This window comes from Zea mays, chromosome 10 (assembly GCF_902167145.1).
Source record: "Zea mays cultivar B73 chromosome 10, Zm-B73-REFERENCE-NAM-5.0, whole genome shotgun sequence".
NCBI classification, from domain to species: Eukaryota; Viridiplantae; Streptophyta; class Magnoliopsida; order Poales; family Poaceae; genus Zea; species Zea mays.
Genome location: NC_050105.1, coordinates 147,626,798 through 147,698,380, shown reverse-complemented (window position 1 = coordinate 147,698,380; position 71,583 = coordinate 147,626,798). Strand labels below are relative to the sequence as shown.

The following is a 71,583-nucleotide window of genomic DNA, read 5'->3' as shown; positions in this document are numbered from 1 at the left end:
ACTACTGGATCGTGAAGAACTCTTGGGGCAGCAGCTGGGGCGAGTCCGGCTACGTCAGGATGGAGCGCAACATCAAGGCGTCCAGCGGCAAGTGTGGTATCGCCGTTGAGCCGTCGTACCCTCTGAAGAAGGGCGCCAACCCCCCGAACCCTGGGCCGACCCCGCCTTCCCCCACCCCGCCGCCCACCGTCTGCGACAACTACTACTCGTGCCCCGACAGCACCACCTGCTGCTGCATCTATGAGTACGGCAAGTACTGCTTCGCCTGGGGCTGCTGCCCGCTCGAGGGCGCCACCTGCTGCGACGACCACTACAGCTGCTGCCCCCATGACTACCCCGTCTGCAACGTCAAGCAGGGAACCTGCCTCATGGTAAATGCTCGGGCCATTTCATGATCTTCTACAGTGGTCAAATTCGTTTGGTTTCTAACGGGCAAATCCACTGCTTGACGAACAGGGCAAGGACAGCCCACTGTCACTGTCAGTGAAGGCTACGAAGCGCACCCTGGCCAAGCCGCACTGGGCTTTCCCTGGCAACACAGCTGCTGACGGCATGAAGAGCAGCGCATGAGAAAAACGCAGCATGGCATTAGGCCGCCAACAGCCAGCATGATTAGAGCCCCCCTGCATGCAGAATGATCACCCGGTCCCGTAGTTCACGACGAAAGCATGGCTGGGCGGCCGCTGTTTACGGATTTACTTATATCACTATAGTAGGTACTCCTCCTGTACATAAGCCTGAAAAAAAATGGGTTCAGTTGTTTATGGAACTCTGCCAAATTTGCTTTTGCATGCCATGTAAAAATCCAGCTAGCTCTTGCCAAGCTTCCCCTGCGCAGTTCAACAGGACTGCGATTGATATTCGGTGTAATGGAAGTATTTATCGGAACAATCAGCAATGTTATGCTATATTCATTTCTTGGACGTGAACAATAGATTGGTCGATCCCAGTTCTCAGAGCGGTGGCGCAGGGGGATGGTCCGTCTGAGGCCTTGCCCACCACCAAACAAGAGGAAGCGGTTCTATTTTTAATTGTTGTGTTTTTCTTTTTTATCGCTAAATCTTCTCTTTATACGTAAATATTTATTTGATAATATCCTAACTAAATCAATCTGACTTATCCCTGTTTTATCCTAACTAATCAAATCAATTTGGCTTATTTTGTTTTTATCTTATCAAATCAATCTAGTTTGTCCTTTTCCTAACTAAATAAACAAATCCAATCTGTTCGTACTTCGTACTGTTCACAAGGCATTGTGTACTGTCCACAAGACATTGTTTACGGCTAACAGCCTCTCGACCGGCTCCACTTACCAGAACAATACTACGGCCCTCGAAGACAACTCGTCCTCAATCTATGGTGGTGGTCATAGCTGCAGATGATGATATTTCGAAGCAATTTTCTCTTATCCTCGTTTGTTCCTTCCTTTACTTTAGATAAATACTCGAAAATCCCCTTACAATTGCAACTGGTACTCAAAATACTTCAATTGGTACACGCAAGAAATAGACCAATTCGGCAGCTTTTTGTTCAATTTTTGATGGAGTAAAAAACTTCTCATCAGTACGAGTCAAGGGAATGACCCTCTGGCCCCGGATTTCCATATAAAGGATACGACGAGGATAAAGACCATCTTTAACCTGAATTCTAATTGATTGGATATCCCGCACAAGGAATTGAAGGAAGATGCGACGTTTTATTCCAGGGAATCTCCAACGAAAAATGCACACTATTCCCTCTTTTCTATGGAATCGGTCATAACCACTACCTACATTCCATAAAATAGTGCACCACAAATAGGATACATGGGCTTATAATGACACCATCCGGATGGTCATGTGCGGAGAAGACGATGTTCCCGTGGATACATGAGCTTATAATGGCACCATCCATACGACAGAGTTACATGTGTACAATAATCCGTGACGTCCACTGAAATGGAAAATCCGGGCCGGTGAAATCTCATGGCCACGTTGCAACGTCATGGTAGACGGGCCTTGCTTTTGGTATTGTGGATGCACGCCTGAAAGGCCAAGCAAGCAAAACACCAAGCACCTTACCAGCTGATTGCCTGTATGGGGGTCGGTCAGTCTCAGTTGGATGGATCAAAGCGACATCATCCATCGAATTCTCATGAAACTCCCGTCAAAACTGACTGACCTTGTAACACCGCGACTTACCAATTTATGCCTATAGCTGAAATCCATTGTGACATATAATAGGCTTATATTGGTAAATGGACAGAGCAACTGCACAGCGTTTCGCCTCAACGACATTTCAGTGCATGTGCACAGGCAGGTAGTCCATCCATGTGGTCGCGGGGGTTTCTGTTCTGTTGCAGCGTCATCGTCGGCTGCCGCTGTCTTTCCCTTGTTCATGCAAATAAATATTCCGGGGGTGTGTTTGCTCCTCGCACTCGCACATATACCTGTACATGTGGGCCGGCCTGGCCCGGCACGGCACAGGCCCACAAAAGCACGGCCCACAAAAGCACATATCTAATTATGGGTCGTGCCGTGCCAGCACGTGTGCCCAGTCATCGGCCCACGGCACGGTCCACAATTAGTTATGTGTGCCAGGCCGGCCCAAATAGCCCAAAATGCCTTAATATGCCAGACCGGTCCATATATATACAACAACAATACATAAACAAAAAGTATATAATATATATATGACCAAAATAAAACTAAGATGTTTTGTGGATGCACATTAAAAACCTTTGGTCATAAAGAAAAAATATTACAACTAGCTCAGAAATAATATTCAGTTCTCTGTTCAGTGTTTAATTGAGTACTATACAGTCATACAAAATTCATATACAATAATCATCATCACTATTCACTATCCCCATCTAGGTATTGGTTCTCGAAGGCCTATTGAAGCTCTAGATTCTCTAAGTTGTGCTAGTCATGTGAACTTTGACGAACCTTAGTCAAATACCGAGTTTATATTTAGTGGGCCTCGATGTGCCTTAGTTAAACGGGCCGTGCCAGGCCAGCCCATGGGCTTGACTTGAGGCCCAAGCACGGCCCACATATTGGGTCATGCCGGCCCAGACCTACAATTAGGTTGGGCCGTGCCAGATCTAGGCCATGCCAAAAATCGTGTGCTTTGGGCCAGCCTATTAGGCACAGCACAAATGTACATCTATACTCGCACATGCCGGTCACCAGTTCTGCTCTCTGGACCGCTGATGGCCTTGGACCCCAAGTATGTTGGACCGTTGGGCTGTACTTGTCCGGCCGATCAAGGACGAATATAGGTTAGGAGCTGAGCCCACACGCATTCTTGTACTGGCCCATCTGGATTCTGGAGCCCGTAGCAGCGAGCTCCGTTTGTGAAGCCGCTGCAGTGACAGCGAGCCTGCCCATGACCAAGGTTTTCCTAATCCTGCGTTTTGTGATTTTCTGTTGCTCGGTACAGTAAAGGTTCGAGAAGTGATGGCTTGCTTAGAAATCAGAACATAAATAAATGCCGATAACAGATAAACGAGATTAATTTTTTTAAAGGCACATGCCTTTGGATTTTGGAACATAGAATTGAAAAGAAGCGGCAGTGGAAGCGTGGAGCGATTAGAAGGCGGGCGCGTTTGAGCGATGACGAAAATAGCTTTAGCCGTAACATTTTTTGTAGAACCGATTTTTTTGATGAAACTAAGACTATTTCATAAAAACGCGTGGTAAACAGCCTGGTCTGACTGTTCAAAGAAATGTAATGTATGTAGTTCTCTATCTTTTTGTCTGGTTATTGTGTTAGAGTATAGAGTGAAAGCGAGAGACACAAATGACGATTGAAATCTTTATTCTCTTTATTGAATGCCTTGCTTATATATATGAAAAAGGTGGATCGAAGAGATAAGTTGAAGAGGTGCCTTCAATGTCTTGAAGGGATTTCTCAGCATATTTAAGGAAGAAAGGTTGACGCACATGGTGGGCCCTCCCAAAACTTCTCCTGCAGAGATGCAATTGGAAACTTCAAAATGACGATGAAATTCTTTATTTAGTTGCGCTCGAACTGAACAAACATTTTTTTTTAGATTGACCTCCATATTACCAGCTCAAAGTCGAAGATACGTACGCACGCACGTACGATTCAGGCCGCTGGGCATGCAGGCGCAACTGGCCCGGTCATATTACACGACTACACGAGGTGACGAGGGACGTGACCAGACGCAGTGGCAGGCACTGGCCCCACATCCGGGTCCACGGATGACGTGACGCCCTTTTTTCTAGATCTCTCGCGACGGAGGGGGGAGGGAAAGATCTAACCCAACTTACAAGGGCCCACAGGCTGGCTGGCCCACTGGGTCCGGGCCCCGCTAGGCCCTTGTGGTAAATATACGGGTCACTCAACGAGCCGTGGGAGCTCGATCGCGTTGCGGACTAGTAGTACTGTGTTGCCAGCACGCGCAACCGTCCTTTGCATTTCGAGTCCGTGGCGGCGGCACCGAAGTCGACGGCGCCACCAATGGCGCGTTGACAACGGGGCACTGCCAGCGAGGATTGCCGGCTCGCAGTCGCAGGTGGCAGCATGCCATCGCAGGAGGCAACAAGCCCCAGGCCCAGCCCCGCCGTCACCACCGTACTAGTACAGCCAAGTGGCAACGAAAGAATCCCCATATTTTCTTTTTTTTTTTCCTCTTCGTCGTCGTACGTACTTTGCTGCACACTTCGTTTTCTTAATTAATAGAAACGCACAGCACGGTTCAGTTGGTATATGTTGGTGGTATACGTACGACTTTAGTTATCTGCTTATACGCAAGGCTCTTCACACCACAACAAATAATATACGTGCACGCCACAATTATTATGATGCTGGAGTGTGAGTCAACTATAATCAGATACCACACTATAAATTAATACCATTATATTTAAATTTTTTATCACTAGTACTCAAGTGTGAATGATTATTATTGTCATTTACGTTATATTTTGTGAACCAACACCTATATGCCTGTAGTGTCCGTACGTTGCGACGACACACAAGAATAAATATTATATTTTATCTTAACCAAAAGATCTCAACAGGTATGAGTTGAAAAAAAGAGCTAGATCCTCTTTTTTATAGCTCACTCACTCGTCCCACTTTAGCTAGCGGGATGATACTATGTATGACCGCTACATATGTGCAGCTTCCTCTCGTGTTGGGCTTGGGTGATCATGACCCATCTGTAGGGTAACAACCCACTAATAAGGCTTGAGTGGATTTCGTGTTTTTGTCTACGGGGTAACGAGCCACTGTGCTAGGGAAAGGGAATAGATCTACGTGTTTCGCACATAACACAGGACGTCCGTTGAAACTGTTACTTTATAGTAATAGAGATTTTGTTTCAGTTTAACGTAAAATGTTCACTAGTCAAGTGCCCCTGCATTGCTACAGTCTATTTAACAAAATCGGTCCTTTCAAAAAAAAACCTTCCAACGAACAGTAAAAAAACACAATGTAAACCACTACAGAGACCGGTAGTGCTAGCAAAATGGGTTTGGAACCTATTGAATACTCCTCGCATCCCATTGATTAAGGCGTGCAAGTATTTGGAAAAGCCAACCTTTTAAATCTTTGACTAACAACTTAGCCAATATTTATAGTACGAATGCTATATACTTGGCACAATATAAAGAGGCTCGCGTGCAGCACTAATTAACAGGGACGAGCAATGCAGGCAAACGCACCGACAGCCGAAAGGGTCAACACATTTGTCGGCCGACCGCCCCTAGGATCGATCTGCCGATGATTCGCACACACGTACAAACTGCACCGTTCTCTTTGACGACAAAGCACCGGTACATACTACAGCTCTGTGCACCTAACGCAAAGAAAGAAAGAAAAAAAAACAAACTTTGAAACCGGCAGTTTGACGACGCTAGCTCCAGTAGTTGAGAACGATGAGTGGGACACACGCAACTTCCGTTCCTAGGACGGTGGATGACTCGACAGAGACTCAAGGACCGTCGTCACCATCCATATCCGAACAACGATCGAGAAGGCAAAAGGCAAAATGGAAGAGCGGCTCCTGGGAGCGGGAGGGGTCATATGCACCACACCAGAACAGAAGGGACGCTGGGAAACGACCATGTGTGCCGCCGCCGTATGAATGCAGCGCAGGATTATTGGCTGGGTTCTTCTCATCCTCTGCACAGAACGCATGCGATGCCGATGCGGCGATGCCAGGTCGATCGGGTTGAGAATTTGATATGATGATGCCAGCCTGACGTCGTCGCCATGCACCACCAGCTAGCCTGTCGCTTGTGTGGTGGCCCGCCGGCCCCTGCGGGGACTGAACATGCGACCTTCAATTCATTCGTGTCAAGTGCTTAGCCGGAAGCTCTACTAGCTAGCTACTTTTTCCAACCGTAGTAGTATCAAGGATTTTTTGCGATTTGTTTATATGCCTGCCTGACTGCCCCACCGCCGGTGATGATCCGAGGAGCCTCTCAACCTTATCCGTTGCTGAAAATGACGCCGCTCCGGCCCCGATCTACACAGAAATGGAACTGTCCTGTGGCAGCGCAAGTGGGTGAATAGGGTAAGCCACACGCCGTACGTCAGTGGTGAGTCGGCACAACCGCACATGTCAGTGATGTCACTTGAGGGCATGTACAACCCAGATACGGCTGCACGGTACTCCAAGTATAAGACACAGCTAAAACACAACATAATACAGTGGTCGTGTCTAAAACGTGTGTCTTACCATATTCATTGTACCAATCAGAGCATTCAATAAATTAAAGTGACCAATCAGCTAGCCTCCTGTCTCGAACATAGAGCTAAGACACTGTGTCTTCGTCAAGATACATGTCTTGAGTTTTTTTACATTCACCCCCCTAGACACACTCTAAGACACAACTTAAGACACTCATTGTACATGCCCTGATAAACCAATTCCCGCCGGGCACCGCACCTCCGCTGGACACGGAGAAAGGAAGCAGCGAACTCCCCGCCTCCGCACGCTGCTCCGGTGCCCGGTCGTTGACGGCTCTCCTCCGCACGCACGTACGCAAGCAGAACCACCTGGCTCTCTGGTGGCATGGCAGCTAGCTCAAGTTGCTCAACTCGCCGAGGTGCGTGCTCTGGCCACCACCACGCATACACAAACACACAAAAAAACAAAAAAGCCCTCTCTATATGTAGCTAGCTGACCGCTAACGAACAACAGTCACGGCTAATCCGCTAAAGCAAGTGTCGTGTACGCATGTTTTCTTCAAAGCAACCCTCTCCGTGCACCACTTGCTCTGTTACTCTAGATAAATACTTTAACGGTTTGTTTATTCCTGAACTAGCGTATAGTCCATACTAACGCTACAATGTCGTGTCGGCGCGAGTGTGGGGAGAGGAAGGCTAGGGTTGGCTGGGTCGTGCGGAAGAGATGGATGATGATACAAATATTGTTGTTTATTGAATTTGAGTGAGTAAAAGATAGAGATTATTCATTGATTTGAATTCAATTTGTTTGATGGGTTTAGTGTAGGTTATAAGTGAGAGGTGATTTGATTGGATGAGTTTTACAAAGTTTAAACTGGTGTATTATCTAGGTGCAAAGTTTAAACGAAATGATGGGTGAAACACAGCCATAGATCTACGTCAGAACCAACCGTGGGGGGAGGTGGTTTCTTTCTTATCCAAAACCAGCGAAAACCCCGGGCAGCCCTTGTCCCCTCCCCTGGCCTCGTTGCCGCTCGCAACTGGGGAAGGCCGCAACCCCGGCCCCGGCACGGCAGCCCCCACCACTACTACCGAATTTTTTGTATTTTAGCCCCTAAACAGAAGTAAAATCACGATTAGACCTAAAAAAATTTTAAATGCAGTTTTGGACCCTTAGCTCGGCGCCATAGCCTGTGGCGCCGAGCTAACACAGCTCGGCGCCATCGGCTATGGCGCCGAGCTTCATGACGTGGCAGCCCGCGTGGCACACCTAGCTCGGCGCCACAGATCTTGGCGCCGAGCTAGGAAACTTAACCGAAACCCCCTTTCCTCTTCGTTTCTTCTCTGTTTCGCTCGCCGCTTTCGTTTCCTACGCCCGCCGCCGCTCATACCGCCGCCGCCGCCGAGCTCGCCGCCAGCCCGCCGCCGCCGAGCTCGCCGCCCGCCCGCAGCCCGCCGAGCGCGCCCGCCGAGCTCGCCGCCCGCCCGCAGCCCGTCGAGCGCGCCCGCCGAGCGCGCCGCCCGCCCGCAGCCCGCCGAGCTCGCCCGCCGAGCTCGCCGCTCGCCCGGCGCCCGCCGAGCTCGCCCGCCTCTCCGCCCACCGCTCGCTCGACTCCGGCCGCCGCCTGCTCTCCTCCGCCTGCCGCTCTCCCTCCGGCCTTCCAGCTCACAAGGTAATAATTTTTTATAATTATTACTTAATATTTTTGTATTTAGTTGGTATTACTTAGTTATTTAGTGTTTAGTTGTTCGTTAGTGGTTAGTTAGTATTTAGCTTTTACCATTTTAGGGTTTAGTGTTTAGGGTTAGTGGTTACATTAGTGTTTAGCATTTAGTTAGTATTTATTTAGTTTAGTATTTAGTATACTAGCTAGCCATTTACTTGTAAATATATTTAGTCCTTTTATATGTTAGTTAACGTGTTGTTCTTTCAGTCCTTTTATATTTAGTCCTATTTACTTGTAATTTTTTTTATTGTTTAGTAAATTGTTAGCTCTTGTTCGTGTTTAGTAAATTGTTAGCATATTGTTAGTGTTTAGTAAATTCTTAGTGTTTATATAGTTATCATTTTGTTTAGCGCATTGGTATTACATGTTTTCTGTGTTGGCAACCATCGTGTTGTCGTTTATTCGCAGGTTCTATAAACATCACTTTACAGGGGAGGTGCTGCCAAATTTTTTACTGACAATAGGTTTTTTTGTACGTAGGTGTTCGTCCGACTTGACCTTCTCCACCTTTAGCTGGACTCGTACGCGTTCTAAGGTATACAATGTTTTCGTACATTATTTATAGATTATGTAATTTCGTTTGATGTGTTTATTTAATATTTACTATATAGTTATTAGTTAATATATATTTATTACTTAGAAAGTTAGTAGGCTTAAGTATATAGCCATTATTGAGTTAGTAATCCATTTTTGTAATAGATGGACAGCCTAGTAACACTATACCATGGAGGAAGGGTGGAGATAGATGCTTATGGGAGTGTTACTTTTGATGGTATGAAGATCGTAATCATGTTGTTCGTTGAAAGACCAACTTTTGACCAGCTTTTGGCTCGAGCTTGTGAGGAGATTAGTTGCGACATAAACGACCCTCGAATATCAATTCAGGGTTTGTTGTCCCATATTACATATGGAACAGTTGTCCGACGGTTGATCTCCATTACCTCAGAAGATGATTGGGTGATATATTTAAGAATTGTGAAGACGATGGTTCCACCATGTTTGGATGTGGTTGTTCAAAAGTTACCTGTTAGTCATTGCGGAGGTCCAGTCGGGTTGTCTCCACACATGCCAAATGCATCTCGTATTGAAGCTCCTTTGGTAGAGCTTCATGAAGAAGTCGTTGTTGTGCCCGATGCTCAATCGGGTCCGCACGAGTATGGGATTTCTCGTCCTATTCCCGGCGTTTGTGGGGCTTCTAATGCGGTTGTACCCCCCCAAGAGATCCCATTGACCCAGGATCCAGTTCACGATCATCCTAGTAAGTGTCTTCGACACATTGTTCGTATCCATCATTATTTCGTTTGATTAGACTTTTTAATGTGGTTTTTCTTGCTCCGACCCGATGCAGGATCTCCACATATCGATAATGCTGATGTTCAGATTGATGTGCCTGTGTCATATAATATGGACAACATATGCAGGGCATCCAATAGTGTTGATGTTCAGATTGAGGATGAGGAGGAGCCATATGAGGCTGCACGGGCCGTAGATTCTGATGATGACCGTCCGGTTCAAGAAATGACCGAGCAAGAAATTGAACTCATAAGACGTTTGTGTCCGGAGCGAGACCCTGCAGTACATGAATTTAGCAGTTTAAGTCAATCCAGCCTTGCGTATGCTGAAGGACGTGACGATGAACTGCTAGAGGCTCCGGATAACGCCGACAGCATTGAGATTAAGGTCGGCTTACTTTTCAAGGATCTGCCTACACTGAGACGATGGCTACAGGAATATTCTGTGAACCGGAAGAGGCCGTTCAAGGTGAGACATTCGTATGCACAGCGTCGTTACACTGTTGTGTGCGAGGTGCCAGAATGTAATTGGAGGGTATGTGCCCGAAGGCAGAAGGACACCGGAAAGTTTAAGATCACCAAAATTGTAGGTCCACACACTTGTGCCCAGACAGAGCTGAGCTCTAAGCATCGTCAGTTGACATCTACCCTGATTGCGAAAAGGATATTGGGGATATTGAAGGGTCAGCCAAACTTGAAGGTGAAGTCAATTATGACCATGACTTCGGAGCTGTTTGGTTACAGGATCAAATATGGGAAAGCATGGAGGGCAAAGCAGCGGGCATGGAAGATGATATACGGGGATTGGGAGGAGGGTTATGAGAAGTTACCAGCATTGTTCAATGCAATGAAAGCAAAAAACCCAGGCATGCATTACGAGTACATCCCCAAACCTAATGAATGGAGGAACGACAAAGAGATATTTTATCGTGCTTTCTGGTGTTTCTCGCAGTGCGTAGAGGCCTTCAGGCATTGTCGTCCCGTGCTCTCTATTGATGGTACTTTTCTGCTTGGGAAGTATAAGGGCACATTGTTGGTTGCCATATCATGCGACGCAGACAACTCACTGGTTCCTTTGGCATTTGCTTTGGTGGAGAGGGAGAACAGAGATAGTTGGTCTTGGTTCTTGCGGCTTGTACGCATCCATGTCGTAGGCCCTGGACGCGAGGTTGGTGTCATATCTGACAGACACCAAGGTATTCTTAATGCAGTGCAAGAGCAGATTCCTGGCTACGCACCCATGCACCACAGATGGTGCACTCGACATCTAGCAGAAAATCTTCTTCGAAAGGATCATAGCAAGGCTAACTTCCCCCTATTTGAGGAGGTATGTCGTCAGTTGGAGGTTTCGTTTTTCGAGGATAAGTTGAAGGAACTAAAAGATGCAACAAATGCTGAAGGTAAGAACTGGATTGCTGGATTGCTGAGGGAACCGCACAAATGGACAAGGGCCTACGACGAAGGTGGCTGGCGGTTCGAGTTTCAGACTAGCAACATGGCCGAGTCATTTAACAGTGTGCTCAAGGGTATACGGGGCATGCCAGTCAATGCTATAGTAACATTCACTTTTTATAGGCTAGTGGCTTGGTTTAATGATAGACACGCGCAGGCCAAGGCAATGCAGACCCGAGGGCAGAGATGGGCACCTAAACCAACATCACACCTTAATAATGCAAAGGAGCGTGCCCATAGACATGAGGTACAATGCTTTGATGAGGAGCTGGGTAAATACGAGGTAACAACACTAGGCGGCATAACTTCCGACGGTGAGGTGCGACCTTCGAGGACACATGTCGTGTTACTTGATGCATTCTGGTGTGGATGTGGTAAACCTAGACAATACCATTTTCCATGTTCTCATTATATTGCGGCCGCACGTCATCGTAACTTTGCATTTGAGAGCAGAATACCTTCTGAGTTCAGTGTAGAGAGCTTAGTACGTACCTGGAGCCCTAGTTTTGAGCCATTTCTTGATGAGTCACAATGGCCACCGTACACCGGTCTGGTATACGTTGCTGATCCAGCGCATCGATGGGACAAACGTGGTAGTAGGAAAAGGAGCCGGTGCAACATGGTTATGGATCAGGTTTCCGGTCGCAGTAGGAGAGGACGAGCGTCCCCCTTTCTCGTGGACCCAGAGCAGAATGAATGCGGAAAATGCGGTAGACTTGGCCACAACTCACGTACATGCATTTGGACACTTAGTCAGGTGTGATATATTTTTTTATACACAAATTTTATTCTAATATGTCGATTTTTTTATACACAAATTTTATTCTAATATGTTGATATCTTAATTTGCAGGATGGCGCAGTTCCACTTGCTGGACCCTCACTACGACGAGCACCACAGGGGCCGTCTCACCGCAGAGGGAGAGGTAACATTTTGTACATAAATTAAATTTTCGAATTAATATGTGCGACCTATATTTGACTAATGAAAATTCTTTTGATTGCTAGGTGTTGCCCGTTCTGCGGGTCCGGACCCACGACCGGTTTCTGGAGGAGATGAGGTACGATGAGAGGTACACTCCTCTCCTACAGAGGGCTGGCTTGGACGTCTTATCGTACCAGGTCCGCCGTGGGCTGCCCACTTTCAACCCAGCGGCGTTGACGGCTCTGGTCGACAGGTAAAGACTTCTCTAGTTGTTTAATATTTACAATTATCAAATCTACTTTGCATACTAATGATTTTGTATTCTTTTGTCTTCCAATAGGTGGCGGCCAGAGACTCACACTTTCCACCTTCCCTGCGGTGAGATGACCGTGACGCTTGAAGATTGCCAGAAGATTCTTGGTCTCAGCATTATGGGTCGTCCAGTGACCGGTCAGGCATCACCAGGCGGTTGGAGGCAGAGGGTGGAGGCCTTTCTTGGGAGACTGCTTCCGGATGAGCTACGAGGTAGCCACAACACCGGAGTCCCACTGACCTGGCTTAGGCAGAGCTTTGGGCAGTGTCCACCTGGTGCAGATGAGCAGACGGTTGGATACCATTGTCGAGCTTGGATTCTCCATCTCTTTGGTTCAGTTCTTTTTCCAGACGCGACAGGCGACAGCGCTTCATGGATGTTTCTGCCCTGCCTGACCGACTGGGATACGACCGGAGGTTACAGCTGGGCTTCGGCAGTGTTGGCCTTCCTGTACAGGCAACTTTGCGAGGCTTGTCGTCGTTCGTCGAGGACCGCCAGCTTAGGTGGATGTGTCTACCTACTACAGCTGTGGATGTGGGCACACATACCCGTCGGGCGACCCAGAGAGTTTCCTCCTCGTGAGTGGTTCGTGGTAGCCGGACATCGGCTTAAGCCCACGGCTGCTTACCGCTGGGACCAGGTCGAGGAGCCATTCGCACGACACCAGTGTGCTTACGTGGAGTACTCAAACGAGATCGACGCACTTACTCCTTCGATGGTGAGTTGTCTCCTTTTTTCTTTTTACATGTCCTTTCTACTTTTATCACACGACACCAGCGTGCTTACATGGGCTTTCTAAAACTTTTGCAGGTGACTTGGCAACCGTATCTTGATCCATATTTCGCCAGCATACAGTTGAGCAGCATGTGCTCAATAGACGAGGACATCTACCTCATGAGGTGTCCCCTCATCTGTTTTTATGCTGTTGAGTACCACTTGCCCCACAGAGTTGCTCGACAGTTCGGATTGCGCCAGGAGTTTCCGGTGGAGCCATTCTCGACTTCAATAGAACTTCATAGGTGAGTTACTACATGCACTTGTTATTCTAACTAATAATTGAAATATCAGTTAGTCGCTAATATATGGTTCTAACTTTTGCAGGTTCGACAGACAGAGACAGAAGAAGGTCACGGACTTCGAGACGCACCATCGTGATTACATTGATGAATGGAACCAGCAGGGGGATCTGAACTATGAGAATGACCAGGCGCACACAAACTACAACTTCCGGAGGTATTTGATTTGGTATTCTGGTGTGACTAGGTGCAAGCTGAAGGGACAGTGGACAGCAGCAGACTACGCCGAGCAAGAATCGTCAGACGACGAAGACACAGCTTTCGACATAGCTGCTCGGCACGGATCCCAAATTGAGGCTGCTCCAATCCTTGATAGAGTGGTAACTATTTCTTTAATAAAATTAGAGATTTCAATTCAATGTTTTATGTCTACTTTTGAGCATCCTAATGTCTTAACTTGTGATAGGGAAACTCTATGCTCGTATCTGTTGTTGAACTCGAGCGTATCTCACAGAGAACTTCAGATACTACTACGCTATCGTTACTATCAGTGAGTATCAATGTCTAACAGAAAACTTGTTTATTTGTATGTTGTAACATATGTCTTTAACTAACATTTCGATTACAGAGGGTATCACGTCGTCTTCGTCGAGCAGCGGCTCGGTGTGGATGCCGGTCTCTAGCAGGCGTTGACGTGCAGCTGCCTGTGCCTCGTATGCAGCAGGACGTTCAGCCTCCCATTTGTGCAGTTGGACCATCTACAGCATTCTCTTGGACTCTATTGTGCGCATCACCTCTCCTTTGTCGTCGTAACTCTCCCAACTGCATTTCCTCGTCTCCTACAAAAAATAGTAAGTACCGCTATAACATTACATCTGGTGCAAAAAAATACCAACCTCATCGTAATCGACCATATGTCCACAAAAATATCCAACGCCAAGCTCCGAAGGAACTAATCCATACTTAGCTTCAATACCACATTTGCAGAGTACTGGATCAAATTTGACCTCTTCTGCCGCCCACCCCATGTATCGCTTTTCCTTTACCTCTGGCTCTGGCCATTGGGACAAAGGACCATACAACCACTCTCTGAAACGACACTTACGCCACCCGTATGGCTGCAAGAGAAAAAATTAGTAATTTATTGTAAATAAAAACTAGTTTATACATTTAGCGTATCAATGGGCTCACATAATCAATGTTCGGACAACAGAACTGCTTGTCATAGTCTTCGTCGATGACAGCACGGTCTCCACAATCGCATCGAGGCGGTGAGTCCATCCGTCTTTCTGTTGCTACCTCCTTCTCCTCATCCGTCATTGGTGGAGGATTCGGGGGAGGAGGTACCCAACGCTTAAAACGATCATGACTTGTCTTTCCACTCAACCAATTAACGAAAAGAAGATATCGAGGGTCAAATTTATCAGGACCATCGATCCACTGGAAAAAGAAACACTTCTGATGTCCCTAAAATAATGGAAAGATGCACTATTACATATCTACAAAAAAATGAATGCGAACAAAATTAAGTGATAAGTCATAAGCTACGTACGTCCAAAGTGCCACAAAGGTAGTAGCAGCGAGCAGCCGTGTCTGGATGTTGTGATTGATGTACCCAAGCCAGTCTGCCACAGTCACAGTTAGGCACGGGGAGTTCAGGAGGAACAGGAGCATCCTTACTAGATACGTCCGAATATAACTCCCGAGGACGACCTCTCTTCTGCCACAACGCCTCTCGGTACATGTCTTTTATCTAATAAACGATTATAATTATCACTTGTACCTATTATGCTTTATAATAAGTTTACACAAACTAATAATCGAAATGATAATATAATAGGTGTATACAAATTATTAAACTAAAAACCTAATATACAAAACGAATCAGTTCGAAATCATACCTTGGTCTACGAAGTGAACCAACTCAAATCTTTGAATCCAGGAAATTTTTACGAAGTTTGGAAATGGGATGAAATGAGCTGCTCTCGGCCAGCCGCGCGGGCGTTTTTATAGGAATTCGTAGCTCGGCGCCAAGATCTGTGGCGCCGAGCTACGAGGCCGCGCCGCCGCCACGTCAGCGCCAGGTCAGCCCTGGACGCAGCTAGCCGTTGCGGCCACGTCATAGCTCGGCGCCATAGGCTGTGGCGCCGAGCTGTGTTAGCTCGGCGCCACAGGCTATGGCGCCGAGCTAAGGGTCCAAAACTGCATTTAAAATTTTTTAGGTCTAAACGTAAATTTACTTCTGTTTAAGGGCTCAAGTTGCTCAACTCGCCGAGGTGCGTGCTCAGGCCACCACGCATACACAAACACACATCAAACAAAAAAGCCCTCTCTATATGTAGCTGACCGCTAACGAACAACAGTCACGGCTAATCCGCTAAAGCAAGTGTCGTGTACGCATGTTTTCTTCAAAGCAACCCTCTCCGTGCACCACTTGCTCTGTTACTCTAGATAAATACTTTAACGGTTTGTTTATTCCTAAACTAGCGTATAGTCCATACTAACGCTACAATGTCGTGTCGGCGCGAGTGTGGGGAGAGGAAGGCTAGGGTTGGCGGGGTCGTGCGGAAGAGATGGATGATGATACAAAAATATTGTTGTTTATTGAATTTGAGTGAGTAAAAGATAGAGGTTATTCATTGATTTGAATTCAATTTGTTTGATGGGTTTAGTGTAGGTTATAAGTGAGAGGTGATTTGATTGGATGAGTTTTACAAAGTTTAAACTGGTGTATTATCTAGGTGCAAAGTTTAAACGAAATGATGGGTGAAACACAGCCATAGATCTACGTCAGAACCAACCGTGGGGGGAGGTGGTTTCTTTCTTATCCAAAACCAGCGAAAACCCCGGGCAGCCCTTGTCCCCTCCCCTGGCCTCGTTGCCGCTCGCAACTGGGGAAGGCCGCAACCCCGGCCCCGGCACGGCAGCCCCCACCACTACTACCACCAGCAGCAGCGACCTTGTTGCTGCCGTCCTGGCGTGTCCTTCGCCTACTTAACCCGCGAGGACACGCCGCATTCCGCAGGCGCGATCGAGCTCACCAAGCGCGGATATTGGCCCGTCAGCAGAACAAGTGCGCTGCACGCGACGCGATCGACCGGCCGGCCGGGCAGACAGACATTATCTCAATTCCCACTAGCTAGCTAGCTGCTGCAGGAGGCAAGAGACGACGACAGACAGCCAGCCGCCACCGTGCGGTGCCAAGGCGAGCTCCGGTCCGCGACCTGTTGTGCGCCGCCGCTGCTGGCTTCTCTTCCGCCTCGACGCGCGACGATCGATGGGGTTCCCCCTGCTCGCGTTCGTGGCGGCGAGGGGCCTCATGCAGGTGTTCAACCTCTCGGCGCCGCTCAACCTCCGCCTGCCGCTCGCGCGCCACCTGCCGGAGGCCTTCGCCGTCCTCTTCGGCGTGCTCGCGTCCCACGCCGCGTGGCTCAGCGACGCCCTGGCGCGCGGCGCCGCCTGGCGCCACACCGGGAACCGGGGCGGCGTCGACGAGTATGTCCGCTACGCCATGCTCAGCATCTCCGACTGAGACGCGCGCATCCACGGCGGACGACAACCACCATCTCCGACTCCGTCCCTGCGCGATCGAGAAGGCGCTAGCTATCAAGCTGCGGTCCGTCGTGCATGCTCGTGGTGGCAACTGCATGCCGCCCCTCGCTAGATTAGCTTAGGATCTCTCTCCCCCTCCCCCTTTGTAACACATTGCTTGCTCGCTCCTTTGGTTTCTTCTTGTTCGTAGCATGCGTGATTTTTGGTAGCATCGGAAAGATCTGTGAGATTGTTGTAACATGCAACCGTGGACCGTGGTTAATTTGTAAATACAGGTGAATTTTGTTCGAGCTAGTGAAAGTTTCTCGTCATCAGCTCGTCCAGATAGTGACGTGTTCTCCGCCCTCCGCTCCATGACGACCATCTAGGTAAAGCTAGATCGCCTCCTCGGATCGAGAAAGAGCAACCCATAGCTCCGACAGGAACCAGAAAAACGCAGGGAAACGACGATGCGATGCGTCCAACCGTGTCTGTCATGTCTCCCCGACCCCATCCCTTCTCCGTTCATGGCACCTCTGGGACATCCCTTCTCCTTCTCCGTATATATCTCAGCTGGGAGATCTCGACATTGTATTCATTTTTTGTGCAAATTTCACAATAATCTGTCGTGGAACGGGAACCCTCTAGTGACATTGTACAGAAAAAGGTTAACATGAGGCCATAGTTTTGGTGTTTATGACATTTGAAATTGTTGGGCTCATCGCCAAGCGCGGTCTAGCAGGCTGGTGGCGGGGTCATCTTCACCACGATCAAAGCAACACCGAATTACTCAAGTTTTTTTTTGAACCAAACTTCTCTAACTTCATCGAATTATACACTAGAGGGGATTTAGTATACTATGGTGGATTCAGTATAGTAATCATAATTTAATGCCGTACAAATGTAGTCGTTGCAGTTTTTCTACAAATCTGGCTTTCAAACCGGGGAAGAAGCAAAGAATCCTAAGAAGATATATTGCGAAAAGTATTTAGCACGCCGTACTCCAGTTTACTCGATCAAAGTATGAACGTCTACTGTTTGGAAAAAAAACGAGAAAAAAAAATACTTGACCTTAGATTTTGGAGAAACACGTTGCTCGTGATCGTGACGAATGAAGAGAAATCCTCTCTTTGATTTCCAAGTCTTCTTACGCCACTCAGTCTAATCGGATCACCTTTTTTTTCAAAAACATATATAATGCACTCAAGTTTCACATGAAAGCACATAAATCTAATAAAATTTGTAAAAAAAATTGACTTAGAAGAAATAAACGACTTATGTTATGTGATGGATAGAGTTATGGAGATATCCGAGTAGTAGATTTTTTTTTCAATTTGAAGTTACTCTCCCCATCCTAAATATTAAGGTATTCTAGTTTGAATAGCCAAAACATCTCATTAAGTTAGACTAAATTTATTTAATAAAATAATAATATTTATGATATTAAATAAGTACTATTAGTTTTTATACAAATTATATTTTATAGTATATCTATTAAATAGCAGCTTTTATAAATTATATTTTTATTGTATATTTATTTGATATTATGATTTTAATTAAGTTAGAGATGTTTTGACTCTAAGAAAAGTCAAAAAATAGTCAGTGCAGCATGGGGACGAACCACCTGAAGACTTATTATAATTTATTAAAGACAAGGATAATAGAGCAGGTCGGAATTACACATGGTAGGGGAAGAGGGAGGAGAGGAGGGAGAAGAGAAGAGAAGGCACCGACTAGGTGCGTTAATCAGCATGGTAGGGGAAGCGGAAGCACATTTTCTGAGACCGGTTCGAGCCTAGTCCGACTCGCTTAAAACGGGTCTGGGCCGTCTCGACACGAATAAGCGGGCTGGACTAGACAGAGAATCAAGCACGATGTGCTGGCCCGACACGACCCGTTTAGCGTGTAGTCTGCTTGGTCTTTTTTTTTTGTACTAAATCGTGTTTTCGGTCCGTTAAGCCCGCTTTCGGTCCGCCTTTTGCCATCCTTATGGGCTGAATCGAGCCGTTTAAGGCCGTAGCGTGATTGGCCCATTCAGAGAAAATAGCCTACAGGCCAGTCAAATCCGACCTAGTTTTCTAATCGTGTCCAACAGATCGAGCCCAAACTGGAGTAGGCTTCACTGCCCGTGTCAAGCCGGGACGGGCAACCGTTTGAACATCACTACTTGCCGCTCACAACCGGGGAAGGCTGCATCGCATGCGCAACTGATCAACCGCAAATCACACCGGCAACGCGGGCTACTGGCATAGCGACGTCGTCGGCACATCGTCGTCACGTGCGAGTGTGAAGCTAACCAGTGACGAGACCGATGCATGATCCTTCTCTAGGACTTGGATAGTTGTGGGCGAATGGGCGAGCGAGACCCAGTTGGCTCCTCGGGTAGGGTTGTAATCGGATCGAATACTGACGGATACCAATGAAATCATATTTGTTTTCATATTTTTAGTCGGATTTGAATTCGAATACGGATAGCTTCGAATACGAATACAAATACGGATATTCTTGAATACAAATACGGATAGTCGTGAATCGAATACGGAGCTAATCAGACACGGATAGCGTCGGTAACGAATATTTTTGTCGGATATCGTGTAAGACATTATTCCAGACATATCATAGTTGTAATCATTTAGCCCCTCCTTTAGTCTAAATATTTTTGAGGATTATATGTGCACATATACTACACCTCCATAAAAATCCATGAATTTCTAAGGCTATTTCGAGTATTATTAATTTCTTTATGTAGAAAATCATTAAAATGCAATTAAATTCATAAAATATTGATAATTATGATATGTGGTTTCACGTGTTATTATGATATGTGGTTTCACTTATTATTATGGTAGTTTCACATGTAATCATTACGGGTTTCACAAATAAGTGAAAATAAAATGAAATAATTGATGACATCTTGTGGTTTTATGGTTCAAACATTTTTGAGGATGCTATATGGACATATGTTACTCATATGCCAAATTTCGTAAATTTCTGAGACTATTTGTATATTATTAATTTCTTTTTGCAGAAAATCATCAAAATGCATTTAAATACATAAAATATTATAGTATCGACCAAAAATTACAAATAAGTTATCAAGACTAATAAACATTCCATAAGAAGATAACCTCAAGTCCCTACATGAAAATGAGAAAGTGAAGTAAAGGTTATGTTGAAACTTGGATACTTAAGCTGATTTCATGTGTAACTCACACAACAAGTGTAAGAAAATGAAAAGAATCACTGGCACCTTATGGACTTTATGGCCCAAACATTTTTTAGAATTTTATATAGACAAATGTTAACCCTCCGTCAAATTTTATGAATTTCTAAGGCTATTTGTGTATTATTAATTTCTTTCTACAAAAATCATCAAAATGTAATTAAAATCATAAAATAATCTAGTGTCTACCAAAAACTGCAAAAAAGTTTCCAGGACCAATAAACATTCTATTAAAGATAATATGAAGTACCTATGTGAAAATGATAAAGTGAAGTACTGATTATGTTAAAATTTGGATAGTTAAGGTGATATCACATGTAACTCATGTAACAAGTGAAAGTGATTTGAAAGAAATGTTGGCAATCTTTAGATTTTATGGCCCAAACATTTTTGAGGATGCTATATAGGCATATATTGCTCCTCCGTCAAATTTCATGATTTTTTGAGACTATTTGTGTATTATTATAATTTTTTACAGAAAATTATCAAAATGCATTTAAATTCATAAAATATTCCACTATCGACCGAAAATTGCAAATATGTTACCAGGAACAATAAACATTACATAAGAATATAACCTCAAATCCCCATATGAAAATGATAAAGTGAAGTATTGATTATGTTGAAACTTGGATATTTAGGGCGATTTCACATGTAACTATGCGAATATCTGAAATCTGGTAAGATATCTGGGTAGATGTCCGGATATCCGAAATATGAAATCTGGACAGTTATCCGAGAAGATATCCAGATATCCGAAATCCGACGGATATCAGTCATATCATATTTGTATCCGATATCCGAACTGTACTATCCGAATTCGAATCCGAAATCCAAAAATTTTGCGGATATCCGAAAAAAACTATCCAACCGAATAATTAGCCTCTTCGGGCGGTCGGATGGTCGGATAATATCCGTACCGTTTACACCCCTATCCTCGGGTGCAGGGGAGCCATCTACCAAGCTGAAACGCGCGCATGCATGCGGCATTGCGAGTTGCGACGATAGTGTTAGAGCGCAGTGAAAACGAGAGACAGAGATTTCAGATAGAGAGGAATGACAAATAACTGGGACTAATAACTTTATTGTAGAGATTGATGTATATATACTAGAGTACACAGGGTCCCTAGAAGGTACGACGACCCTTGAGCCATAATTGCCACCGATTGAGATTGATCATATGTGAATGTTTTGTAACACTCCCCCTTGATCAACCCAAATACATTTGATCATCTGCAAGTTGTCATCCAATATTTGATCTCCTCAAAAAACCTGTGGGAAAAATAAGGGGTATACAATATCCTTTGGATAATGAGAATAATCTCACTCAGTTTCCAAAAGAAAATATGCTTGTAATCATCATACATAAAAACCCCTATGGGGAAAATTAATGATAAAGCATATAACTTAGTTGATATTACCTCGTTAAAAACTTTGAATGAGGAAACCTTAATAAGGCAAAACTCATACAAAGAAAAGAGTGTAATATGATGGTATAAAACAGGTCAAATATCACGGAGAATTACTCCCCCTGATTCTTGCAAGCACTTAAGTCTTCTCGTACCAACCTCCTCAACACATTACTGAAACGTTGAGTATGGTAGAGATTTGTGAATAAATCCGAAAGATTATCACAAGACTTTGTTTGTAAGATGGATAATACAATTTAGGAGCAATATGCTTATTAATGGTGTTCCTGATATAACCTGTTTCCATCTGAACAACACAAGCTCAATTATCCTTATAGATAATTGTCGGTGGTTCAATTGAACCACGATATGCCATTGTTCTCCCATGGACCTCTAGCCGGCCAAAGAACAATAATATGTCTATAGTCATCATCTCAAAAACCCCAGTGGGGAAAATAAATGATGAGACATATAACTCAGGCTAATATTTCTCCAAGATAATCTTGCTAGAAAATCTGAGAAATCAACATATCAGCTGAGTCTCCTTAAAAACCCAGTGGGAAAAATAAGGAGAGTAGTCATACTCTATTGTTGATTCATTTGAACTCTAAGGAGATAAACTCATCACCTAGTTCAAATACAACAATAACTATGTCATATGTATCATCCTCGAAAACCTCTATGTGTCGGTGTTTTCGGTCCGACCGCACACCCGGGGTTGCCCCTCGAGGTGTTTTTAGGAGTAGGGTGGTGTCGCCGACTGCAGCAAAATGGTTCGTGCCAGATGCACGAGAGATAAGAGACAATGTTTACAAGTTCGGGCCGCTTGGAGATGCGTAACACCCTACGTCCTGGAGAAGATGCTTCGTGTAATGGGTTACAAGGTGATTCTCCAGAGCGAGAACGTGGAGAGTCTCGGTGGATGGCTGGATAGTGTGTTCGATTGTTCTGAAGGGGTGCCCCCTGGGCCTTATATATTCGGCCGTGGGGCGATACATGTGGATATGATAACAACGTGCGCCTAAAGGATAGTGAACTGTTTGAGTCTATCTCCCTATGATTCAGCCGACCTATCCTCGCCTGGTTCTACTGCATGGTGCTCCAGCGCGGGAAAGTCAGATCTTCTGTTGTGATTTCTCGCTCAACGATGTGGGGCCTATCTGGACTTGTGTCGATCTGGCTTTACATCGGTTTGCTTTGCTGATTGTCCTCCCCCCCAGGCCCATGAAGAAATGACCTTACGATTTATTGGGCCCTTGGGCCTTTTGTGAGGTCTTTTACTCTGCTAGTGGACCCGGGGGATATCTGTCCCCCACAAGCCCCCGATCTTTGGGTTGATTTTGGGATAATCGGCCTAAAGATCCTAGGCCCAACTTGCAGGTTTTGTTTACAAGAAATGCTTCTCGGGCAGTCTGGTGAAAATGATTTCTTACTGTCTTCTTCTGCTTTGCTTCACTCGAAATCTGTAGTTTTGCCTCACACTTGTGCCTTAGAGGTGAGCTTCTCATTTTGTAAAACCTTGAATTTCATTGGGTGCACCAGAGGTGCACCCAATGGGTGTAGCCCCCGAGCTTCGAGTAGATTTTAGAAGATAATCTACTCGAAGGTCTTCATCAGAAATCGTTTTTGTTTTCTTCTCGTGTTCTGGTTGAGGTCCAGCCTTGTCTTTTAATCTTGTCTTATGCCTTAGAAGTCGGCACTACCTTGGCTTGAAATGGTGATCCATGGGGTGCACCGAAGGTGCACCTAATGGGTGTAGCCCCCGAGCTTTGAGTGGACTTTTGAAAACAATCCTCTCAAAGGTCTTTACCTCGTGTCCTTTTACCGAGAGCCATACTTTCTCTCCTTTTTCGTTTTTTGGATGCCTTAGAAGTCGGCATTATGTCATCCATATTATGCTTTAGAGGTCAGCATTATGTCATCACTATTATGCATCTGAGGTCAGCATGTATTTTGTCTTTTGCAGCCGAGTTCGAGATCTGCCCATATCTTGCTAAGTGGTGCAATTTATTTGCTCTGTGACTGATTGGACATTTGATGGACGTTCCCTGGCTAGTCTTTATGTCGCTTCCATCGGACCGATTTTGTACTTCACCGGCTATATTTGGCTTTCCTCTGATCCTTACTGATATCTCATTTTTGTCTTGGGGTGTTCATTGCACGCCCTGCACGGATGTGACAGTTTTTTGAAAAATATACTGATAATTCCTGGGCGTCCCCCCCAATGGGTGTGGGTAAGAGACGGCTTGGTACGCTGAGTGTTTTAACCGGCTGCTTCTGAGTAGTAATGTGATGTGACGGCGGGTGTAATCATATCTTCTGTGCTGTTTGTCTGGAGTCCCAATGGGTGTTGCATTGCGTGAAACGGCGTCAGCCGCGCGTCTTCAGACGGGTTGAAGTGTGTATTGAATGCTTCGCGACTGTTCAGTGACCACGGTTGGAGGTGAGCGGTTGCCTTCTTTTCCTATAAATAGTGCCTTTGCCTGTCTGTTTTTTTCACATCTCTCGCTGTTCTCCACTGCCTGCTTTCTTTCTTCTACCTGCATTTCCACCATGGGCAAGAAACGCAAGCGCGAGCCAACTCCTCCGTCTGAGGACTTTGGTGACTCGGAGTATTCAGAGGAGGAGTTCTCCTCTGAATCCGAGGGGTCTCCGGCTCCCATCCCTCTGCGTGAGTCGTCTGATGATTCAGACGACTCCCAGGAGCTCGCGGCGGAGGTCTGGACTTACATCCGGGCCGTCGAGCGCTCCGGGCTCGCGGGCTCGGATGAGTCGGAGGACTCCTCGGACGAGGAGGACTCATCCGAGGAGGACGGCGGCGACGGTGGCGAGGGCGACGACGACGACGACGACGACGGAGGCGGTGGTGGTGACGACGACGGTGACTGCGGCGGCAGGGGCGGCAGGGGCAGCAGCGGCGACAGCAGGGGCGGCAGCAAGGCCAGTGGCTAAATGCCACTGGTTTTTAAATATTAGTATAGATTAGAAGTAGTATAGTAAAATAATGTAGTAGTATTAGTAATGCTAAGTAGTATAGTGTAGCGTAGTAGTAGTAGCAGTAGGGAAGTTATCAACTCATAATGAGTTGATTTGTAAGTATGAAAACTCCCTTAATGAAGAACAGTTTCGTCCCTTCTATGCGGATTTTGAGTTCTTAATCAACTAAATTGTCGATTATGAACAACGCCGAGTTTTTTAGTCCTTCCTCCGCCTGCTTTATTTACGAAGTTAACTCCTTTGGGATAGTGACTAAATAACTCAGGCACCACGCCGATGTTTTGTGATGGCCGAGTTGTTGTTGTCACCATTTGCGCTTTTAAAATAGCGTCCGAGTGATTATGAAACTGTGTCAGCGACGGAATGACTGAAAGTTGCGTCGGCGTTTTAGAGGTAACTGCCGAATGACCGAAGATGTTGTTGACGCTTTAGAGATAGCTGCCAAGCGAATGAAGACATCGTCGGCGCTTTAGAGGCAAATGCCGAGCCATTGGTGATAACGTCAGCGTCTTAGAAATGACAGCCGAGTTAGAACGGGCCGCGTCGGCCACTTTTGAGGATAATAGCCGAGTGATGATGTGGCACATCGGGGTTTTAGAGGTAACCGCCGAGTGATGATGTGGCACACCGGTGTTTTAGAAGTAACCGCCGGGTGCTGACTGGGCGCTTTTGGAAACGACATCCAGCTCAGGAATATCCCGCTTATACAGTGCTTTCAGCTGCCTCTGCTTTCTGTGCCCTAGTTCTTGTTTTTCTGCCTCCAAATCCTCTCTGCAATTCAGCTCTCGCTCTGTTCGCCAGTAGATTCGAGATGGCGCCCAAGAGAAAGGCCTCGAGTTCATCCGCTGCGGTAATTCCCCCTGTCGACCCCAACAGCCAATTGCCTTTCGCAGGTAATCACATGCCTGTTGTCTCCGAGTCTGATCTCCTCCACCTTGTGTCCATCGGGGTTCTTCCCCCGAGGGAGCTTTGTTCTTGGCGGGTTTGCCATGGGGTCACTGTCCCGACAGAGGATACCCATGAGTCCGTGATTTATGTTCCTTTTCTTCTCCGCGGTCTTGCTCTCCCGATTTCACCTTTCTTCCGCGGCCTCCTTGATTTCTATCACCTTAACTTGACCCACCTGAATCCCAATTCTATTCTTCAAATTTCTATTTACGTTCATTTGTGCGAAGCTTTCCTGGGAGTGCTGTCACATTTTGGGTTGTGGAGGTACTTGTATCACTGCCGCCCTGGGATGGCCGGGGGTCAGCATCAGCTGGTCGGGGGTGCTAGTTTGGTGATGCGTCGTGGGAGGAAAACTGAGTATCTTGAAATTCCTCTCAAAGGCAGTATCAAGGGATGACACTTGGAATGGTTTATTGCTGAGAACCATGGAAATTCCCTCCCTCCACGGTCGGGAAGACAGCCGGATGTTCGCACTCCGAGTTGGACTGAGTCTCCCACGGATCAGGAGGTAGCTGAAGCGAGGGCTTTGCTAGCTGAAGTTGGACCGCTGAAAGAAAGGGGTCTGACTGCTGAAGCTGTGGTTGCTGATTTCGTTTTCAAGAATGTTCAACCGTTGAAGGACAGAGCATACCCGACTTATCTGTATAGAGGCCTAGCTGATCCGACTCGGGTTACCAACAGGAGAATTCTCTCTATAGACCTGGTGAGCCGACTTGAGATGATCCTTAGAGGCAAGGTATCAAATATTGGCGCCCCAGTGGCATATTCAGCATGGAACCTGCCTTCTCCCAAGACCTTCACTCTTTTTGTGTCGAATCCACCTGTCACTGATGGCGGTTTGGGCCTTAGAGTGCGGCCCTTTGTCGACGAGGTTAATACTTTGGTTGCTTCGCTCGGGGAAATTCCTGACGACGAACGACAAGTCCACTTTGAGGTGCCTTTGGATCCTAGTGACGCAGAAATAAGTGCTATGCTTGATTTGCTGGCTGAGGAGCCTCCTGATGCTGCTCCTGCCGGGACGTTGGTAGCGGCGCCTCTCCCAGAAGCCAGTACAACTTTGGGTGTTCAGAAGCCTGCTTGTGCTCGCCCGAGACGCCCTTGCCGAGCCAATCAACCTGATCCTTCTGCTGATGAGTAGAAAAAGAAAAAGAGACGTCTCCGGCAAGTGTCTAGTTTGGATCGGGGTGCTGGTTCCTCGGCTCCTACTGCTGAGGAGGTTCCCGTGCCTGATTTCACTGACGCCGACCCTAATGGGTGTGCTCCATCTGCTGCTGATCCCAATGGGTGTGCTGCTTATGTTGTTGATGAAAATGACAGGGACGAAGAAGATGAGGTCCCTCTGACCCGGAAGAACAGTCGACAGTATATTGCCAGTGGGGAGAGTAGTGGGGTTCCTTCTCCTGCTTTGTCAGCCCTCGTTGGTCTACAGGAGTTATCTCTGGCAAACTTTGATCAGACCCTGGAGGATATGGTTCCAGAGGACCTTTTGTTAGAGCCAGCGGATGATGATGTGATGGAGGTTTGCGCTGATGTGCTTGATGCTGGGTTGAGGTCATCCCGCGCCTCATCGACCTTAGAGCGCGGTCTTGAGGCCCAGGAGACTGATTTGGATCGTCTCGGTCCCATGGAAGCAACTGATGGGCCTTCAGCCTTGGAGGTGGCCACCGCAAAGAACTCGGCTCTCAAGGATGGTGTTGACGCTTACCCAGCCCCCGAGGGTGCTGCCGAGGGTGACTCGGCTCGGGTGGGAAGTGCAAGCCACTGTCCATCCCCCGAGGGTACTGCCGGAGATGATCCGGCTCACGTGGGTAGCGCAAACTACGACCCAGCCCCCGAGAGTGTCCGAGCGGGGTCCCCCTCTTGTACTTCCATGGACGTTCATGCGGGATCGCCCCCGCACTCCGGCTGCATGGTGGTTGCCCAAGCTTCGAACCAGGGAGTCGCTTTGGAGGGCAGCGTCCCCGCTGGCCAAGTTTTGAGTTCTATTGATGGCACTGAGTTGGTTTCTGCCAGTTTGTTGCAAACTGCTTCGGGTGGTGACCTTACGCCAGGTCATCAATTGATCTCTCATGATTTGGGAGTCCCTTCGTTCTTCTCCAATCTCCAGGTACTGTAATATATCTTGTCTTGATTTTTGCACCGTGTGAACTGCTATCATTACACTCATCTGTTCTTTTTATTAGGCTTTGGTGGACGGAATGGCTAGCCAGCTGAGGTTGCAGGGCGCTTCTGTTCCCGAAGGAGCTTTGTCTCTCGCACGTTGGAACCCGGTGTTACTTCAACAACGTGTCTCTAACCTGGAGGCGGCCAATGCTGGTTAGTGCCTTTCTTCTTCCCTTTGTCTTCATTATTGAACTGCTTTACATTCTGACTCTTTTTGTTTGATTGTCTCTTGCTAGATATGACTCGGCAAATTTCCATTTTTGAAGAAAAACATTCTCGAGATCAGGCTGTGCTGGTCCAGCGGTGCTCTGATTTTGAAGAAAAGTATTCTCAAAGCCAGACTGAACTTGCTCAGGTTTCTGCTGCCCTAGATGATGCCAATGCACTGAGCTCTTCTCTGCGCACTCAGCTTGATTCTGAAAAGGTGACTTGTGAAGCTGTACCTTGCATTGTTGTGTTTCTATTGTTTGTTTGATGTTTGAAAGGAGTTGATTCTTGTTCGCAGGAAGAGAAATGTGTCCTTGCTGCCTCTCACGACAATCTTGACAGACTGTATCGCGATTCTAGCAACTCGCTGACCATCCTAGAGAGGAGCCATCGCTTTTCCATGGAGGAGTTAGATAATCTTCGCTACAGACTACAGGAATCCACAGATGACGTGATCCGTCTCAGACAGTTGATATCGGCTAAGGATGCTACTATCAAAGAACTTCGTGCTTCCAAGAAATCCATCACCCAGGAGCTAGAAAACGCTCGATTGGCTGCCAAGGTTGCTGAAGAAACTTCTACTACTCTGAGAGCCCAGCGCGACAGGGCCATGGATAAGGCCATACGAGCGGGACAAATCTTGATGAGGAGACCTGGTGTAGTTGTTCCTGAAGATATAAGGGCTGATGTGAATGCTGCACATGATTCCTCAAGTCGCCCTTCCTCGTCGGTTGCTCCTGAGAAAGACATCACGAAATAGAGAAATGTTTTGCGTGCTTCGAGCGCGCGGTTAGCACGATCATATATTTGTTAGAGGACACCAGTTTAGCATTTGAATGATATTGCTATTCTCCTACTGTTTTAGAGTTCAACAGTGCATAAATTTGTAGCAGTAAAAAAGGCTGTGTGATGGTTTTTGAAACTTGTTTACGGGATATAGAAGTCATCCCTATATGAGTAGTTGTAAGCACGTCATATCGCCTTAATTCACTGCGGACTTAAGTTGATTGCTTCTGTTTATGGGGCATAGTGGTCATCCCGAGTTACGTAAGCGCGAGTACGTCGTTTCGCCTTAAGTCATTGCCAACTTAAGCCGATTGCTCCGTCAGTAGGGCATAGTGGTCACCCCAGGTTAAGTAAGCGTGAGCATGTTGCACCGTCTTAAGTCTTTGTCGACTTAAGCCGATTGCTCCGTTAGCAGGGCATAGTGGTCACCCCGAGTTAAGTAAGCATGAGCATGTTGCACCGTCTTAAGTCTTTGTCGACTTAAGCCGATTGCTCCGTTAGCAGGGCATAGTGGTCACCCGAGTTAAGTAAGCGTGAGCATGTTGCACCGTCTTAAGTCTTTGCCGACTTAAGCCGATTGCTCCGTTAGCAGGGCATAGTGGTCACCCCGAGTTAAGTAAGCGTGAGCATGTTGCACCGTCTTAAGTCTTTGCCGACTTAAGCCGATTGCTCCGTTAGCAGGGCATAGTGGTCACCCCGAGTTAAGTAAGCGTGAGCATGTTGCACCGTCTTAAGTCTTTGCCGACTTAAGCCGATTGCTCCGTTAGCAGGGCATAGTGGTCACCCCGAGTTAAGTAAGAGTGCTAGTCAATCATGAACAAATTGAGTATCTTTGAAGCCTTCTTTATTGATGACGTATCTCCCGTTTTACAGAGTACATTGTCGTCCCGATAGCTTTTGAAATTCAGCTAGGGGTAAAACTTCCTGAGGTGTTCTATATTCAGGAGTTCCCAATTTCTGTGCCGTCCATCTGAGTTAGACGATATGATCCCGGCCGAGTGACTTCTGCTACTATGAATGGTCCTTCCCATAAGGGTGATAACTTGTGCCGTCCCTCCCCTGTTAGAATTCGGCGGAGGACGAGATCTCCTACTGAGAAGGATCGTTGTCGCACGGCCTTGTCGTGATAGCGTTTCAGAGTCTGCTGGTACCGTGCTGATTGAATTACTGCATTCAGCCGTTCTTCTTTGAGTACATCAATGTCCTCCAGCCTAGTAGCTTCAGCTTCTGCTATGCTTTCAAAGACCAACCTCGGCGCCCCGAACTTGAGATCGGCGGGTAACACTGCCTCTGATCCATAGACCATGAAGAAGGGAGTGTTTCCATGCAGAGCTCGGCTAGGTTGAGTTCTTAGGCTCCAGACGACATAGGGCAGTTCGCGTATCCACTTTCCTGCGAACTTTTCATTCTTTTCGAAGACCCTTTTCCTGAGTGCCTCCAGTATCATCCCGTTAGCTCGCTCAACCTGCCCATTGGCCCTCGGGTGTGCTACCGAAGCGTACTTGATCTGAATGCCCTTTTGCTCGCAGAAGTCGAAGAATTCTGAACTTGTGAAGTTGGATCCCAAGTCAGTTATGATATTGTTTGGTATTCCGAATCTGAATATTATGTCTTGTATGAATTCCACGGCCTTGGCTGAGGTTAAGGAAGCAATGGGTTTGAATTCTATCCATTTGGTGAACTTGTCGATTGCTACCAGTACATGAGTGTATCCTCCTTGAGCCTTCTTAAAAGGTCCAATCATATCCAATCCCCAGCAAGCAAAGGGCCAAGTTACTGGTATGGTCTGCAATTGCTGTGCTGGTAAATGGCGTTGCTTCGATAAGTACTGGCAAGCTTCGCACCTCTGAACTAACTCGGCTGCATCGTTTTTCGCTGTTGGCCAATAGAATCCTGACCTGAAGACTTTCCCGACTAGTGTCTTGGATGCTGCGTGTATTCCATATTGCCCAACATGGACCTCATCTAGAAGTTGCTTCCCAGTGGATGAGGGAATGCACTTCATGAAGACGCCCGATGCACCCCTTTTGTATAATGTTTCTCCAATGAGTGTGTAGTGGGCTGACTGTCTGGCGATGCGTTCGGCTGCATTTTTGTCATCTGGTTCCTCTTCATTCTTTATATATCTGATGATCGGCCTTTTCTAGTCATCAGGGTCTGACCCAGGTTGACCCACGATATTACATTCTTCTGCTTGATCTGTTGAGATGCTCGGTCGTGGTATTTCTTGCACGAAGACCCCGGGTGGAACCTGAGTTCGGCTGGATCCTAACTTGGACAATGCATCAGCCGCCGTGTTTCGATCTCTCTCCACATGATGAAATTCTAGACCTTCAAACTTATCTTCTAGTTTCCGGACGGCAGTGTAGTATTTTCCCATTGAATCCCTCGAACAGTCCCATTCTTTGTTTATCTGACTTATGACCACCAGAGAATCTCCGTATACCATTAATCTCTTGATCCCCAATGATATGGCGATGTTTAGTCCATGGATCAGAGCTTCATACTCGGCTGCATTGTTAGAGGCTGGAAATAACAGTTGGAGGGCGTATTTGAGGTGTTCGCCTCCAGGCGCGATGAAGAGAATTCCTGCGCCTGCTCCCTGCAGTTTTAGTGAACCATCAAAATACATCCTCCATACTTCTGCAGTTTCTGGGTTCTCTGGTATTTGTTGTTCAGTCCATTCTGATATGAAGTCAACCAATGCTTGGGACTTAATGGCAGTACGAGGTCGAAATTCGATGTCATGAGATCCCAGTTCACAGGCCCACTTGGCTATTCGGCCAATGGCTTCCTTGTTGTGGAGAATGTCCCCTATCGGGAAACCGGTGACTACTATGACTTTGTGGTCATCAAAGTAGTGACGCAGCTTGCGGGTAGTTAGAAGTACTGCGTATAACAGCTTCTGCACTTGAGGATACTTTTTCTTCGAGGGGCCCAGAACTTCGCTGATGAAATAAATGGGGTGTTGCACAGGGTAGGCATGTCCTTCTTCTGCTCGCTCGACTACCAACACGGTGCTTACCACGTGACTCGTGCAAGAGATATATAGCAGCAGATCTTCAGCTGGTTGAGCTGACGTGGCTCGCCGTGGTGGTTTCAGTACTGGTGGGGTTGTCAAGAATTTTTTCAGTGCGTCCAAGGCTTCCTGCGCTTCTGAAGTCCACTGAAAGTTGTCCACCTTCTTGAGTAGCTTGTAAAACGGAAAACCTATTTCTCCCAGCCTAGATATAAATCTGCTCAGAGCTGCCATACATCCGGTAAGTCGTTGAACCTTCTTTTGTGATCGTGGAGCTTCCATTTTCATGATAGCTTCAATCTTTTCCGGATTAGCTTCAATTCCCCGGTGGCTTACAATAAATCCGAGTAGCTTCCCTGCTGGTACCCCAAAAACACATTTTTCGGGATTAAGCTTCCACCGATACCGCCGTAGACTGTTGAAAACCAGCTGCAAGTCTTCGATGAAGTTTTCCGAGTTCTCCGTTTTGATTACCACATCGTCTACGTAGGCTTCCACACGTTTGCCCCAGTGATCGGCTAAGCATGTTTGGATGGCTCTCTGATAAGTCGCTCCAGCGTTCTTGAGGCCGAACGACATGGAGGTATAACAGAAAGCACCAAACGGAGTGATGAACGCCGTTTTTTCCTCGTCTTCCTTTGCCAAGCTGATCTGATGGTATCCGGAATAGCAATCCAGAAAAGATAGCACGGAACATCCAGTGGTGGAGTCTACCACCTGATCTATCCTTGGGAGCCCGAAGGGATCCTTCGGACAATGTTTGTTGAGATCAGTATAGTCGACGCACATGCGCCAATCCACTTTATTCTTTTTGAGTACAAGAACAGGGTTGGCTAACCACTCGGGATGTAACACTTCTCTAATGAACCCAGCTGCGACCAAGCGGGCCAGCTCAGCGCGAATGGCCTCTCTTTTGTCGGGCGTGAAACGATGTAGCTTTTGCCGGATTGGCCTTGCTTGGGGATAGACCTTCAGTTTGTGCTCGGCCAGCTCTCTCGGGACTCCCGGCATATCCGCAGGTTGCCATGCGAATACGTCTCGGTTGTCTTGCAGAAACTGGACGAGTGCGCTTTCCTATTTATCATCCAGGCTAGAGCTGATGATAACAGTTTTATGTTCATCAGCAAACCCCAGATTGATCCTTTTAGTTTCTTCAGTCGGCCGCATAGAGGTCGCGGCTTGAGCTTCTTTCGCCGGTGCTGTGTGGTCTTCCTCAGGCTTAGAGTTTGCCTGGGTCAAAGAAGTCGCCGACGGTTTGGTGGTGAGGGCCGCCTGGATGGCCACTCGGAAACATTCTGCGGCGCCTTGGAGGTCGGCACGCACAGTTATGATTCCTTGCGGTCCTGACATCTTCAATATCATGTACGTGTAATGCGGAATGGCCATGAATTTTGCCAATCCCGGCCTCCCGATGATGGTGTTGTACCCACAGTCGAAGTTCGCCACTTCGAACCTCAGGAACTCGGTTATGTAGTTCTCCGGAGTCCCGAAGGTGACGGGCATGTAGATGTGGCCCAGCGGGTATTCTCCCTCAGTTGGCACGATGCCAAAGAAGGGAGTGTCTGACTCGTGGAGTTCTTTGAGGTGAACTCCCAAGCCTCGGAGTGTCCGGGGGAAGGTGACGTTGATGCTGCTCCCTCCGTCCACTAACACCTTCTTCACCCTGCTTTCTCAGATCACCGGATCGACGAGGAGCGGGTATTTGCCCGGGTGGTCGAAGTTGAGCCATTGATCTGCTCGAGTGAAGGTGATTGGGTGCTCTGACCATCGGTATGGAGCGGGTGGACCGGTGGTCGCCACTAGTATCTGGCGATCGTTGAGCTTTTGCTGTCTTTTGTTCTCCTGCGATCCATGTCCGCCGAAGATGACGTTGACCTCCCTGTCAACGCGCGGGAAAGCTCCTCCTCCTCCCTCCTCCTGCTGCTGGGGTTGTCGTGGTTCTTCAGGTCCTCCCCGCGACGGAGGAGGAGGCAGAGGTTGGAAGGGTCGGCCGTGCCAATGGAATGCTTGATGTCCCGGCAGTTCCGAAGGGTGTGGCGCATGTCCTTGTGGTACGAGCACTGGGCGTCGAGGATGTCGTCCAGCGTGCGTTCGCCTCCGCAAGGTCCTCCCCGGGAGCGAGAGGCAGGTGGTCTGGCGGCATGCACCTCTTCACGCGGTCTCTTCTCCCAGCGTTTGTCAGGTTGCTGGTTCGTGTCGCGTCGTGGTGCTGCTGGGACGGTCTTTGCTCCTCCGATGAGGTCCTGGGCTCGCTCGTCGGCGGTGATGTAGAGGTCGGCTTCCCGAAACAGCTCCTCGGAGGTAGTTGGCGCCTTCTGTAGTATGGCTCGGACGAAGGCCGAGTCATTGGATCCTCTGTAGAAGTCCTCGATCACGGCCGCCTCTGTGACCTCGGGGATACGATTTCTCATGGTCTGGAACCTTTTGAGGTACGATCGGAGAGTTTTGTCCCCCCGGCGTTTGATGGATTTGAGGTCCCATGGTTGCGCCGGTTTGTCGGAGAGGGACTGAAAATTTGCAGTGAAGCGCCGACTGAAGTCACTCCAGTCGTCGATGCAGTGTCGAGGTAGATGGCGTAGCCATTGCAGTGCGTCTTGCCCGAGGACAATGGGTAAGTATGCAGCCATCACGTCCTCGGATGCTCCGGCGGCTCGAGCGGCGGTGGTGTAGATGGCCAGCCAGCCTCCTGGGTCCTGCTTAGGTTCATATTTATCGACATTGGATACCTTGAAGTTAGGGGGCCATTGAATGGCCCTAAGGCGTGGAGTAAGGGCGGACACTCCACATGTGTCCTCCTGTCGTCGGGGATGATGTCTGTCCCGGGGAGGGGAGTAGTTGTTGTGGTTCCTCGACCGTCCCCGGGCAGTTCCGCCAGTCGAGGCCGTCGTTGATTCAGCTCTGGTGGCTTGACTCCGAGTGGGGATGCCATGATCCCTGTCGTATTCCTCCCGGCGGCGTATCTCGTTCTCATGCCGTCGTTCACGCGAAGCGTTGATGGAACTCCGCGCGTCTCGGCGACTGTTGATGGTGTGTTGCAAGTCATTCGGCGGGTGAGCGAGAGGTAGAAGATGGTTGGCTGCCTGGGTGAGCAGGCGTCGATAGCCCTCGGCATCGGGAGTCCGAGGGAGTTCATTAGCTATCCGAGCTAGTACTCCTCCGACTTCGCTCGGCGTGTTCATGGCTCGGGCGAAGTCGGGGTTCAGGTTGCGACCGAAGAGCGGATTTTCCCGGCGCTGCCTCGCGTCTTGCTCGGCTTGTTCCTGAGCTCGTCGACGATCGCGTCGCCGGGAGTTCCTTCGTTCTCTGAAGACGCGTTCTTCCGGAGTTTCTCCCATCTCCGAGACCTCGTCTCGCGAGACAGGCTGCTCCGGATCCCGTTCTCCGGCTCGGTGATGTCTCCGGACGTTTCGGCGCCGATTTCTTCGTCGGCGGGATTCCCGCTGAGGTGGTTCTTCCCCAGGCGCAGTTGGCTCGTCGTCAGAGACGGGAGGCGATTCCACTCTCCCAATGAAAAGAACGTCGGGGTAGAATGGCGTGGCTGTCGTGGCGATCTTCTTTCAGAGAACCGGAGATTGCGCTTCTCCGGTTTTTTCAGAGTTTGTTGGAGGAAGCCTCTTTCTCGGCGGATCAGCAACGCGGTGTAGAGTTCCCTCTTCGTCGGCTATGGACAAGATCGTCCCAAAGCAGAACATGGACCCGGGACGGAAGGTGATCTTGCTTTGGATGGTGACGGCCATTGAGCTATCTTAGATCGTTGACACCCCCCCTACCTGGCGCGCCAGCTGTCGGTGTTTTGGGTACGACCGCACACCCGGGGTTGCCCCTCGAGGTGTTTTTAGGAGTAGGGTGGTGTCGCCGACTGCAGCAAAATGGTTCGTGCCAGATGCACGAGAGATAAGAGACAATGTTTACAGGTTCGGGCCGCTTGGAGATGCGTAACACCCTACGTCCTGGCGAAGATGCTTCGTGTAATGGGTTACAAGGTGATTCTCCAGAGCGAGAACGTGGAGAGTCTCGGTGGATGGCTGGATAGTGTGTTCGATTGTTCTGAAGGGGTGCCCTCTGGGCCTTATATATTCGGTCGTGGGGCGATACATGTGGATATGATAACAACGTGCGCCTAAAGGATAGTGAACTGTTTGAGTCTATCTCACAGTAGAGGAGAATTTATAACATTAAAATAATGCTTGGGTTTGCGTATAAACCCAGTTGCTACTAGCCATGCTTTCTCACCACCTCATTGTTTCCAAGTCCATGAAAACAAACTTGTATCCACAGTAAGATACCTTGAAGTGAAAATAACTTAACACTTCTTTCCGGTGAGCAAGGCTATCTCTGCAACATTGTATCACTCAACAAGATCCAGTTTGAGCATACTCGTGCTCTGCTATGGCCATAGTCTTTTGGATCATTTGGAGTGCATATACAATTAGCTGAGATGTATGTGTCGACACTTGTAGCTTTCAAATAACACAATTCTCCAGTTGACATAAGTCATTTTCTTATGCACCCTTATGATTTCTCGTGAAATCCCAAAACGAGAATAAAGGGCTTCCGATATCCTAGCCTCATTAGTGTGCACTGAGCTAGGTTGTGAATGTCTTCCATTCATAGGATAATCAATATCCTTTAGGTGTCCACCAACACTAGGTTGGTTACCAACGAATAGATGGTCTGCATTTACTATCTCAGAAGGTCTAGCCTTCAGCTGCTTGCAAGCATCTTAATCCCAATTTGTGACCATACTTCTCCCCCTCTTATTTACAACAACGTAGCAATAGGGAGTTAAGTGGTTTTCCATGTAACCACTCTTTCTGGCACTTCCTCATAGGATTAATTTGAGTGACACCTCATAGTAAATGCACATGGCAGTCAATTTGCAACTTCTTGCAAATCATTCGAACACAAAGGTTCAGTTTTAGTACGTGATCCTGAACCTGAATACTTACTGTATTCATTATAATTTCCTGGCGTTCTTTTTGGTACTTGAAATCTCCCCCTAATGCCTGGAAAAGCTCATGATTCAAGCAAGCGTACGGGCCGTAAATAGATTCTCAAGAAGAGATTCTAAAACTTAATGATCGACGAAGAATGAATTCTCACATAGATCCCAGCTTTCTGTATGCCCATACATGTACGCTGCGGTGGTGAGATTGGGAACATACCCAATGTACGCATGGGAAATCTTTCATGGATTCCCACGTACTAAAAACCATAGGGGAACTTGTACATGCAGTACATGTAGTTAATCACAAGTCAGGAGCGTGCAAAACTTCCTGACTCCAACCATAACTAATTGGAAATGACAATTCATTACTGATGGTCATTAATGATCTGAAATTTTCGAATCTATCATAGATTCATTATATCCTTTATGGATATCATTCTGAATACCGAGACAAACAATCAGCATTGTAAGCACATTTGGTAAATTCAGTAGTGTGGAGGCTAATGTGCTCAAGCTTGAGACATTATTACTTAATGGTCACGTGTTGTCCGAAGGACACACTTCAGGTCATCATATAAATGCACCATAGAACCATATAAAGCCTTCAATGTCCATACAATCTCTGTAATGGACCACACTCGTTCTTTAGAAATAATTCAAAGAACTTAACCAATTCAGATCAGATTTTAAGATAAGAGGGACTTAAAATCTCATTTCCGATGATACTCATCAAGTATCCATCTTATGGGAAAAACATGACCAATAGAATTGTTCATAACTTTTCATTTCATCCCGACAATGGGATGACCAATTCAATCTTACCCAGCATGGTAAGTATCATCACTTGAAAAGTTATAACATATGCAACACTTTGTATGGGAGGATGTATGTAGAATATAGTCCATAAGAAATGTTTCTGAGAAACATATGCAATATCCATCACTATCACCTTGTGTTTCCACATGATAGAAATTATATGGATATCTCTATAATATGGTAAGATAACAATTAGGATATATCAACACATCCTTGATACTTCCAATACCAAAGGGGATATGATAATAACATATCATGATATCGCGCGAAGCGATTGTTAAAATATTCTTTCCTCTTTCCAAAGGAATATGAGAATATTTTGTTTCCCCACTTATAGAGTTTGTGGCTCAATTCTCCACATTGCATGTTTCTTCCTCAATTGGAAGAATCTCTGTACAAGTTTGCACTACTCAAATCAATGAGTCTTCAACTCCCTTTGATGAGTTGGTTCAACTCTAATTGATGAGTTTGTTTAACTCAAATTCATATGAGTTTTTACACTCAAATCACATGAGTGTGTTCAACTCACACCGCATGAGTTGAACCTATCACAACATCAATTATGAGATTATACCAAATCTCATGCATCATTTAAATATTACTCAAAAGCAAATCATCTAACAAAGTGGTCTTCTCTTAGAAAAAGAAGTGTTGTTACATGATTAGTCCAAATCATGAATTACACAACTAACCACTGTTATCATGTCAGATGGAAGATTGAAGTACACTTCATATCTTAGCTTTCATGAGTAGTGTGCATCTATTGGGATTTCATATACAAGATTAGATGCTTAGGCATACAACACTGTTGGGGGCCTTCGGCTTCCGAAGGTCCTCAAAAATATGATTTGACAATGTTTTCCAAGTGAAATATGTGAGCAGGTATCTTCGGAATTGGGCCACGAGTATACAGGAATCTGGTCAAGACGAAGCTTGAATAAGACGCAAGGCGATCATAACGAAGGATATGATGATCACGAAGCTATGCGCAGAAAAAGCTTCGGCATGACAGCAGAAAAGGGGAACCGACTTATATGGTGAAAAGACAAATTGGACCTCAAAGAATCACCATAGAATTATTGATAAATGTAAAGGGCATTAATGTAATTTTCCACGGGCTGCGCCATGTGCCTATAAATAGATGAACAGTATTCCCGTACTGTTCACGCTAATCTGGCATCTGCTTTTCGTATCACGTCTGTATCTTTAATTTTCAACAATCCAAAGGTACATTTATAATTTGTTATTATGACTCTGATAATAAAAAATGAAAATAAATTGATGATAATATTTGTGTTATTGTTCGTATTCCATGTATGTATTCTCCTTCATTATATGTTGGACTTACGAAGGTCTTTTCTCTCGTAACCTTCGTCTGAAATTCATTATATCCGAAGGGATATAATGTCTTGAAGGATGAAGGACTTTAACATTTAACACTTTTTATGTTGCCTTGTTCTTGATTCTTAGCATTTGAGAACAAGTCACCAACATTGGCGCCCACCTCCGGTGAACTCACATCCATTTTTTGAGTTTTGAACATCTTCGGCAAGCATCACCTTCGTCATGCCGCCGAGGAAAGCTTCAGCCGCAGGGGCTGCTACTCTGCAGCCGCTGGATCCCAATCAGGATGTCCTTTCTCTCAGGGAGGCTCGAAGCCAGAAGAGGAAGGCCACCAGTCCAATGCCTCCGGAGGACGACTTGGATCAACAAATCCAAAATTTGGAGATGCTCCACCAACAGGTTCAACGGAAGAAGGAAAAGATGGCTCGTCTAGCTGATCTACAAAGGCAGATGGACGAAGCCTCTGAAGAGCTTCGACATCTTGCTCAAGATGACCAGAACCAAAGGCCCCCGCGTAGAGAGCTTCATCAAGAGGGTTTCTACAACGAGGGCGACTGGTATGAAGATTTCCATCATGGAAATTTTGCTTTTGATGATACTTCTCCCCTATCAACAGAACTGCAGGCTACACCTTGGCCACAGTCTTACAAGCCACCTCAGCTTCCCATGTACGACGGTCATTCAGACCCGAAGCAATTCTTGATGAGCTATGAAGCAACCATATCTTCGTATGGTGGCAACACGGTGGTCATGGCAAAGTCTTTCGTCATGGCTGTCAGGAGTGTTGCACAAACCTGGTACTCCTCTCTTCGGTCAGGGACAATCACTTCATGGCAAAAGCTAAAGGACATGTTGATAACCAGCTTCCAAGGGTTTCAAACGAAGCCAGTTACTGCCCAAGCTTTATTCCAGTGCACCCAGGACCATGAAGAATATCTTCAGGCGTATGTCTGAAGGTTCCTGCGTCTGAGGGCACAGGCACCAACAGTGCCCAATGAAATTGTCATTGAGGCCATGATCAAGGGGCTTCGGTCGTGACCTTCAGCTCAGTACTTTGCCAGAAAGCCTCCTCAACCTTTGGAGAAGCTGCTCCAGAAGATGGACGAATATATTCGAGCTGACAATGATTTTCGCTAAAGAAGGGAGAAAGCATTCAGGTTCTCTGAAATGACCAGGGGCTTCGGAGGAAGATTCCATCCGAGGCACGTCAGGTCAATTCACAATTCTACTCAAAGTGATGACAAAGGGAATCAACAGCAAAGGCCACAATGCTCCTCGCAAGCTTCGAGGCAACATCAAAGCTCTTTCCGGCCGCCAGCGCCAAGGGGAAGAGGCGCCAGGGGCTTCGGGGGAAGATTTGGAGATCAACCAAGAAAAATTTACTGCCTATTCTGTGGTGAAGGCAAGGGCCATACCACCAGGATGTGCCATGTTACCATCCAGAAGCAAAAGGAGCTAGCAGAAGCTGCAGCGCAACAGAGCCAGCCGAAGCAGGTCATGCATACTGCTTCATACCATTCGCCTTACATTCCAGAATATGTAGGCAATCACTCTGCAGCTTCTGTTGCTTCGGCAAGTCAATCCCAAGCATCTTGGCAACAGCCTCCACCACCACCACCAATGCAACGAGGTCAGCAGCCAGAAGGGAGTCAGCACGCTCACCTTCAGCGGGACTTCAGAGAGGAGTCCGAAGCTCGCACAGTCAATAGCACTGTGCCGGAGTCGAAGCATATTTACTGACAAATATCCTACCTCGTCAGCAGATTTTCGCATTTTCGCATTTCAGTCTTACTTTCTATTTAATAAGAAACAATTATGGGAAGTTTAAGTGCTTTTTATCGTATTTTAATCTCTTGTAACAGTTTCGTTCTTTGCCATATTAAAAAATATATATGTCTCCTCCATAGGCTTAAGTTGCCGAAACATAAGAATTTATGGGGGCAAGAAGGACCTTCAAATTATCAAAAATTTGTTCTAAAGAATACAGTGCAATTTCTTTGAAGCAGCAAAAGTCGTTCCTAAGGGAGCGCAGTGTAAGTTTTCCGCAAAAAAGTCATTCCTAAGGGAGCGCAGTGTAAGTTTTCCGCAAAAAAGTCGTTCCTAAGGGAGCGCAGTGTAAGTTTTCTGCTCAAAAGTCGTTCCGAAGGGAATGCAGAGCTTACAGCGAAAAATAAACGTTGATTCCGCTGAAAGTAAAAGGCGAAGAAGCTCCTAAGGGAGGCTTACAGCGAAAAATAAACGTTGATTCCGCTGAAAGTAAAAGGCGAAGAAGCTCCTAAGGGAGGCTTACAGCGAAAAATAAACGCTGATTCCGCTGAAAGTAAAAGGCGAAGAAGCTCCTAAGGGAGGCTTACAGTGAAAAATAAATGTCGACCTTCGGCAAATATCATTTTGCATAACATCACATCATTACATCATTTGCATAGCATAACATCATACATCATAGTGCATCAACAACGCAAGAAGGGGTGCTTCAATATTGATATTCGAAGATCGTTTTCAAGAAATAGTGGCATGGCACAAACAATGGCCATGGAAAGGTTTATATCTTCATCAAACTCTGAGATGGAAAGATCTATTGATCATTGATTTTACCAGGGTTGGTTACTGATTTTATGAGACCACAGATATTATTTACGAAGCATGAAAAGAAGGGAAGGTGTTTTTTCGCCGAAGGCTCAAAAACGGTATGTGTATAATGTTTCATGAATCGCAAAGAATAGAACTATAAATAGCTAATAAATTACACCCTAAGTTACACAGTATTACACATGATTCTCAACAAACATTACATTCTGAATGTTTTTGCAACAGCATCTAATATTCCCTTAAAACTACTTCTGCAGCTTCGTTTAAAAGCTGATCAACAACTCTATCCATGATGGCTTCGGCCATTTGTCTAATTTCGTCATCCCCCTTCGTGTGGGGGCCCTCAGATGACTCAGCAGGTTCTGAGGGAAGAGTAGATATGGATTTATTACTATTACAAACCCTGAATAAGTTCGAAGTTAAAAAATTACAACAAAGAGACAAAAACCACTAGTTAATACCTATTCGCCCTTCGGGCTCTGCGCTTTTCTCAGCAGCTTCCGCTACTTTTCTAGCATCGTGGATGCCTTTTTCGCTTTTTTGAATAATCTCTTGGGCCATTTCCCGGCCACCATTATCCCAGATGTCGGTGAAAAATTTTCCACCAACCATGCTAGCTTCGGCCGAGGGGTCTTTTATGTCTTCGGAGGATAAGGCAGCTTCAGATTGTGCTAAAGTTTTCACATGCTCGCAGCCTTTCCTCTCCAAAATAGTAGCAATCCCCCTGGCACCCGAAAAAGCACATATGTCTCTGCGGGTATTCAAAATTTCCTCAAAAGCCTCGGCTTCATGATTGATCCATTCAATCGGGCCCTCGGGGTTCCCCCTTATGAAGTTTTCCTCGCTCGAGAATGCGCCAATGCTGGCAAAGCTAGTTTTTATTTTCTTAACGCATTCTATAGATTTGTCATAGCACCTTTTCTTGGATGCACGAAGCTCTTGAACGTTTCCTTCTAAATGATTTGCCCACTGGTCGCTAAGTTCTCGTTTCGTTTCTTCAAGTATGCGTTCTTCTTTAGCTCGGGCCAACTGTCTCCAAAGACCCTCGATTTCCTGCTTTTGAGCTTCAGCTTGAGTTTTAAAAGTAGCTTCGTCTTCCTTTATTTTATCCACCAATGTAAGCAGAATTTTGTCTTTTTCCAAGGCTTCGTTTCTTAGCTTGATAACCTCTGTTCGAAGGTTATTGAGAGCAATAGTACAACTTTCGTCTTCAGCATTCTTTTGTGCCCTTAAGGCATTGCTGAGTATTAATCCCTATTCAAAGGAATGAGTGGATTAAAAAAAATTTACCTTCAGACTATTGTATGCAAGGCTATCTGCAAGATCGTCCTTCGTCATGGCGCAGAGGCCAGCTTCGAGCTTCGGGAACCCCATACTTCTAGTCATCTCCCGGCAGACGGATAATTCCTTGTTATCTGGGAGGCAGTATAAGAAGTCGTCTTCGTCTGTGCCATTGAATACTAAAGCCCCTTTTGGATACCTCAGTTCTTGGGCATAGTGATTAGCTTCAAAAATCTCTTCTTCAGATAATCTTTTTCCCGAAGCATGTCAAACAATATAATCGAGGGCTTTGGAGGATGCTTCGGGGGCAGCAGTGTCAGTTTCTTCAACTAAAATCGGCTCTGTCATTTTTGTTCCTTCGGCTTCCAAGGATTTTACCTTGGTGGGCTCTGAAGGCTCAGCTTTAGTCTCAGATTGTTGCTTTGGAGCTTCGGCAACAAAGACTTCAGTACGCACTTCGGAAGTTTCAACAATTTTCTTCGGGGTTGTGCTTGAAGACTTAATTGTCTCCAAAACATCTAGCACATTAACCATCCTTTTTCTTTTCGGGGTCACCGCTGGACCTTTTTGGTTTTTTGCTGCCTCAATTTTTGCTGAAGGACTCAAAATTTCTGATGTTTTTGTTTCTTCCGTCCTCGGTTTTTCTATTTTTTTTGCTGATGGTGCTTCGACCGTTTCTTCGATTTTTGGCACTGGAGGTGGTTCTTTAGCTTCGGTGGCCGAAGAGGTCTCACCAATAAATTCAGGCACTGTGGCCGGTTCAATATAACGTGGCCGGTGTGTGAGAACCTTTACCTTTTTTCTCTTTGGCGCTGGCTCGCTAGGAGCAGCTGAGGCAACTTCCTTTGCAGAAGAAGTATTTTTTCTTTTTTGACCTCGTGCTGGGTAATGGTAGTCGGGGTAGACAAACCCAATTGCATCAAATACTCGGTTAAGTCTCTTCTTCTTTCGGCCTCCGAAGGCCGCTGATAATGCAGTATCTTCGGCCTTCGAGTATACCCCAAGCAATTCGTCACTTATGGCCTCAATACTTTTTAACCAGTCATCATCTGGCTCAACAAACTTATCTCCGTATTTGAATGTGTATTTTAGCCTAACTAGTCCACCTTCGTTAGTCTCTTTAATGGTTTCCTCCGGCATTTCCCACTTCTCCGCAAGTGGCCATACTCTGAAAGCAATGTGTTCTTGGACCAAATCCCTTGTTTCAATAAAAGAACAAACAACACCGAAGGCTCTCTGGCATTCTTCGGCTGCTTCATTCATTTTCACCTTCGGTTTCCGGAGACCGAAGCGTTGCCAGATAGGGCGCATAATGATACCCTTGATATCTTCACGTGATTTCAAGTCATTTTTCACATAAAACCATTCCGTCATCCAGTCGCTGGGCCACCTCTTTCGAAAAGTTGGCACAGGGCAGCTTGACCCAGACCGAGCGCCGAAGCTATAGCAGCCAAAGTTGTTGTGATACTGCTCTTTGCCCCAGGGTTTTGTCTCATACAATAGCTCATGTACGTTACAGAAGCTTTTTGCGTTAGGTTCCAAACCTTGGCTCCTCACGGCCCACACAAAGATGTTCATCCTTATGATTGCTTCGGGGGTAAGTTGGTGAAGGTAGATTTCAAATATCTTCAGTACTTCCACGACAAAGCTGCTCAAGGGAAATCGTAATCCAGCTTTTAAGAAGCTTCGGAATATCACGACCTCATTTTCCTCGGGAGTCGGACAAGTCTTCTCTCCTTCGTCAGCCCTCACAACAGACAAGTCCCGAAAATATCTGCCTCTCATATTGACAAGATGATTTTCCTTAATACTGGATTTACCAAAAATAGCATGGCTTGGTCGCCAGGGTCAATCTTCGGAATCTTCACCACCACTATCCACATCGTAGCTTTCACTGTCGCCAGTATCTTCAGATAAACCCTCCAAAATCTCCCTGGTAATCTTCTCTGTATTAGTCTTTGACATTGATTCAAGAAAACCCAGATGCATCTCCTCAGAAAGGCTTAGCTTTGAAGCACCAACAGCTTTCTTATCTTCAGACATCTTCGCAAATGCTGACAAAGCGCACTCGAAACCGAAGCTTAAAAATTTAAAACCAATCAAGTACTGTTGCGCGCAGGCTAAAAGTTGGCTGAGTAAAAGCAGCTAGCAAGCGAGCGTGCCAAATAACCTGGCAGTGAGCTCTTATTTATACACCTAGTGCGTTAAAACCAGAGGGTCCCGCTTGTCAAAGACTGTTGCTATTCTAGCAAAGGGAAGGTGTTTTTTCGGACCTTCGGCTTAAAAGCCTTCGTCCATATCGCAATATGAATTTATCATTCCAGTAAACTAATATTGCGAGGGGCTACTGTTGGGGGCCTTCGGCTTCCGAAGGTCCTCAAAAATATGATTTGACAATGTTTTCCAAGTGAAATATGTGAGCAGGTATCTTCGGAATTGGGCCACGAGTATACAGGAATCTGGTCAAGACGAAGCTTGAATAGGACGGAAGGCGATCATAACGAAGGATATGATGATCACGAAGCTATGCGCAGAAAAAGCTTCAGCATGACAGCAGAAAAGGGGAACCGACTTATATGGTGAAAAGACAAATTGGACCTCGAAGAATCACTATATAATTATTGATAAATGTAAAGGGCATTAATGTAATTTTCCACGGGCTGCGCCTTGTGCCTATAAATAGATGAACAGTATTCCCGTACTGTTCACGCTAATCTGGCATCTGCTTTTCGTATCACGTCTGTATCTTTAATTTTCAACAATCCAAAGGTACATTTATAATTTGTTATTATGACTCTGATAATAAAAAATGGAAATAAATTGATGATAATATTTGTGTTATTGTTCGTATTCCATGTATGTATTCTCCTTCATTATATATTGGACTTACGAAGGTCTTTTCTCTCGTAACCTTCGTCTGAAATTCATTATATCCGAAGGGATATAATGTCTTGAAGGACGAAGGACTTTAACATTTAACACTTTTTATGTTGCCTTGTTCTTGATTCTTAGCATTTGAGAACAAGTCACCAACAAACACTATACCACGTATAGTGAAATGACAAAAGAGTTTGTCATACTCATTTCCCTTCCCTTTTTAATGTGCTTATATATTTGCTTTCAAGCAAAATATATGAAAACAAAGTGTTAGTCTACAACATAATGTAGACACATACTGTTGGCGTTTTGACCCTGGGGGGTCCCTAGACCGACGAGTAAATTGTCGCTGCGTGTCCCAGCCCAGACGGGTCGACGCAAGACAGAGCACAAGGGGGGAAAACCAGTGAGGGGAAACCGCGACCTCGTGTTGTCCTGCGCCCAGGGCGGATGCGCTTGCAGTAGGGGGTTACAAGCGTTCGCGAGGGAGAGAGAGAGAGGGCGTGAGACTGCGCGTCATCCCGTTCTCCCGTGCGGCCACCTTTTCGTACGAGGGCCCTGGACCTTCCTTTTATAGACGTAAGGAGAGGGTCCAGGTGTACAATGGGGGGTGTAGCAGTGTGCTAACGTGTCTAGCAGAGGGGAGCCAGAGCCCTATGTACATGCCGACGTGGCTGTCGGAGAGGTGTTGGAGCCCTGTTCATGTGGCGTCGTGGCCGTCGGAGGAGCGCTTGAGCCCTGTAGAAGCACAACTGTCGGGGCTGTCAGATCCTTGCTGACGTATCCCTGCTTCCGTAGGGGGCTGAGAACCGCCGTCGTCATGGAGCACGTGGGGTGCCATCATTACTTGTTTTACCGGGGCGAGCCAGATGGGACGCCGGTCTTGTTCCCCGTAGCCTGGGCTAGCTAGAGGTAGGGTAATGATGGTCCCCCTTGTGGCGTGGTTGGTCCGAGCCCAAGGTCGGGCGGGCGGTGGCTCCTCCGAGGTCGAGGCTGAGTCCGAGCCCGGGGGTCGGGCGAGGCGGAGACCGTCGTCCGAGGTCGAGGCTGAGTCCGAGCCCGGGGGTCGGGCGAGGCGGAGACCGTCGTCTGAGGTCGAGGTTGAGTCCGAGCCCTGGGGTCGGGCGAGGCGAAGACCGTTGTCCGAGGTCGAGGTTGAGTCCGAGCCCAGGGGTCGGGCGAGGCGGAGACCGTCGTCCGAGGTCGAGGTTTAGTCCGAGCCCGGGGGTCGGGCGAGGCGGAGACCGTCTTCCGGAGTCGAGGTGGAGTCCGAGCCCTGGGGTCGGGCGAGGCGGAGATTCCTATGGCGCCCGAGGCTGGACTTGGCTGCTGTCAGCCTCACCCTGGCGGGTGGCACAGCAGTCGGAGCAGCGCAGGCGGCGCTGTTTTCCTATCAGGTCAGTCAGTGGAGGGGCGAAGTGACTGCGGTCACTTCGGCCTTGTCGACTGGAGAGCACGCGTCAGGATAAGGTGTCAAGCGATCCTTGCATTAAATGCTCCTGCGATCCGGTCGGCAGGCGAGGTGATCTGGCCAAGGTTGCTTCTCCGTGAAGCCTGCCCGAACTGGGCCTCGGGCGAGTTGAAGGTGCGTCCGTTGCTTGAGGAGACCCTCGGGCGAGGCGCGAATCTGCCTTGGTCTACCGTTCCTGCTCGAGGCTGGGCTCGGATGAGGCGAGATCGTGTCCCTTGAGTGTACGGAGCCTTTGACCGGAATTGCGCCCATCAGGCCTTTGCAGCTTTGTGCTGATGGGGGTTACCAGCTGAGATTAGGAGCCTTGGAGGTACCCCTAATTACGGTCCCCGACAGTAGCCCCCGAGCCTCAAAGGGAGTGTGGGTACTCGCTTGGAGGCTTTGCTGCACTTTTTTGCAAGGGGACCGACCTTTCTCGGTTGCATTTTGTTCCAGTGGGTGCGCGCGAGCGCACCCGCCGGGTGTAGCCCTCGAGGCCTCGGAGGAGTGGTTTGACTCCTTCGAGGTCTTAATGCCTTTCGTGATGCCTCGGCCGGTCTGGTTGTTCCCTCATGCAAACTGGTCGTTGCCCGGGTGCATAGTCAGGTTCCGAGTTCTCGGGCTGGTATGTTGACGCTGTCAACGGTTTGGCCAGAGCCGGGTTTGCGAGAGCAGCCCCCGAGCCTCTGCACAGGGCGAGAGGACAGTCAAGGGCAGACTCGACTTTTTTTCATACGCCCCCGCGTCGCCTTTCCGCAAGGAGGAGGGGGGAAAGCGCCATGTTGCCCTCGGAGGGCGCCGAACATGGTGTCTCCAGTGAGTTGCTAACGGGTGATCCGAGTGGACGCCCGTGCCCTGTTCGATAAGGGTCGGCTAGTGGCCCAGAGGCGCGCTCCAAAAGTACCTGCAGGTGATTTGCCGGACCCGGTCCCGTTCGATAGGGTCCGAGGGCTCGATGCCTCCCTCTGATGGGATTCCGTTACAGAATCGCTCCTGCTGGTCTCAGAAATGTCCTAGGGTACCTCAGGAGCGTAGCCCGAGCCTTGGTTATGTATTGAACGTATCCAGAGTCATCCCTCACTCTGCGTGCTCTAGGGCGACTGTCGAACCCGTCGGGGGGCCAGCCTACGAACCCCAGATCAGTAGTGGGCACGGAGCCCGAGTGGCCTGAGGCGGCTATCGAACCCTTCCGAGGGGCCAGCCTTCGAACCTCTGACCAGTAGTGGGCGTGGAGCTCGAATGCTCTGAGGCGGCTGTCGAACCCTTTCGAGGGGCCAGCCTTCGAACCTCTGATCAGTAGGGGGGCTCAGGGCCCGCTTCCTTCGTGGAGAAGGATCCCTTTCGGAGTATCCCCCTTTCCCGGTCCCTGTAGCAAGAGAGAGAAAGGAGAAGAAGAAAAGGATATGAAATTGAACGACGTGGCACACCTTTTTTGACGCGGTCATTATGGCGGAGGTGAAGCGTCGCCCGCTTCGCCTGCCAAAGGTGTCGCCTGTCCTGCCGCAGAATTAATGCGACGGGACGAGTGGTTCACGGGGCAGCCGTTGCGCGGGTCGTTCGAGGAACGGGACACGGGCGCATCGTCTTCACGCCGTGGGAGAGGGCTCTCTCGCTGTTCCAGGAGAGGACGTGAGCCTGTAGACGATTTGACTGCTGCTTCCGTCCGCCTGCTGCCGCCATTACTGCCGGCCCACTTCTGGCCATATCGACCATCGCGCCTTCTCCCGCGGTTGACTGACCCGTGACCGGCGTGCCTGGTTGGCACTGTTGGGTCATGTGCAGGGTTGCCTCGAGTCGCGGCACCGATTCTGTAGTCGAGAAGGCGCGGCGTTGGCGCAAGTGGCGTTGCAGTTTTTTGCACGTAGTAACCAGCGCACCGGTTACATGACGTGTGGGCCTGGGCTTCCATGCTGGATGCGTCGAAGTCGAAAGGGTGCGCCCCCTTGGTGCAGTTGCATGCCGCCTGCATGGCGGTCCGCCCTTTCACCCGCTGGTTTGGGCGAAGACGGAGGAATGCTTGTAACCGCTGGGCGGTTACACGCTCCGCGTGCGGCGGTTTGGCTTCTTCTGTCCTGGGCCAGCTTGCATGACGCGTGGGGCCCAACCCCCGTGTCTTAGGGGGAGGACCTTGAAACGTGTTGGTGAAGACTTAGTCCGCGACGGCTGAGGACGCGAGCGGGGAGAGTCGCCTTTAAAAAGGGATCGACCTCCTGGGTGGTAGCCATGCCTTCACACTTTCCTCATGCGTCGCGCCCTTCCGCCTTCCGAGCCCCCGGATGGGGAGCGCCCGCGTTGTCTTCGTCTTGTTGTGGAAGGAGCGCAACCTTGTGGAGGTTGGTACCTTTCAGCCATCGCTCGGCTTCAAGGATTTTTGTCGTGCAGCCCGGCTGCATTCCCCCACCAATGGGCAGTTTGGTGGAGAGAAGCGAGCCGGGCTGCGGCCTCCGCCCCGCCCTCAGCTTCAAGGATTTTCGTCATCCGGGATGAGGCGGAGGAGCGCACCGAGTGTGGGGTTGCCTCTGCGTGGGCCGGTAACCCTTTTCTTCCCCCAGCGTTTGGGGGAGAAAGGCATCCTCCAGCCCCCGCGGAGGCTTCCCTCAGCCATGCGGGGGAAGGCGAACTGCTGCTCCCTGGACAGGGTGCAGCGTCCCGTCCTTCATCCGGGCGGTGGTCGCGCCGCGTACGGGCCAGCCACGTCCAGGTCTTCCTCGCGCCGATAGCCGTGCCAGAGGGTTGCCCAGCACATCGTACGCCGCGAGGGCGGTGCTCATGTTCTGGGGCGGCCTCGGCGAGGGCAGGAGTGAGGACCTGCCGGTGCGCTTTGGGGCGCCCGACACCCGCTGGTGCGGTGTTGGCGGACAGGTGGACGCCGCCGTCGGTGCCGAGGTGGTGGCAGCCGGAGAAGGTTTCTCTGCCGACGAGATCGCCAACTCCGCCTGCACCCCTGGGCCTCCGTCTCACTGGCTTGAATGGCTAGTTCTCGTCCTTGGTGGGCGAGAACTTTTCCGCCGCAGCGTTTGCCCTGAAGCCGTTGCTGCAGCTGTCTTGCCGCCCGGGACGGAGGTTGTTGTCGCTGCTGCAGGAGCAGGCGGCAGTGAGCCGCTTGGAGTTCGTCGTCCCGCAGGTCTCCTAGTATGGAGGTTGTTCATACCCGCGGGAACGGAACTGGGGTCCCGTTTGTACAGGCACCTTGAGTGCTAGCGTATGTTCATTGCGGCTGTCGGGGCCTGGACATATGTGTATTTGGGCGTAAAGCCGTGTTTCTTCCCCATTTCGAGCACCAGGACTCGCCTGTCGGCTAGCTGGACCGCTTAACCAAGTGTGAGTTGCCCTGTGCGGAAGGTGACGAGTGAGGTATCCGTATCCCGGAGGCGTAGGAGTCCCTCGGCTCGGTCGGCCTTGCCGCTCGAGGCTTCTCTTGCTTAGTGAAGGAACCCTCGGCTGCTCTGCAATGAGCCGAAGCCGGAGGCAGCGGTGTCAGCATGGACAAAGGCGGAGTTGGCTAAAGAAGAAACTTCGTCGGCCCGGGAGTAGGGGACTTCCCAGGCCGAGGAGGTGTTGCAGTGGCGGCTGGGACCTGGCCAGGTCGTCCACTGGCGGGACCAACCCTGGAGTCGGGCTGCCGAGGCCATGAGTCGGGCTGGTGTCCTCGGGGGACAGCTGGCTGAGGCTACGGAGCGGTCGGTCCGGCCGTCTGCTCGGGCCGGGTTCCTGGAGGAGACCCTGGCGGTGATGGCCCAAGCGCGGTGCCGGCATCTTCCTTCGAGGTGGAGATCCTCCGACCGTGTTGCTGTCCGAGGCCGGGTCGGATTCCGCCAAAGGTGGAGTCGATGCCGACGGTGTTGCTGCTCCCCCTATCGACGTCTTAACCTGCAGGAACAGTTTGTCTGTAGCGTGCGTATGTTTCTTGTGGCCGCCGAGGCCAAAACATATCGTCGTCGTGTTGTAAAGCTGCGTTTCTTTTCCCCTTGTTTTGAGTATCAGGACTTGTTCGTCGGTAACAGAATTGTTTATCCGAGCGTGAGTTACTTATCGCAGAAGGTGATGAGTGAGGTATCCGTATCCCGGAGGCGTAGGAGTCCCTCGGCTCGATCGGCCTTGCCTGCTTACGTGTACTCTTACTCGTCCGTAGGATTCTGCTATCGATATAGTCGAGATGGCACGAAAAATCGTTTCGGCAGAAAAAGTTTTCGAGCATTAAGACTTGTTCGGACAGCGGAATCCCTTATCCGAGCATGAGTTACTTATCGCAGAAGGTGATGAGTGAGGTATCCGTATCCCGGAGGCATAGAAGTCCCTCGGCTCGGTCGGCCTTGCCTGCTTACGTGTACTCCGTCGTTTTCAGGACTCCACTATCGAAGCAATCGAAAAGCACGAAAGATGTTCTGGTAGAAAGACTTTTTCCGAGGAAAATTTTGACGCAGAGGGGGTTCCCCCTTCTAGCCCCCGAGGGAGGGTCAGGCTTTGTCGAGGCAAGGCTGACCCTTCCTTGATGGTTAGGCTTTGCTTGCATAAGTGAACGAGGTACATGAACGACTTGAAAACATCTTAAGGGTAGAAGCGACGTAGCTGTCGGATGTTCCAAGCGTTGCTGTAGACCTCGCCTTGACTGTTGGCCAGCTTGTATGTTCCGGGCTTCAGAATTTTGGCGATGATGAACGGCCCTTCCCAGGGAGGCGTGAGCATGTGGCGCCCTCGGGCGTCTTGTCGTAGCCGAAGCACCAAGTCGCCCACCTGGAGGTCTCGGGACTGGACCCCTCGGGCGTGGTAGCGTCGCAGGGACTGCTGATACCGCGCCGAGTGTAGTAAGGCCATGTCTCGAGCCTCTTCCAGCTGGTCAAGTGAGTCTTCTCGGTTTGTCTGGTTGCTTCGGGCGTCGTATGCCCTTGTCCTCGGGGAGCCGTATTCTAAGTCTGTGGGCAAGATAGCCTCGGCCCCATAGACTAGAAAAAACGGCGTGAAGCCCGTGGCTCGGCTTGGCATCATCCTCAGACTCCAGACCACCGAGGGGAGTTCCTTCCTCCACCACCTGCCAAACTTGTTGAGGTCGTTGTAGATCCTCGGCTTGAGTCCTTGTAGAATCATGTCGTTGGCACGCTCTACCTGCCCATTCGTCTTGGGGTGAGCTACGGCGGCCCAGTCCACCCGGATGTGGTGGTCCTCGCAGAAGTCCAGGAACTTTCTGCCAGTGAACTGGGTGCCATTGTCGGTGATGATGGAGTTCGGGACCCCGAAGCAATGGATGATGTTGGTGAAGAACGCCACCGCCTGTTCGGACCTGATGCTGTTTAGGGGTCGGACCTCAATCCACTTGGAGAATTTGTCGATGGCGACCAGCAGGTGCGTGAAGCCCCCGGGTGCCTTCTGCAAGGGACCGACGAGGTCCAGACCCCACACAGCAAACGACCAGGTGATGGGTATTGTTTGCAAGGCCTGAGCGGGCAGGTGGGTCTGCCTTGCGTAGAATTGACACCCTTGGCAGGTGCGTACAATCCTAGTGGCGTCGGCCACCGCGGTTGGCCAGTAGAAACCCTGTCAGAAGGCGTTTCCCACGAGGGCTCGAGGTGCTGCGTGGTGACCGCAAGCCCCCGAGTGTATTTCTTGCAATAACTCCTGACCTTCGGCGATGGATATGCACCGCTGGAGGATGCCTGAGGGGCTGCGGTGGTAGAGCTCCTTTTCGTCACCCAGCAAGACGAACGACTTGGCGCGCCTCGCTAGTCGCCGTGCTTCGGCTCTATCGAGGGGTAGCTCTCCTCGGTGGAGATATTGCAGGTATGGGGTCTGCCAGTTTCGATTAGGCGTGACCCCATTCCGCTCTTCCTCGATGCGCAGTGCCTCACCCTCGGGGGCCGAGGGTGCCTCGGGCTGAGATGAGGGTGCCTCGGGCTGAGCTGAGGCCTTCTCGGGCTCGGGCGTGTCATCGGTCTTGACAGAGGGTTGATGTAGGCCTCGGGAGAAGACGTCTGGAGGAACCGTTGTCCACCCCAAGGCTATCTTAGCCAGCTCGTCTGCAGTCTCGTTGTATCGTCGAGCGACGTGGTTGAGCTCGAGCCTGTAGAACTTGTCCTCCAGGCGCCGAACCTCGTTGCAGTAGGCTTCCATCTTCGGGTCGCGGCAGTGGGAGTTCTTCATGACTTGGTTGATGACAAGCTGCGAGTCGCCACGAGCGTCGAGGTGCCGAACCCCTAGCTCGGTGGCGATGCGCAACCAGTTAACCAGAGCCTCATATTCGGCCACGTTGTTGGACGCCGGGAAATGGAGGCGCAGCACATAGCGAAGGTGCTTCCCGAGGGGTGAGATGAAGAGCAGGCCCGCGCCCGCTCCTGTTTTCATCAGCGACCCATCGAAATACATGGTCCAGAGTTCCGGTTCGATAGGAGCTATTAGAAGCTGGGTGTCAACCCATTCAGCCACAAAGTCCGCCAAGACTTAGGACTTGATGGCCTTCTGAGGGGCGAACGAGATTGTCTCGCCCATGATCTCCACCGCCCACTTTGCAATCCTACCCGAGGCCTCTCGGCACTGGATGATCTCCCCCAGGGGGAAGGATGACACCATAGTCACCGGATGAGACTCGAAGTAGTGTCGCAACTTTCGCTGTGTCAGAATTACCGCGTACAGCAGCTTCTGAATTTGTGGGTAGCGGATTTTGGTCTCGGACAGTACCTTACTGATGAAGTAGACCGGCCTCTGGATGGGCAATGCGTGCCCTTCTTCTTGTCTCTCGACCACGACCGCGGCGCTGACCACCTGAGTGGTAGCGGCGACGTAGATCAAGAGGGCTTCTCCAGCAGCGGGGGGCACCAGGATGGGCGCGCTTGTAAGGAGCGCCTTCAAGTTCTCGAGGGCTTCCTCGGCCTCGGGGGTCCAAGTGAAGCCCTCGGTCTTCCTTAAGAGGCGATACAGGGGCAGGCCTCTTTCGCCGAGGCGCAAGATGAAGCGGCTCAGAGCCGCAAGGCATCCCATGACCCTCTATACTCCTTTCAAGTCCTTGATGGGCCCCATGTTGGTGATGGCCGCGATTTTCTCCAGGTTGGCCTCGATGCCCCGCTCGGAGACGATGAACCCCAGGAGCATGCCTCGGGGGACTCCGAAGACACACTTCTCGGGATTGAGTTTTACGCCTTTCGCCTTGAGACACTCGAATGTTGTTTCAAGGTCAGAGAGGAGGTCGGAGGCTTTCCTCGTCTTGACTATGATGTCATCGACGTAAGCCTCGACCGTTCGGCCAATGTGCTATCCGAACACGTGGTTCATGCACCTTTGGTATGTCGCACCCGCATTCCTCAAACCAAATGGCATAGTGATGTAGCAGTACATGCCAAAAGGTGTGATGAAAGAAGTCGCGAGCTGGTCGGATTCTTTCATCCTGATTTGGTGATACCCTAAGTAGGCATAGAGGAATGATAGGGTTTCACACCCAGCAGTGGAATCCACGATTTGATCGATGCGAGGCAGAGGGTAGGGAACTTTCGGACATGCTTTGTTTAGACCAGTGTAGTCTACACACATCCGCCATTTCCCACCTTTCTTTCTCACAAGCACAGGGTTGGCTAGCCATTCGGGATGGAATACCTCTTTGATGAACCCTGCAGCCATCATCTTGTGGATCTCCTCGCCTATGGCTCTGCGCTTTTCTTCGTCGAATCGGCGCAGAGGCTGCTTCACGGGTCGGGCTCCAGCTCGGATATCCAGTGAGTGCTCGGCAACATCCCTCGGTATGCCTGGCATGTCCGAGGGACTCCACGCAAAAACCTCGGCGTTCGCGCGGAGAAAGTCGACGAGCATTGCTTCCTATTTGGGGTCGAGCTTGGAGCCGATCCGGATCTGCTTAGAGGCGTCATTGCTGGGGTCGAGAGGGACGGACTTAACCGCCTCTGCTGGTTCGAAGTTGCCGGCGTGGCGCTTCGCATCTGGCGCCTCCTTGGAGAGGTTTTCCATGTCGGCGATGAGGGCCTCGGATTCGACGAGGGCCTCGGCGTACTCCACGCACTCCACGTCGCATTCGCATGCGTGTCGGTACGTGGGGCCGATGGTGATGACCCCGTTGGGGCCCGACATCTTGAGCTTGAGGTAGGTGTAGTTGGGGACGACCATGAACTTAGCATAGCATGGTCTCCCCAGCACCGCGTGGTAGGTTCCTCGGAACCCGACCACCTCGAACGTGAGGGTTTACTTTCGGAAGTTGGAGGGAGTCCCGAAGCAGACGGGCAGATCGAGTTGTCCAAGGGGCTGGACGTGCTTCCCGGGAATGATCCTGTGAAAGGGCACCGCACCGGCCTGGATCGAGGACAGATCAATCTGCAGGAGCCTGAGGGTGTCAGCGTAGATGATGTTGAGGCTGCTGCCTCCGTCCATGAGGACCTTGGTAAGCCTGACATTGCCGATGACAGGATCAACAACGAGCGGGTACTTCCCCAGGCTCGGCACGCGGTCGGGGTGGTCGCCTTGGTCGAAGGTGATGGGCTTGTCGGACCTTTACCGAGCAGACCTCCCAGCGCTCTTGCTTGCGGTGCCGAGCCGAGGCGTTCGCCACCCGCCCACCGTAGATCATGAAGCGGTCATGGACCTCGGAGAACTCCTATGCCTTGTGGGCTTCCTTCTTGTCGTTGTCGGGGGCCCTGCCACCTTCCGTCGGTGGCCCGGCCTTGTGGAAGTGGCGCCGAAGCATGACGCACTCCTCAAGGGTGTGCCTGACGGGACCCTGATGATAGGGGCACGACTCCTTGAGCATCTTGTCGAACAAGTTGGCGCCTCCGGGAGGCTTCTGAGGGTTCTTGTGCTCGGCGGCGGCGACAAGGTCTGCGTCGGCGGCGTCGCGTTTCGCTTGCGACTTCTTCTTGCCCTTCTTCCTCGCGCCGCGCTGAGCGGACGCCTCGGGGACATCATCCGGCTGGCGCCCCTGAGGCTGCTTGTCCTTCTGGAAGATGGCTTCGACCGCCTCCTGGCCAGAGGCGAACTTGGTGGCGATGTCCATCAGCTCGCTCGCCCTGGTGGGAGTCTTACGACCCAGCTTGCTCACCAAGTCACGGCAAGTGGTGTCGGCGAGGAACGCGCCGATGACATCTGAGTCGGTGATGTTGGGCAGCTCGGTGCGCTGCTTCGAGAATCGCCGGATGTTGGCGGCAGCTTCGGAGATCCCAAGAGTTCCCAGGGCGCACGTATGTGCCCTGGAAGTTACCGGCGAAGGCTTTGACCAGGTCGTCCCAGTTGGAGATCTGCGCAGCAGGCAGATGCTCTAGCCAGGCTCGGGCGGCGTCGGAGAGGAACAGGGGGAGGTTGCGGATGATGTGGTTGTCATCGTCCGTTCCACCCAGCTGGCAGGCCAGCCGGTAGTCCGCGAGCCACAGTTCCGGCCTCGTCTCCCCCGAGCACTTGGTGATGGTAGTCGGGGCCCGGAACCAGGTCGGGAACGGCGCTCGTCGTATGGCCCGGTTGAAAGCTTGCGGACCGGGTGGTTCGGGCGAAGGGCTCCGATCCTCCCCGCTGTCGTAGCGTCCCCCACGCATGGGGTGGTAGCCTCGATGCACCCTCTCGTCGAGGTGGGCTCGACGGTCGTGGCGATGGTGCTCGTTACCGAGGCGGCCCGGGGCCGCAGGCGCTGTGTCCCGCGTGCGCCCGGTATGGACCGAGGCTTCCCGCATGAATCGGGAAGTCGCGGCGCGATGCTCTGGGGGGTACCCCTGTCTCCGGGAGGCAGAGCTTTCGGCCCGTCGGACCGCGGCATCCTTCAGGAGATTCTTGAGTTCTCCCTGGATACACCGCCCCTCGGTGGTGGATGGTTCCGGCATCGCTCGGAGTAGTATTGCTGCTGTAGCCAGGTTCTGGCCGACCCCACTGGAAGCCGGGGGCAGCCTTGCCCTGGCATCGTCGGTGATGCGGTGCTGGACGTCCTGGGCCAGATGACGCGCTTCTCCGGCTAGTGCTCGGCCTGCCCGCTCCTGCCTGATGTTCTGCCGGAGCTGCACAAGTTGTCCTGCTCCCTCGTCGAGCCTGACCTGCATCTCGCGGATTTGCTCGAGCTGTGTGTCCTGATCCCCCGTAGGGACTGGGACCACAGCTAGCTTCCGAAGGATGTCAACGCGAGGCGCAGGCCCATGGGGATCGCCGTCCTTCGGCATACCAAGGTGGTTGCCTTCGTCGAGACCCCCTAGATCGACATGGAAACATTCGCGACTTGGGCCACAGTCCTCGTCGCCGAGGCTGTGGCTATCATCGGAGCAAACGGAGAGGCAGTAGTCACATGCGGTCATGAAGTCCTGCATGGCACTGGAGTTACCGAGCCCGGAGAAGTCCCAACCAGAGTCGGGCTTGTCATCTTCCTCGGAACCCGGGGGCCCGTAGGTCGAGACGGCCGTCAATCGGTCCCAGGTTGACCACATATGGTACCCCAGAAGGTTCGGATATGTCTTTATGAAAGCGTCCACCGAAGCGGGATCGCTTGGTGGATCGAAGCTGAATCTAAAAGGCACAGGATGGGGAACGGACGGTACCTCTTGATCGACGGATGGCGACGAAGTAACGTCGGGGACGGACAGCACTGTTATCTCAAGTATGAGGCTAACGCCCAGCAAGTCCTTCGCGAGCGTGCTGGCGTCGCTCGTCCGCTCGGGGTTGGCGTGTTGTGGGGAAACGACGCTCATCTTTGTCTCAGACGCGAGGTCAACGCCCGACGTGTCCCCCGCTGGGGCACCGGCGTCGTCGACTCGCTCGACAGCTGACGAGGTGTCTCCTCCTGCTTGGCCATGATTGCCCCACCTCCTTCCCCGTCGACGAGGAAGGTGACGGGACAGACTCGGATGCCGTTCTTCCGCCACGTGGGGAAGACGTCGTTGATTCCGCCGCCGGCGGGCGGGCTGACGGCCGCCATTGTTGTTGTCGCGCGGCGGAGGAAGGAGTATCATGTCGTAGCTGCCGTCGAGGGACATGAACTCGAGACTCCCGAAACGGAGCTTCGTCCCGGGTTGGAGAGGTCGCTGGAGACTTCCCATCTAGAGCTTGACGGGAAGCTGTTCGTCAACACGCAGCAGGCCCCTACCTAGCGCGCCAACTGTCAGCGTTTTGACCCCGGGGGGTCACTGGACCGACGAGTAAATTGTCGCTGCGTGTCCCAGCCCAGATGGGTCGACGCGAGACGGAGCACAAGGGGGGAAAACCAGTGAGGGGAAACTGCGGCCTCGTGTTGCCCTGCGCCCAGGACGGATGCGCTTGCAGTAGGGGGTTACAAGCGTTCACGAGGGAGAGAGAGGGCGTGAGACTGCGTGTCAGCCCGTTCTCCCGTGCGGCCACCTTTTCGTACGAGGGCCCTGGACCTTCCTTTTATAGACGTAAGGAGAGGGTCCAGCTGTACAACGGGGGGTGTAGCAGTGTGCTAACGTGTCTAGCAGAGGGGGTCCAGAGCCCTATGTACATGCCGACGTGGCTGTCGGAGAGGTGTTGGAGCCCTGTTCATGTGGCGTCGTGGCCGTCGGAGGAGCGCTTGAGCCCTGTTCATGTGGCGTCGTGGTCGTCGGAGGAGCGCTTGAGCCCTGTAGAAGAATAGTTGTCGAGGCTGTCGGATCCTTGCTGACGTATCCTTGCTTCCGTAGGGGGCTGAGAACCGTCGTCGTCATGGAGCACGCGGGGTGCCATCATTACTTGTTTTACCGGGGCGAGCCAGATGGGACGCCGGTCTTGTTCCCCGTAGCCTGGGCTAGCTAGGGGTAGGGTAATGATGGTCCCCCTTGTGGTGTGGTCGGTCCGAGCCCAAGGTCGGGCGCGGCGGTGGCTCCTCCGAGGTCGAGGCTGAGTCCGAGCCCGGGGGTCGGGCGAGGCGGAGACCGTCGTCTGAGGTCGAGGTTGAGTCCGAGCCCTGGGGTCGGGCGAGGCGAAGACCGTGGTCCGAGGTCGAGGTTGAGTCCGAGCCCAGGGGTCGGGTGAGGCGGAGACTGTCGTCCGAGGTCGAGGTTGAGTCCGAGCCCGGGGGTCGGGCGAGGCGGAGACCGTCTTCCGGAGTCGAGGTGGAGTCCGAGCCGTGGGGTCAGGCGAGGCGGAGATTCCTATGAAGCCCGAGGCTAGACTTGGCTGCTGTCAGCCTCAGCCTAGCGGGTGGCACAGCAGTCGGAGCAGCGCAGGCGGCGCTGTTTTCCTGTCAGGTCAGTCAGTGGAGGGGCAAAGTGACTGCGGTCACTTCGGCCTTGTCGACTGGAGAGCACGCGTCAGGATAAGGTGTCAGGCGATCCTTGCATTAAATGCTCCTGCGATCCGGTCGGCTGGCGAGGCGATCTGGCCAAGGTTGCTTCTCCGTGAAGCCTGCCCGAACTGGGCCTCGGGCAAGTCGAAGGTGCGTCCGTTGCTTGAGGAGACCCTCGGGCGAGGCGTGAATCTGCCTTGGTCTACCGTTCCTGCTCGAGGCTGGGCTCGGATGAGGCGAGATCGTGTCCCTTGAGTGGACAAAGCCTTTGACCGGAATTGCGCCCATCAGGCCTTTGCAGCTTTGTGCTGATCGGGGTTACCAGCTGAGATTAGGAGCCTTGGGGGTACCCCTAATTACGGTCCCCGACACATACTCATAAGTCCACATGTCTTATGATTTTCTTTGCTATTCATTTTGGGCTTGCACATCAAGCCACAAAAGCACATTAGTTCTTTTCATAAGAACCATAAGAGAATGAGAGCATCACACTTCCTCCAAAGTGAAGAAGTGAATCCCCATATTATGCAAAGATGAAATGAACATATCCAATGAACATTAAGGATAATAAAGCCCATTAGGCGAGTTCATCAAACTCTATTAAATAATTATCCTCCAAATGGCTTAACCATTTTCGTTTGCTGTTGCAACTTTGCCACAAAATATATCATATCTTTATATGTTGGAGAATTCCAGGTATCACATAAAGTGTACCAAAGATTTTTGAAAATTGGTGTACACAACATAGATAATCTCCATGTAATGAAACAATGAGTAGATCTCCCAGTAGTGGGCAAAACTTTTGCTGCCTGAAAGCATGGTCTCTGAGCTGATATATTCAAGGAACATACCACAGCCAATGCTTAGGACTCCACTACCTATGCTTGACCAAAATTTCAAAAATAAAATGGAAATCACCATAAAGGTGAATAACCAACATCACATCTCCAACATATCTACTTGGAAGAACACATAGGTAATCATCATAACCATATGATGTAGACCTCTTACTGATGGGCAAATAACATTTTGCTGTCTAAAAGCTTGGTCTCAGGGCAAATAAATTCCAAGAACTTATTGCAGCCAAAGTCTAGATCTCTATCATGTGTTGAATAATCCCAAGTTCAAGATATGTGTCATATTTTGCAAGAATTCATCGTTTAATTAAGTAGAACTTAATTAAAAGAATTCTTTTTAGCAGTCAGCATGACTGCAGCGTCCAGCCTGGCTCCATAGCCCGCGACGCCTGTGTGGTCCATGATCTTTTTGGATAGCACGTATAGGTAATCATCTCGAAAGATGTAGACCTCATAGTGAAAGGGAAATGTGCCCTTGGACCATTTCTAAGTATTTTGGTGATTGAGTGCCAACGCAAGTGCTTTTGTGTTGATCTATGCAATAAGGTGAACAAAGTGCAAATCAAGTCAAAAGGTATGTCTCTAGACTTAGTACATTGTTTTATGGACTAATGTATTGCATCTAAGTGCTGGAAACAGGAAAAATTGAATTGGAAATGAGATGGCTTTGGTCAGCCGAAGTCTGCTCAGTCTGGGTGCACCAGACAGTGTCTGGTGGTGCACCAGACAGTGTCCGGTGCGCCAGGCTGGCTCTGGCGAACAGGCTGCTCTCGGGACTTCGACGGCGGTGTACGGCTAAAATTCACCGGTCCGTCCGGTGGTGCACCGGACTGTCCAGTGAGCCGTTCACAGGCGAACTCGTTGCTCTCGGGAGATGATTAACGGCGTACGGCTAAAATTCACCGGTCTGTCCGGTGGTGCACCGGACTGTCCAGTGAGTCAACAGTCAGCCGGGGCAACGGTCGGCCGAGGATTCCGCGCGTGACGCGTGGCCGAGCCAACGGTCACATTGGTGCACCGGACTGTCCAGTGTGCACCGGACAGTATCCGGTGTGCCAACGGCTCTCAGACTCCAACGGTCGGCTTTGCCAAATAAGGAAGGATATCTGCACCGGACAGTGTCCGGTGGTGCACCGGACTGTCCGGTGCGCCAGTCGTCAGAAGGCAAGATCTGCCTTCCAGAATTGCTCTCAACGGCTCCTAGCTGCCTTGGGGCTATAAAAGGTACCCCTAGGCGCATGGAGGAGCATACCAAGCATTCCTTGAGCAATCTTGATCACTCACACTTCATTCATGCGCACTTGTTTGACATTCTAGTGATTTGAGCTCCGTTCTAGTGTGCTAGTCTTTTGAGCTTAAGTCTGGGTTTTGTGTGTGCGTATTTGCTGTAATCTTTGTGTCTTGTGTGAGTTGCTAATCCCTCCCTTACTCCGTGCTTCTTTGTGAACTTCAAGTGTAAGGGCGAGAGGCTCCAAGTTGTGGAGATTCCTCGCGAACGGGATTAAGAAAAGCAAGCAAAACACCATGGTATTCAAGTGGGTCTTTGGACCGCTTGAGAGGGGTTGATTGCAACCCTCGTCCGTTGGGACGCCACAACGTGGAGTAGGCAAGCGTTGGTCTTGGCCGAACCACGGGATAACCACTGTGCCATCTCTGTGATTGATCTCTTGTGGTTATTGTGTTTTGTTGAGACTCCTCTCTAGCCACTTGGCAATTATTGTGCTAACACTTAACCAAGTTTTTGTGGCTTAAGTTTCAAGTTTTACAGGATCACCTATTCACCCCCCCCCTCTAGGTGCTCTCAATTGGTATCAAAGACGTTCTCTTCACAAAGGGACTAATCGCCCGAAGAGATGGATCCTAAGGGGAAGGGAATCTTGATCAACAATAAAGAGAAGGAGTCTTTCGTCAACGAGCCAAAGAATGACAAGCCTACCGACTCGGGCTTCGGGCACAAACGCAAAGATGGGAAGAAGACAAGGCGCATCAAGGAGATCGTCTACTACAACGACAGCGACGAGTCCACTTCTTCCCAAAAGGACAACGACGACAACGACTACGAGAGAAGGAAAACGGTTAATTCGAATTTTTCTTTTAACTACTCTCGTATTCCGCAAAGTACAAATGCTCATTTGCTCTCCATTCCACTTGGCAAACCCCCTCACTTTGATGGAGAGGACTACGAATTTTGGAGCCACAAAATGCGTAGTCACCTGTTCTCTCTCCATCCGAGCATATGGGAGATTGTGGAAAGTGGAATGAAATTTGATAGCTCGGATAGTCCTATGTTTATTAATGAACAGATTCATAGAAATGCACAAGCTACTACTGTGTCGTTAGCCTCCTTATGCAGGGACGAGTACCATAAGGTGAGCGGCTTGGACAATGCCAAGCAAATCTGGGACACCCTCAAGATCTCTCATGAGGGGAACGATGTCACCTTACTCACCAAGATGGAGTTGGTAGAGGGAGAGCTCAGAAGATTCACGATGATAAGGGGCGAGGAGCCAACCCAAACATACAACCGGCTCAAGACCCTTATCAACAAAATAAGGAGCTACGGGAGCACGCGATGGACGGACCACGACGTCGTCCGCCTAATGCTAAGGTCCTTTACCGTTCTTGATCCACATTTGGTGAATAATATTCGTGAGAATCCCAGGTACACCAAGATGTCGCCCGAAGAAGTCCTTGGGAAGTTCGTAAGCGGGCGAATGATGATCAAGGAGGCGAGATACATGGACGACGCGTTGAATGGTCCAATCCATGAGCCTCAACCCATTGCTCTCAAGGCAACGAGGAGCAAGGAGGCGCTACCTAGCAAAGTGGGGCAAGTTGAGGCGGTCGGGCTCAATGATGAAGAGATGGCCCTCATCATCAAGCGCTTCAAGACGGCGCTTAAGGGTCGCAAGGGACAGCCAAGCAAGACCAAGACAAAGGGGAAGCGCTCATGCTTCAAATGTGGTAAGCTTGGTCATTTTATTGCTAACTGTCCCGATAATGATAGTGACCAGGAAAAAGGAAACAAGAGGGAGAAGAAGAAGAATTACAAGAAGGCCAAGGGCGAGAGGCACATATCGGAAAGGAGTGGGATTCAGATTGCTCCTCCTCCGACTCCGACAATGAAGGACTCGCCGCCACTGCCTTCAACAAGTCATCCCTCTTCCCCAACAAGCATCACACATGCCTCATGGCGAAGGAGAAGAAGGTATGTACTCGGGATACCACTTATGCTTCTTCAAGTGATGATTCTAGTGATGACGATGAGATAGACTATTCTAGTTTATTTAAAGGTTTGGATAGAATTAAAATTGGCAAAATTAATGAGTTAATTGATGCCTTGAATGAAAAGGATAGACTTTTTGAAAAGCAAGAGGATTTGTTGTATGAAGAGCATGATAAATTTGTTAGTGCACAAAATTCACTTGCTTTAGAAGTTAAACGAAATGATATGCTTTCTTGCGAAATATCTACTTGCCATGAGACAATTTCTAGCTTAAAGAGCATAAATGATGATTTAAATGCTAAGTTAGAAAAATCTAGTAAATTAACATCTTGTGTAGAACATGTTGTGATTTGCACTAGGTGTAAGGATTTTAATGTTGATGCGTGTAGTGAACACCTAGATTGCATTTCTAGATTAAATGATGAAGTAGCTAGTCTTAATGACCAACTTAAGACTAGCAAAAGTGAATTCGATAAGCTAAAATTTGCAAGGGATGCCTACACGATTGGTAGACACCCCTCAATTAAGGATGGACTTGGCTTCAAGAGGGAAGCCAAGGACTTAACAAGCCATAAGGCTCCCATCTCCACCAAGGAGAAAGGGAAGGCCCCTATGGCTAGTAGTACTAAAAAGAACCATGCTTTTATGTACCATGATAGGAGACAGACTAGAAATACTTATAGGAGTTGTAATGCATATGATGCTTTTGATTCTCATGCCATGTTTGCTTCTAGTTCTTCCTATGTGCATGATAGAAATGTTGGTAGGAGAAATGTTGTTCATAATATGCCTAGGAGAAATGTTGTTAATGTTCCTAGGAAAGTTAATGAACCATCTACAATATATCATGCTTGCAATGCTTCATTTACCATTTGTAGAAAGGGTAAGAAGGTAATTGCTAGGAAGTTAGGGGCCAAATGTAAGGGTGACAAAACTTGCATTTGGGTCCCTAGGACAATTGTGACTAACCTTGTAGGACCCAACAAGAGTTGGGTACCTAAGACCCAAGCCTAAATTTGCCTTGCAGGTTTATGCATCCGGGGGTTCAAGCTGGATTATCGACAGCGGATGCACAAACCACATGACGGGGGAAAAGAGGATGTTCTCTTCCTACGTCAAGAACAAGGATCCCCAAGATTCAATCATATTCGGTGATGGGAACCAAGGCAAGGTAAAAGGGTTAGGTAAAATTGCTATTTCATCCGAGCACTCTATTTCTAATGTGTTTTTAGTTGAGTCGCTTGGATATAATTTGTTATCTGTTAGTCAATTATGCAATATGGGATATAATTGTCTATTCACAAATGTAGATGTCTCCGTCTTTAGAAGGTGTGATGGTTCACTAGCTTTTAAGGGTGTACTAAACGACAAACTTTATTTGGTTGATTTTGCAAAAGAAGAGGTCGGTCTAGATGCATGCTTAATTGCTAAGACTTGCATGGGCTGGCTGTGGCATCGCCGCTTAGCACATGTGGGGATGAAGAACCTCCACAAGCTTCTAAAGGGAGAACACGTGATAGGTCTAACTAATGTACATTTCGAAAAAGATAGACCTTGTGCAGCTTGTCAAGCAGGGAAACAGGTGGGAGGATCTCATCACACCAAAAATGTGATGACCACATCAAGACCCTTGGAGATGCTTCATATGGACCTCTTCGGACCCGTCGCCTATCTAAGCATAGGAGGAAGTAAGTATGGTCTTGTTATAGTTGATGATTTTTCCCGCTTCACTTGGGTATTCTTTTTGCAGGATAAATCTGAAACCCAAGGGACCCTCAAGCGCTTCCTCAGGAGATCTCAAAATGAGTTTGAGCTCAAAGTGAAGAAGATAAGGAGCGACAACGGGTCCGAGTTCAAGAACCTTCAAGTGGAGGAGTTCCTTGAGGAGGAGGGGATCAAGCACGAGTTCTCCGCTCCCTACACACCTCAGCAAAATGGTGTGGTAGAGAGGAAGAACTGGACGCTCATCGATATGGCGAGGACTATGCTTGGAGAGTTCAAGACCCCCGAGCATTTTTGGTCGGAAGCCGTGAACACGGCTTGCCACGCCATCAATAGGGTCTATCTTCACCGCCTCCTCAAAAAGACTTCATATGAGCTGCTAACTGGTAACAAGCCCAATGTGTCTTATTTTCGTGTATTTGGGAGCAAGTGTTATATTCTTGTGAAGAAAGGTAGAACTTCTAAATTTGCTCCCAAAGCTGTAGAAGGGTTTCTACTAGGTTATGACTCAAATACAAAGGCGTATAGGGTCTTCAACAAATCATCGGGTTTGGTTGAAGTCTCTAGCAACGTTGTATTTGATGAGACTAATGGCTCTCCAAGAGAGCAAGTTGTTGATCTTGATGATGTAGATGAAGAAGACGTTCCAACGGCCGCAATGCGCACCATGGCGATTGGCGATGTGCGACCACAGGAACAATTGGAGCAAGATCAACCATCTTCCTCAACAATGGTGCATCCTCCAACCCAAGATGACGAACAAGTACCTCAAGTGGAGGCATGTGATCAAGGGGAGCACAAGATGTCCAAGTTGAAGAGGAAGAAGCACAACCGGCACCTCCAACCCAAGTTCGAGCAACGATTCAAAGGAATCATCCCGTCGACCAAATTTTGGGTGATATTAGCAAGGGAGTAACTACTCGCTCTAGATTAGTGAATTTTTGTGAGCATTACTCTTTTGTCTCTTCTATTGAGCCTTTCAGGGTAGAAGAGGCCTTGCTAGATCCGGACTGGGTGTTGGCCATGCAGGAAGAGCTCAACAACTTCAAGCGTAATGAAGTTTGGACACTGGTGCCTCGTCCCAAGAAAAATGTTGTGGGAACCAAGTGGGTGTTCCGCAACAAACAGGATGAGCACGGGGTGGTGACAAGGAACAAGGCTCGACTTGTGGCAAAAGGTTATGCCCAAGTCGCAGGTTTGGACTTTGAGGAGACTTTCGCTCCTGTGGCTAGGCTAGAATCAATTCGTATATTGCTAGCGTATGCCGCTCACCATTCTTTCAGGTTGTACCAAATGGATGTGAAGAGCGCTTTCCTCAACGGGCCGATCAAGGAGGAGGTGTACGTGGAGCAACCCCCTGGCTTCGAGGATGAACGGTACCCCGACCACGTGTGTAAGCTCTCTAAGGCGCTCTATGGACTTAAGCAAGCCCCAAAAGCATGGTATGAATGCCTTAGAGACTTTTTAATTGCTAATGCTTTCAAGGTTGGGAAAGCCGATCCAACTCTTTTCACTAAGACCTGCGATGGTGATCTTTTTGTGTGCCAAATTTATGTCGATGACATAATATTTGGTTCTACTAACCAAAAGTCTTGTGAAGAGTTTAGCAGGGTGATGACGCAGAAATTCGAGATGTCGATGATGGGCGAGTTGAACTACTTCCTTGGGTTCCAAGTGAAGCAACTCAAGGATGGTACCTTCATCTCTCAAACGAAGTACACGCAAGACTTGCTAAAGCGGTTTGGGATGAAGGACGCCAAGCCCGCAAAGACACCGATGGGAACCGACGGACACACCGACCTCAACAAAGGAGGTAAGTCCGTTGATCAAAAGGCATACCGGTCTATGATAGGGTCTTTACTTTATTTGTGTGCTAGTAGACCGGATATTATGCTTAGCGTATGCATGTGTGCTAGATTTCAATCCGATCCAAGGGAGTGTCACTTAGTGGCCGTGAAGCGAATTCTTAGATACTTAGTCGCTACGCCTTGCTTCGGGATCTAGTATCCAAAGGGGTCTAACTTTGACTTGATTGGATATTCAGATTCCGACTATGCTGGATGTAAGGTCGATAGGAAGAGTACATCGGGGACGTGGCAATTCTTAGGAAGGTCCCTGGTGTCATGGAACTCTAAGAAACAAACTTCTGTTGCCCTATCCACCGCTGAGGCCGAGTACGTTGCCGCAGGACAGTGTTGCGCGCAACTACTTTGGATGAGGCAAACCCTCCGGGACTTTGGCTACAATCTGAGCAAAGTCCCACTTCTGTGTGACAATGAGAGTGCTATCCGAATAGCGGAAAATCCTGTTGAGCATAGCCGCACAAAGCACATTGACATCCGGCATCACTTTTTGAGAGACCACCAGCAAAAGGGAGATATCGAAGTGTTTCATGTTAGCACCGAGAACCAGCTAGCCGATATCTTCACTAAGCCTTTAGATGAAAAGACCTTTTGCAGGCTGCGTAGTGAGCTAAATATCCTAGATTCGCGGAACTTGGATTGATTTATAACATACATGTGATTATGCCTTTGATCATGTTCCTTATGCATTTTGTTGCTTACTATGGTGCTCAAGTTGTACAATCACTTCCCGGACCTCACAAGTCCTTGTGCAAGTGATGCACATATTTAGGGGGAGTTGTGCTACAACTTGACCCTTTGAGACTAACCGTTTGCTTGAGTTTGCTTGTTTTAGTCTCAAAGGAGGTTTGAAAGGGAAAAGGTGGACTTGGACCATGAAAGACTTCCACTGCACTCCGATGAGAGGGTAACTTATTCCAAGTTCATATCATTGCCTTTGTATTCTTATTTGAAGATTTTGGTGAGGCAATGGGGTTAAAGGGCCAAGATTAATCCCGTTTTGGTGCTTGATGCCAAAGGGGGAGAAAATAAAGGCCAAAGCAATAGATGGATCAGCTACCACTTGAGAAATTTTGAAAATAGTAGATTAGAGCTTTTGGTTTGTCAAAACTCTTTTATTGTCTCTTTTGTCAAAAGTTGGCCTCTTGTGGGGAGAAGTATTGATTATGGGAAAAAGGGGGAGTTTTTGAAATCCTTGATCAATTTCCTTTGGAATACCTCTCTTTATGTCTCTACAAGTGGATTTGACTTAGAAATAGGAATTTGAGTTTGATTTGCAAAAACAAACCAAGTGGTGGCAAAGAGTGATCCATATATGCCAAAATTGATTCAAAACAACTTTTGGTTTTCATTTGCATTGATATTGCACTTGTTCTAGTTGCTTTATGTTGTGTTGGCATAAATCACCAAAAAGGGGGAGATTGAAAGGGAAATGTGCCCTTGGGCCATTTCTAAGTATTTTGGTGATTGAGTGCCAACGCAAGTGCTTTTGTGTTGATCTATGCAATAAGGTGAACAAAGTGCAAATCAAGTCAAATGGTATGTCTCTAGACTTAGTACATTGTTTTATGGACTAATGTATTGCATCTAAGTGCTGGAAACAGGAAAAATTGAATTGGAAATGAGATGGCTTTGGTCAGCCAAAGTCTGCTCAGTCAGGGTGCACCGGACAGTGTCCGGTGCGCCAGGCTGGCTCTGGCGACCAGGCTGCTCTCGGGACTTCGACGGCGGTGTACGGCTAAAATTCACCGGTCTGTCCGGTGGTGCACCGGACTGTCCGGTGAGCCGTTCACAGGCGAACTCGTCGCTCTCGGGAGATGATTAACGGCGTACGGCTAAAATTCACCGGTCTGTCCGGTGGTGCATCGGACTGTCCAGTGAGTCAACAGTCAGCCAGGGCAACGGTCGACCGAGGATTCCGCGCGTGACGCGTGGCCGAGCCAACGGTCACATTGGTGCACCGGACTGTCCGGTGCGCCAACGGCTCTCAGACTCCAACGGTTGGCTTCGCCAAATAAGGAAGGATATCTGCATCGGACAGTGTCCGGTGGTGCACCGGACTGTCCGGTGCGCCAGTGTCAGAAGGCAAGATCTGCCTTCCAAAATTGCTCTCAACGGCTCCTAGCTGCCTTGGGGCTATAAAAGGGACCCCTAGGCGCATGGAGGAGCATACCAAGCATTCCTTGAGCAATCTTGATCACTCACACTTCATTCCTGCGCACTTGTTCGACATTCTAGTGATTTGAGCTCCGTTCTAGTGTGCTAGTCTTTTGAGCTTAAGTCTGGGTTTTGTGTGTGCGTATTTGCTGTAATCTTTGTGTCTTGTGTGAGTTGCTAATCCCTCCCTTACTCCGTGCTTCTTTGTGAACTTCAAGTGTAAGGGCGAGAGGCTCCAAGTTGTGGAGATTCCTCGCGAACGGGATTAAGAAAAGCAAGCAAAACACTGTGGTATTCAAGTGGGTCTTTGGACCGCTTGAGAGGGGTTGATTGCAACCCTCGTCCGTTGGGACGCCGCAACGTGGAGTAGACAAGCGTTGATCTTGGCCGAACCACGGGATAACCACCGTGCCATCTCTGTGATTGATCTCTTGTGGTTATTGTGTTTTGTTGAGACTCCTCTCTAGCCACTTGGCAATTATTGTGCTAACACTTAACCAAGTTTTTGTGGCTTAAGTTTCAAGTTTTACAGGATCACCTATTCACCCCCCCCTCTAGGTGCTCTCACATAGTGATAGGCATTTCAAATGCGGCCTAAAGCACGGTCTCTGGGCTACTAAACTCTATAAAGAATTTAGTGCATCCATTGCTTAGGACTCCATCACCCTATGCTTTTCCAAAAATGCAATATCATTTTGCATGAGGACCATTAGTTTCGACTTATTAATTTGCTATATTTTCCATGCAAACATAAAAAGAATGCAAGAACAAAGCAAGTCGAAAAATATGTGAATTATAAATGTAAATGAAAATATAATTCACTAACATGTCTGTATTTTTCATAATTAAAAACAGACAACTATGTACAGTTACATATTTCATGAGCAGTTTAAGTATCTAAATTTAGATACAAAACACTGTTGAAAAAAAGTAATTTAAATGAACACAATGTTCGTCTGATTATAATTGCAGAAAAATAATAGACTTAAATAACAAATTTCGTAGGCCCAATCAATGGAAATGGCCCACGTCTTCAGCCAAATAGAGGAAAAAGGCCCATCACGGCCCATCTAAGGCTATAAGGGCTAGCGGTTAGGTTTTTCTCCAGCCGTCCTCAGCCACCGGCGGCGGCCATGCGGCATTCTCTAGGCGCGGCGGCCTCTGTCCCAGCCATGGCGGTGCGGGAGCGGCCGCCCGGCCATAGTGCGCGGCCTCGGTCCGAGCGCGGGAGCAGTCGCCCAGCCTCGGCACGGGCACGGCGGCGCTGGTCCCGGTGCGGGCATAGCAGCGCGCAGCCCCCGACGCGCACGGGCGTGACCTCCCCAGCGCGAGCGGGCGCGGCCACCACCCGGCGGCGTGGGTGCGACTCCCGGCGGCATGGTCGCGGCCCCAACCCGGCGGCGTGGGTGCGGCTACCGCGCTGGCTCGCGGGCCCGATGCGAGCGCAGCCCTAGCGCAGGCGCGGGCGCGACCCCGGCCAAACGGCGACGGCGCGGCCCCACGGGCGAGCGGCCCCGGCAGCCCCGGCGGCGCGGGGCACGGCGGCCCAGCCCGCGCATGGGCGTCGGCTCCGGTGGTGCGGCCGTGGCGGCCTGACTAGCACTTGCGCGGCGGCCCCAACCCGACGGCGCGAGGCGCGGCTCGCGCGGGCGGTGGCACCAGCAGCGCAGCCGCGACGGTCTGGGCGCGGCCGGACCCACCCTCGGCACGGCGGCCCGGCCCCGACATCGCACGGCCTCGTGCGGCCTCCTGTAGCGCGTGGGCGGCCAGGGCGCAGCCAGCCTCCCAGCGGCGTTTTGCGACGGCATGCGGGTGCGGCCGACGCGAGCGCAGTGGCCCAGGCGCATGAGCGCGCAGCCCTGCGGCCCTGGCAGCGTGGCCACGGCCTGGCCGGCGCGGCCGGCGCGAGCGCAGAGGCCCAGGCGCGTGAGCGCGCAGCCCTGTGGCCCTGGTGGCACTGTGTCGTCGACGACACGAAGAAGATAGAGCAGTGGTAACGAATGCGATAAAAAAATAGGTATCGTATATTCGTGTTGTTCTTGATGTCGAGACCTCTACTGTTCATCTTTCTCCAACGACAACTTCATTTCCAAAACAACGAGCGATTTTTATTCTCTTCTCCGGTCTCGCGAGCAGTGCTGATAACGTGTTATAGCACAGTGAAAACGAGAGACAGAGATTTTAGATAGAGAGGAATGACAAATGACTGGGACTAATAACTTTATTGCAGAGATTGATGTATATATACTAGAGTACACAGTGTCTCCAAAAGGTGCGACCCTTGTACCATAACTGCCACCGATTGGGATTGATCATATGTGAATATTTTGTAACAGATAGCGTGTGAGAGCACCTAGAGGGGGGTGAATAGGTGATCCTGTGAAACTTAAACTTATAGCCACAAAACTTGGTTAATCGTTAGCACAATAGTTGCCAAGTGGCTAGATAGGAATCCTCAACAAAATATAATAACCAACAAGGATCAATCACAGAGATGACACGGTGGTTATCCCGTGGTTCGGCCAAGACCAACGCTTGCCTACTCCACGTTGTGGCGTCCCAACGGACGAGGGTTGCAATCAACCCCTCTCAAGCGGTCCAAAGACCCACTTGAATACCACGGTGTTTTG

At 49.3% G+C, this 71,583-nt stretch overlaps 2 protein-coding genes across 2 annotated transcripts in view; both read left to right on the top strand.

The window, feature by feature from the left end:
- LOC100283284 (cysteine protease 1) overlaps positions 1-676 on the top strand; it is a 3,595-nt gene extending 2,919 nt beyond the window's left edge. The window contains exons 4-5 of the mRNA NM_001156186.2: positions 1-371; positions 457-676. The exon at positions 1-371 is cut by the window's left edge and continues 79 nt beyond it. Of these exons, the coding sequence (NP_001149658.2) occupies positions 1-371; positions 457-570 (485 nt within the window). The 3' untranslated portion in view covers positions 571-676. The remainder of the gene's footprint in view (positions 372-456) is intronic.
- Positions 677-16,421: 15,745 nt separating this feature from the next.
- On the top strand, positions 16,422-17,196 carry LOC107522022 (DNA topoisomerase 2). The gene has a single exon (NM_001321999.1). The coding sequence runs from the start codon at positions 16,644-16,646 to the stop codon at positions 16,896-16,898; it is 255 nt and encodes an 84-aa protein (NP_001308928.1). The 5' UTR covers positions 16,422-16,643; the 3' UTR covers positions 16,899-17,196.
- The last annotated feature ends 54,387 nt before the right edge of the window (positions 17,197-71,583 follow it).

What these genes read in the sequence shown, in the direction of transcription:
- LOC107522022 (NM_001321999.1), top strand. Translation starts at nt 16,644, where the DNA reads ATGGGGTTCCCCCTGCTCGCGTTCGTGGCGGCGAGGGGCCTCATGCAG.